Source organism: Arvicanthis niloticus, chromosome 6 (genome assembly GCF_011762505.2).
Source record: "Arvicanthis niloticus isolate mArvNil1 chromosome 6, mArvNil1.pat.X, whole genome shotgun sequence".
NCBI classification, from domain to species: domain Eukaryota; kingdom Metazoa; phylum Chordata; class Mammalia; order Rodentia; family Muridae; genus Arvicanthis; species Arvicanthis niloticus.
The window spans coordinates 34,167,009-34,238,774 of NC_047663.1; the positions used below are offsets into that span (position 1 = coordinate 34,167,009).

Below are 71,766 nucleotides of genomic sequence, written 5' to 3' on the forward strand. Positions count from 1 at the left end.
ATGATCCCCGACCCCTACACCCCGACTAGGAACCAGGACCGATTCTTGTGTGGGTTGGGCAGACCACTGGTATGAAATTCAGGAGCATGCCAGCCCTTGTGGCTGAGACCAATGTCAGGAAGTACAGCCTTTACTAGTAGTGAGAAAGCTACAAAGGCATTTCTCCTGGGAACGGCGGCATGATGACCACCTCTTGATCCTGTCAAGACATGAGTGACTGGAGTTATCAGTTGGCCTTCGCTTTGGAGTGGGCTTTGTGTCTTTGAAGATATTCTTGGTTCTTCCCAACTGCCCTACGCCCCCCCCCGACCCCCACCCCCAGCTCTAGCCCAAGACTAAGAAAGGCACTAGCAGCTTTAGGAAGTCAATGGGCTGGGCCTGAGTGGCTCTGAGTGGGGTTGGGTAAAGGAAAAGGTTGACTCTGGAAAGCTTCCAACTGGTAACGAAAGTGTGCTCCCTCTAGCACCCAGTCTAAACTGGTAAAGGAGACATGGAGTCCAAGGATGGTGAAGGAAAAAAAAAGACCCAGTCTATGCATCCCTAAACTGACAGTCTAAATGAAAAACAAAAATCCCAAAGCATTTTCCTACCCCCACCACAAAACCCTGATCTACCATTTCTTGAACTGAAGCCATCCGTGTTCCTTGGACTATGACAAGAGATGAGGTAAAAGCAAGATCCATTTATCGATATTCCTGTACCTCCGAGGCTCCAGCCACAATCCGCAGCCTTCAGCAGCTCCTCCTATTCCCTCCCTGTACTCCTTAAGGGGGGGTGGGGGGGGTCGGCGGCCAGAGGGAGGGCCCGGTTTGTGTGTGACCTCGCCTTGTTCCTGTGGCCCTGCTAAGGGGCTGCTCAGATTGGGGCTGATCGGATCTGACCCCAGGCTCATTTCCGGGCCCCGTCTGTTCCCTGCAACACAGACCCCACCTTTCTTGCCCCACCCGGAGTCTCCGGAGCTTGGGAGACATTCCAGAGGGCTTCGGCTCAGTATGAATTTGTTGCTCAGTGCACTAGTCGATCAGAACCGACTTCTCTCCTTTTTCCCTCAGAGGTGTTGATAGTAACAGCAGCAACGAGCTGCCAAGTTGGCAGGAGAACAGAGCGGCTGTGCACTGCGGATTGAGGGGAGGGGGGCAGGGAGCAGCAAGCCCACAGAGGGCTGAGCCAGGATGACAGTCTGTTTATCCTGAAATTAAAAAGGTCCCTCCAGGCTGAGAGACAAGCATCCTACCTGGGGGTGGGGGTGGGTTGAGGATACTGTGGTGTGAAGGTAGAGGCCCCAAGGGAGGCCTGAGGCTGATGATGCAGAGGTAGCACCTGGGAGGCTCCCAGTCCTGGCTGTTGCTATAGTCGGGTGGAAAGGACCTGCTGGCTGGGCCCAGAGGGCAACTCAGGCCTAAGAGACAAGGTGGAGATCACCTTTGTTCCAGTTACGGAGTAGGGCTGTGTCTTCCAAGTTGGAATGGCTATGGGACACAAAGGGGGCTATCTATTGTGAATCTACTTCTTACTAAAGATAGGGACAAGTAGGGGCACCTGGGGGGGGGGGGAGCAGGGGGACTCTCATCCTCTGTCAATCACATAGAACTGGGGATCTCAGTAAAATCTTTCAGCTTCCTGGAGCCTCCACAATTAATGATACCTACTTCAGAGGTGTATGTGTGTGAAGATTCAACAGACTCAGAATAGCCAAAGCTTACTATAAGGCAGACACACTAAGAGCTTTATGGATGTCAATTCACTTGACCTGCAGACTCTACCAAACAGGTGCTGCTATTAGCTTTCCCATTTTTGTAATGAAGTAGCCCAGACACAGGGGCCTTAAGAAATGTATTCAAGATCACAGAGCTGGTGAATAGCAAAGTCAAAGGCTTGGGCCCAGTTGTGTGGGGCTCAGTTGTGTGGTGTGTAGGCTGATGTTCTCAGCCTCTGAACACACTGACTTCATAGTATCACCTAGCTCTGGGCACAGTGCTTGCTTGGCATAAAACATTTAGTAAGTGCTGGCTACTACCATAACGCAATTGGATATTTCCAACAGGACCCAGGGATTTTGTGAGGCCCTAGCTCCCCACCCTATCTTTGGTCTCAGTTTCATGTTTGTCTTAGAAGTTAGAGGAATTCTCCCTCGGGCAAGCCTTTGGCCTTGCTTGATTCTCTGTTCCTCCATCCCCCTCCTCCTTGAAGCAGAACAGAAGAATTCTCAGCTTCTTTTAGTTACCCTCAGCTTGCAAAGAAAACATAGTCTGCTGTGTCTGCTGCCAGTTCCTCTCTGGTGACAGCCACAACCCATGTGTTGGGCGCCAGCCTGTGTTGTGAGTAAAGGCAGGACCTCAGGGCCCTACTAGAGAGCTTGAGCCTGGCATTGTGAGGGTGGTCCTCTGCCTTAGAGTAGCCCAGAGCTTTTAGCTGTAAGAGCTAAGGCCAAATGCTCTCTGTCTCTGTCTCTCTATGTCTCTGTCTCTGATTTTATCTTGTCTGTCTCCATCTATGTCTCTTTGTCTATGTCTCTCTGTCTGTCTCTGTCTGTCTCTGTCTCTCTGTCTCTCTCTGTCTCTCTCTGTCTCTCTGTCTCTCTCTCTCTCTCTGTCTCTGTCTCTGTCTCTCTCTCTCTCTGTCTCTCTGTCTCTCTCTCTCTCTCTCTCTCTCTCTCTCTCTCTCTCTGTGTGTGTGTGTTTTGCTGGGGATCTAACCCAAAGCCTGTGGCATGTTGGGTAGGTGCCCTCCTCCGTTTCTAGCTTTTGATTCTTTCAGACTCTTGAACTCACTTTGTAATCCTATTTGGGTTTTGATACCTGATCTTCCTGCATCTGCCTCCTGAGTGCTGGGACTATAGGCGTGGGCCACTAGGCCCAACTTTATAGATTGTATGTGCAGAAATTCATTGTTTACTACCAGGTATAGTGGTGTATACCTATGGCCTCAGCACCTAGGAAGCTGAGACTGGGATGATCAGGAATGCAAGGCCAGCCTGGGCTACAATGAAGCAGATATCAAAGCAGCTTTGTCAATTAGTGATGAGCTTTTCAGGTTCACTAAAATGTGGCACTCTTGTCACTTGCAAGGGACCAGACACATAATTCTATGCCACTTCCCGAGGTGCTAAAGCTACTTTCTGTCAGATCAAACCAGACCCAAATGCCTAGTTGCCAGCCGCTTCTTAGGCTGAGCACTGGCCTGGGCAATTAAACCTGGATCCTCACCATTGGGGGGGAAGGGTGTGTGTGTGTGTGTGTGTGTGTGTGTGTGTGTGTGTGTGTGTATGTTAAGCACAGTACAAATGTCTCAAAAACAACACTTGTCCACACGTGTACTGAGGAGGTCTGATGCGGGGCTACAGAGGCATCATCCTGGTTGCCTACTTCAGATGAGAGGGCAGGTGACTTTGGAGGCTGCACAGGAGTGGTACATGTAAGTAAAGCCTTGTCATGGTAACTCAGAGGGAGCCATCATCCCAAACACCACAGGTCCAGAGCAGAGAGCAGGAGACAGCATCTCCCAGTCAGAAACGTAGAAGAATTCACTAGAACAAAGAGGGAAATGGGGACTGGCACAAGTCCGTCTACATGCTAACTATCCCAGTAACACTTACTGAACAGCCTTTAGTTCTGAGGGTGCCTCTCCCCATGGCCAGAGAGGTGGAGGGGAAACTGAGGCACCAAAGCAGAGGAGAGCTCTGAGAAGTTTCAAGACACACTCAGAAGGCTATTGTCCATCTCCTCACAGGAGTGGCCACCATTTTGGGGTGATCTGGGGTGTTTGTTGGTGGTTTGCTTTTGTAGTGTTCAGGGGTCTCTGTGGCCTTACCTGGCTGAGAGAGGCAAGAAGGCAGTTAAAGTCAGCACGACTCAGTAGTGGGTGTTGGTTTAAACTTCTGGAGTCTGACTCGGAGTGGTTTACTTTAGGTGTATTTAAGCACAGCACAATTTGGTGAAAACCATGTTGGTGAAAAACAACTCAATCCCTCTTGCAGAACAAAGCATACATATGTCTCCTTAAGGAACAAAGTAAAACTAAATGCAGATCAGATGTGATTCCATAGAAACTCTTTATCTAGTCCATAAAGATAGGTTCTATAGATTGACTGAGGAAAACACCCTTATGATAAGGGACTCCTGGAGGATCCAGTGCCAGAAAACGTCTCTGGTCACACAGCAAAAAGGCCACTGGGCTAGAAAGCACATCTGTCCTGGCTTTCTGGGCAGAGAACAGGTATTACATTTCTTCCATTGACAGAACAACCCTGTGTGCTTACCATGCCAGATTCTTCCAGTGCTTGCCTGGGAACACAAAGACCTCTACCCTTCCCACAACTGTAGATGTCATGCGCAAAACGAAATGTCTTCCAGCTAACTCACTGCTACATACATGGCTCTTCCATGAAGCAAATGGCTGGAGTCTTGGTATCTTATGCTCAGAAATTTATTTTTTCTTCTTCAGACCTTGAGGTTCTCATCTATAACCTTCTGCAAGGATTCTGCAGTGGTTTTTTGGGGAGGGGTAATTCTCTGTGTGTGTGTGGTGGGGGGCATCTGCCTTCCTCTAGCTGCTGATTCTATGTGGAGCTAAGCCATTGTCCAAAGAAAGGCATGAAATCTGGGGAGGTGAGAAGTAGAAGACCAGAGCTGAACAAAGATGGTGAAACATACCAGGGTACCAGGAGGAAGAGCGTAAGGGGAGAGCACAATGAAGGGCTGGGGGCTGCCTGCCTGTGGGAGATTGACAGGAGAGAGAGTGGTCTTTCCAGGGTGAGGTGGTAAGAGAAAGAACATTTCTCAGCTTCTGAACATTTGATGAAGGCATATAGAGGCCAACACAGAGACAGGGGCATGCCTGAGATGACCTTAAGTGTTCATTCCCTTTGGAGTCTTCTAAAGAAAGTCAGAATGGACAGCAGAAGTGGGTCGAGGCTCCATTTTCCCAAGGAAGCTTTGTGCTGGAGGCAAGATGTGTTACATTGCCTGTTCACTTATTCATGAGGCGATCGATTATGATGCAGCTTTTCCACAGGCTCCTGAGGTAGCATGAGTTGGGAGAAGAAAGAAGCCAACTCCATTTGCTCTGGAGATATCAGGAGCTCGGGCAGCCATCTGCCTTAACTGCCTCCATCCCTGACATTCCTTTCCCATCCCTTCAGAAGCACTCATATGACCTGAGGGTTATGAGCTGTGAGTAGCCCTCTGAATTAATTTCTTTACTTGCTGTTGTAACTAAAAGACTCTGACAAAAGAAACTGAATGGGAAAGGGGTTTATTTTTGGCTCACAGTTCAAGGGTCCAACCCACCATGGTGGGGAATCAAGGTAGCAGGCCCTTGAAGCAGGGTGTTCACATTGCAGCGACAGTCAGGAAGCAGAGAGGTGGGTGTTGTTGCTCAGTCCCCTTATCACTTACGCGGTCCAGAATTCCAGCTAGGGAATGGTACCACCCACAGTGGACAGGTTTTCCCTGCATCCATTAATGCAGTCAAGATGATCCCAACAGGAATAGAAAGATAGCTTTACAGTTAGGGGCAGTTATTGTTCTCGCAAGGGATCTGAGTTCACTTCCCAGGACCCACATGCCAGGTAACAACCACCCACACAACTCAGGCAATTTAATGCCCTCTTCCATGGGCACACACAGGTACACATAGACATACATGCAGGCAGAACAATAAATCACATAAAATAAACCTTAAAAAAAAAAAAAAAAAAAAAGACAATCCCCTACAGGCAGGCGGGCTCAGAGGCATGTCTCTCTGGCTTCTGTTAAGTCAACGTTAACCATCATATCCCTTTCTCAGGCCTGGCTATTCTGGAGTTCCTTCTGGTATTACAACCATCCCAACACTTCAAATCCTAAGAGCCCAGGCATTGGTTGAGTCCAGATGTCACAATCCTGAGCTCTAAAGGTCCTCTGAGATCTTATTAATAAACCATTTTCTTTTGCTGGAAACGAACAGAGGCAAGGGGAAGCCACACAAAGTAAGCCATGCGACTGGACAACAATGGAGGCCTCCTGACTCCCATATTCCAAGTGACAACTCTCCCCAGTGTGCCTCTTCTTACTTAAAATGCCCCTCAGATCCCTAATACAAGCTCGTCCTCAGTTCAGGGCTGAGAGGCTCCTGGCCCTTGCTCTCCCTTCTTCTCAGCTTCATTTGTGTTTGGTGAAGTCAGTGGACCTCACTTCCAAATGGGACCAAAAGAGCTAGGGACATCGATTATGAGCCTGGCCTGCCACTTCTACCTCTTTTCTAGAGGCCTCTTGTACTCTCCACCCCAGCTTTGGCTTTTCAAGACAGGGTTTCTTAGTGTAGCCTTGGCTATCCTGGCTCTATAGAGCAGGCTGGCCTCAAATTCACAGAGATCAAATCCATTTGCCTCTGTTTCCCAAGTGCTGGAATTAAACACTTTTTTTTTTTTTTTTTTTTGGAGACAGGGTCTTTCTACATAGTTCTGGTTGCCCTGGAATTTACCATGTAGTCCAGGTTAGCCTTGAACTGAACTCACAGAGATCTGGCTGTCTCTGCCGCCTGAGTCCTGAGACTAAAGGCATGTACTACCATGCCTGGCCCTCTGCTAGTCTTTTTTTTTGTTTTTTTTTTTTGTTTGTTTGTGTTTTTGTTTTTTTTTTTTTTTTGTTTTTCAAGACAGGGTTTCTCTGTATAGCCTTTGGCTGTCCTCCAGGTCGGTAGACCAGGCTGGCCTCGAACTCAGAAATCCGCCTGCCTCTGCCTCCCAAGTGCTGGGATTAAAGGCGTGCGCCACCACCGCCCGGCCCCCTCTGCTAGTCTTTAAGCTAGCTCTATTCTGGCTTTTTGGAGATGTGTGTTCCCCAGTTTCTGTGAAAGCAAATGGTTCTTCTTGTTCCCAGGGCTCAAACTACTGGGACAGGCAGGTGTGCTGGTTAGGTTGTTACTGTTTTGTTGTTTGTCAAATTCATACAAGCTAAAATCATCGGGGAAGAGGGAACCTCCGCTGAAAAAGTACCATCATCAGATTGGCCTGTAGGCAAGTCTATAGGGCATGTTCTTGATCTATGATTGATGTGGAAGGGTCCAGCCCACTGTGGGCGGTGCTATCCCTCATGTAGTGCAGTTGGTCCTGGGTTGTATTAATTGCAGGCTGAGTAAGCCCTGAGGACCAGGCTTGTGAGCATCACTCCTCTGCTTTGGTTCCTGCCCTGGTTGAGTTCCTGCCCTGACTTTCCTCAATGATGGTTATTAAACCAAATAAGCCCTTTGCTCCCACGTTGATTTTGCTCCTTTTTATTACAGCAGTAGACAGGAAGCCAAGACAGCAGGAATGAGCCTTTTTAGATGAGCAGAGTCTAGAACACAGGCTGACAATGAAGCAAGTCCCAGGAGCCGGCTCTCTAACTTTGGAGACCCTGTCATGTGTCTTCACTGACTGTGGCTCTAAATTTAGGAGCTGTTGGCTGGGGCTAGGTGCACATGTCTGGTGGAGATTGTCTGTGCCCTTGTAACTTTCTTCACATTTATTGTAACCTTCAGTGTTGCAGTATCCTGGCCTCCTCCTGCTGCCTCACAGACTGCACAGTGGCCAAAAGGAATTGCATACAGACACTACATTTTCTTCCTTTGTCACTATGTACTGTGCCTGTGCTTCCTGCTGCACAGGTAAAACCGCGGTCTCTGCAGCCTTCCTACTATAGTAGCTGTTTCTTGGGCATCTGCTCTGCATTGTTGTTGTTGTTTTATGAGACAAGATTTCTCTGTATAGCCCTGACTGTCCTGGAACTCACCCTATAGACCAGTCTGGGCTTGAAAGCACAGATGTCCGCCTGCCTCTGCCCGGTGAATGCTGGGATTAAAAGTGTACGCCACCACTGCCTGGTAATCTACTCTGCATTTTAACCCCACACTACCCTCAAAAGTATCCGTATTTCTTCTCAGGGTAGTATACCTCATATGTTACAAAGTCAGGATTTGGTTTCCAGGGCCTAGACTCTCAGCCATGATGCTAAACTGCCTCTCAAGAAATAGCTGCCTTGGCCAACATCTCCCTTCTCAGCCTCCGGTTTGATCTGCACTCTGCCTATCTATCACACAACATTTCCTGTTGTCCGTAGGGCTCATTAAATGTGTGGGGGGTTTTTTGTTGTTGTTGTTGTTTTTGTTTTGTTTTGTTTTTTTTCCGAGACAGGGTTTCTCTGTGTAGTCCTGGCTGTCCTGGAACTCACTCTGTTGACCAGGCTGGCCTTGAACTCAGCAATCTACCCGCCTCTGCCTCTGCCTCCCAAGTGCTGGGATTAAAGTCAGGCGCCACCACTGCCCGGCTACGTTAAATGTGTTTTGAGTGAAGGAACATGAGTATGACTGAATGACTCTGAATCATAGCAAGGTCTAAGGCTCGTCCAAAGCCCTTCCACACCCCATCCCCCATTGTGTAATAGGGAGTTAGAACTCTTTCTGAAGGATTCTGGCCTCCCATTGCCTTTTCAAAGGTATCCTGGGAAATGAAGGGAACGGAGTCTTCATGGGTGAGGGAAGAGAGGGGGCACAAAGCTGTGTGTGATTAGTAGAGTCTCTTCTGCTGGATGCTTCAGGCAGCTGCAGGGAATGTGATTTCGACCTTCCAGGCTGGGAAGGGCAAGCATTACTGATTGCTTTGTGTGATTTGACAGGACTGTGATGGCAAGGCTGATAAAGCTTGAGTTATTCAGGGCCTGGACCAGGAGCAAGGGCCTGCAAGGTACATTACACCCACTTTGAACCTGGAGATGTGGGTCAGTGGTAAAATGCATGTTTAGCATGTTTGGGGCTCTGGTTCCATCTACACCAAACCCTGGCTTCTATCTGGGCACATAGGAATCTTTTATTGTCCATTTTGCTGGTGAAGATTGAGACAAGGTTTCCTGTCTCCCTGGCTGGCCTGGAACTCACAGAGATCCATCTGCTTCTGCCTCCTGAGTGCCCAGATTAAAAGTATTTGCTACCATGCCCTGTAAGAGAAGGGTCAGGCCTGGGAAGACAGTTTTTGGTTTTGCTTCTGTGCAAATCCATCTGTGTTGACAGAATGTGGGTGTGTGAGCCCATACCCATTCCTCCCAGCCCCCTTCCTACAACTGTATGTATAGCTGCTGCTGATCAAAACAACCATTTAAAAATGCTTGCAGTTGCTGGCGTGTCTACTGTGATCCTTGCGTTTTCAAATCCAATGTGATGGTTCACCACAATTAGATTAAGAGATACATAAAAAAAATTAACAAATCATGTCTTTGGTGCATCCATGAGGGTATTTCTGGAGACCATTAAATGGTAAAGATTTTTGCCTAGTGAACGATTTAATCTATTGATGGGTTTGAATTTCCAATATATTGGAAGGTGGTGGGAACTGTGGAGGCAAAGGGGCTGGATAAAGAAAGTGAGTTACTGAAGGCGTCCCGCACCTCTGATGTGTGTGCTTTAGTCTTGGCCCTTTCCCTTCACTCCACTCTGCCATTGTTGCTTAATGTGAACAACTTCCCACTCCACAACTGCCTGCTGCCAAGGTATTTGTTCTGCTTTGCCCCCAGGCCCAAAGTAATGGAACCAAACCCTGGGCCCAAACCTCTGAAACCATGAGCCAAATTAAAACGTTTCACGTATTTCTCTCAGGTATTTGCCACAGTGAGAGGATGCCTAACAAACCCCCCTACCTCCATCGCCTCTTTCCATTCTTAAAACAGTCCCTTCAAGGCCAGCCTGGTCAACAAGGTGAGTTCCAGGACAGCCAGGGCTTTATAGAGAAACCCTGTCTTGAAAAACAGAACAAAACAAAATACAAACAAAACAAAAGCAAAACAAAAAGCAAAACAAACAAACACAATCCCGTCAGGTCACAGAAAGCTAATTTTTCTTTTCTTTTTCACTTTTTCTTCTTTCTTTCTTTCTTTCTTTCTTTCTTTCTTTTTCTCTCTCTCTTTCTTTCTTTTTTTCTTTTCTTTTCTTTTTTTTTCTGAGACATGGTTTCTCTGTATAGCCATGGCTGTCCTGGAATTCACTCTGTAGACCAGGCTGGCCTTGAACTCAGAAATCCGCCTGCCTCTGCCTCCCAAGTGCTGTGATTAAAGGCATGCACCACCACCACCTGACTAGAAAGCTAATTTTTTACACACCAGTAAGTAGGTAAGACAGGCTGTGTCATGTGGTTAAGTCAGTGTGGAGTGCCACAGGTCATACTCTTCCTTCATTTTTTAAAGATTTGTTTATTTTTACGTGCATTGGTGTTTTGCCTGCCTGTATGTCTTATGTGAGGGTGCCAGGTCCTCTGGAACTGGTGTGTGCTGACATGTAGGTGCTGGGAATTGAACTCAGGTTCCTTGGAAGAGCAGCTAGTGCTCTTAACCACTAAGTTTTTACTCCAGGTCACCAACTCACCATCTTACTTCTTCATTCTTAAGTCTCTACTTTTCTCTGGTTTTGGGTCTGGACCTCCTGTCTCTAGGTCTTTAGAAGGAAGATCTCCAGATCACAGTTCACATGACATTAGAAACATGCATTAATGTTCCTAGTTTAAAGCATGCAAACAGCAGTTCTAAAGTAGACTGTTCCTCACTCTTAGCATCCTTGGTAAAGGATAAAGAAGCTTCTTTCTAGAATCTTCCTTGTTGCCCTCCCTTTCTGAAAGTGTGCAGGTGAAGGCTAGAGGGAATAGAACTGTTGGTTCTCCTGGGCAGAGAAGAGCCAGTGGTAACTGGCCAACACAGGTTCCCTCTGTCTTTCCTCCCAGACTTGGTGGCCATCCACTGACATCAAGAAGCCTACCTGAAAATGTATCTGACTTTGAGATATCATTCATTGGTTTGTTCATTATTTTGGTAACAACTCCTGGCAGGCTGGCTATGAGTCAGCCTTTGATAGGTGCTGGGTGATACCACAGGCAGAGTTCTGATCACCCAAGAAGAGGGACATCTTCCTGAGGTAAAGGGATATAGATGGGAGCTGTAGGGATGTTTCCTCCTCATGGAAACATTCCCTCCTGGAGGGAGGCTCGAAAGATTCTGGACACTGACAGAATACACTAAGTTTAGGAATCTAAGGGAACCTAGAAGGCTCAGAAAGTTGTAGAACTCAGAAGGCTTCCCCCCAGGGTTATATACGCAATGGCGAGCTGGTGAGAGGATAGTCTCCAGAGTGTCCAACTGCCCCTAAATTGTGTAGAGCTCCAGGATAGAGATTGCACATGTCCTCATTTATGCTGGGGTGAGCTTTTTGAGATGTATTTGCCTTTGAGTCATCTGCTCCAGTAAATAACCCCACTTCCTGTAAGTAACCCCAATAAACTCATTGGTCCAAGACAGATTTGGGTAGAATCATTTCTTTCTCTCTTCCTCCCTTCTTTTCCTTCCTTCCTTTCCTTCCTCCCAGCCTCCCTTCCTTTCTTTTTTACAGTTTTCAAGACAGAGATTTTTCTGTGTAGACCTGACTGTCCTGGAACTTACACTGTTGATCAGGGTGGCTTCAAACTCACACCTGTTCCTGTCTTCCGAGTGATGGGACCAAAGGCAATCATTTCTTTAGTCTGTCACCAGTTCCTTATCTGGGGTGAACAGAAAATTGTGCACATCTCCTTAGGCAAAGCCACACAACTCTAGGCTAGAGAAATAATGGAAGCTCCTAGAAGCAATGCCCGCAGTCCACCTTGAGAAGAGACATACTGAAGTCATGACTGACGAATGGACAGAACATGAAGCAGGCCGAGACAAGGGGAAAATGTTCAAGATACAGGGAGCAACATATGTATGTGAAGGCCCAGAGTTCAGAGATGCATGGATAGTGAAATACTTGAACCACACACAGGGCTGGAGTGTAGCATGTAAGGGACACCAGGAGATACGAGGTGAGGGGTGAGGTGTGTAATTACTTTCCGTTGCTGTGATAAAATACCATGACCAAAACTAACTTGTGAAAGTTTATTTTGGCTTTTGGTCCAAGAGGATAAGAGTCCATCATGGTGGAAAGACTTAGCAGTAGTTTAGGCAGGCATGGTGGCTGGAGAAGGAAGCCGAGAGATCACATTTTTATCACCACAGGGAACAAAGAGAGTGACCTGAAAGAGGGGCTAGGCTATAAACTCTCAAGACTCCAGTGGCATACTTCCTTCAGTGAGGCACCTCCTGAAGGCCCCATTACCTCCGCAAACAGTGCCATCAACTGAGAACCAAGTGCTTAGATATGTAAATGTACGAGGGATGTTTTTGTTGTTGAAAATATTTATTTTAGGTTGTTTTATTATGTGTTGGGTTGGTGTGTGGTCTGCATGTGGGTATTGAGCTCCTGAGTACAGGTTCCAGCAGAGGTCAGAGGTCTCTGATCCAGCTCTTACTAGAGTTACAGACGGTTGTGAGCCAACCTGATACAGGTGCTAGGAATCAACCTTGTGCCCTCTGGAAGAGCAGCAAGTGATTGTAACTGTTGAAGATATTTTTTATTCAAACCATCATAGAAGGCTAGATTGTCTCATAGAGGGCTCGAGAAAGCCTGGGCAGAATAAGCTTTAACCTGAAAACTACAAGGGGTTTCTTTGTTATTGCTGTTTTGTTGAGATAGAATCTTACAGAGTAGCCCAGTCAGGCCTTGACCTCACCATTCTCCTGCCTTTGACTTAGTGCAGAATTGCACACGTGTACCAAGCCTGGACAGCCTTGTTTTGTTGGTTTATTCATTCTTACTTCATGCATGTGGGTATTTTGCCTGCGTGTGTGCCTGTGTGCCACAAGTGCAGTGCCTGTGGAGGCCAGAAGAGGGCAGTGAATCACTAGGAATTGGGGTTACAGATGTTTGTGAACCTTCTTGTGGGTGCTGGGAATCTTACTCAGGTTCTTTAGAATCAGCCAATGCTCTTAACCAGTGAGCCATTCCTCCAGCCCTAAACCTGGAATGTTTTAAAGGACATGCATATCATGTTCAGCTTTGTGTTTTAGAAAAGTAGCTTTTGAGCTGGGTGGTGGTGGCACATGCATTTAATCCCAGCTCTCTCTCTCTCTCTCTCTCTCTCTCTCTCTCTCTCTCTCTCTCTCTCACACACACACACACACACACACACACACACACACACACACACAAGATGGAGATGTCAGAAAGAGGTTTGGTTTGGTGTGAGTAGGTATGGGAGGGGTGGGATGATGGGCTCTAATGTAGACACATTAACTCTTCCCTAACCCAAGTGTGTGCATGTGTGTGCTTGTATGTTGTATGTGCACATGTGGATGTGGATGCACGTGTGTGTGTGCTTGTATGTGCAATGTGTGGATGTGTGCATATGTATGTGTGTATGTGTGTGCATGTGTGTGTGCTTGTATGTGCATATGTACATATGTGGATGAGTGTGTGTGTGTGTCTGTGTGTGTGTGTGTGTGTGTGTGTGTGTGTGTGTAGGCAGTTGTCAGCCTTGGGTGTCATTCCTCAGGACCCACTCACCCTATTTGCTGGGATATGATCTCTCATAGAGACCTGGGACCTGGCAGTTAGGTTAGTTGAGCTAGCCCCATAAGCTTCAGGGATCCTGTCTATCTCCACCCCCTCAGCACTGAGATTACTACTACTACATTCCACTGTGCCTGCTTCTTACATGCTTGCGGGAACTAGAACCCAGGCCCTCATGCTTGTGCAGCAAGCACATTACCAACTGTGTGCTCTCCCCAGCCCCTAGTCAGATAGTATTTATGGAGTATTTATGATCACACTGTTTAATACCTGTGTGACTGGTCACATGTCCACTCAGAATAAACAAAATATTGATCTGTCTCCTTTATAGCTGTGTTGGTATTCTTAATAAGTCATAGTGAGTGGAGTATAAGTGTGTGGGGTAGGACTGTAAAGCTGTCCTTACAGACAAGGCATTCTGGAGTATGAGTCGCCATCTTGGATCCTGAGGTAAAGCTGAGGGGGTGTGTGAAGCTGATAGAAAACTGGCTCCTGAGATTCTGAGAACTGGAGACAGTGTGCCAGGTCCAGACTTAGTACCTACCTCTGGCCTCCTTTAATCTAAGACAGAAATAAATGTTAAGGGTAAGATAGCTCAGCGGTCAAGGATGAGCACCATGTGTTGTGAACTCAAGTTTGGTTCCCAGCACTCACTTGAGACCACTCACAACTGTAGTTCCACCTCCAGGGGATCCAAAGCCCCCTTCTGGCCCCTGCACTCATATGTGCAGCATGCACACACGTGTGCAAAAACACATACACCAATATACATGTAATTTAAAGATATAAATATTTTAAACAAGGACACGGGCTTTTTCCTTTCATTTGAACTGTCTGACATGACATTTTCCTCTATTCACAACTGGACATAATTCTGACAAATATTAAAAAAAACAATCCAATGATCAGTTAAAGCTGATGAATCTAAAGATCCGGAGGAGGGTAGTGTGGGAAAGCTATCAGTAGTCATGAAGTTACCAGTTGATGAGTGACCATGAAGCCATGGCAACATGAGGTCACTAAAGAAGAGAACAGGACCCAGAGCAGAATTCCAAGGAGCGCCACATTTGAAGGATGGGCAGAGGAAGAGGGCCTGACGAAGAGACTGGAGGGAGTAGTTAGAGAGGTAGGAGAAGGCCAGGTAAGCCCCGTGTAACAGCCTAGAGAAGCCTAGATGGGGCCCTGATCAGCAGCGAGAAGGCAGCCACTTCTGCTAGTTTCTATAGGGGTTAATAGCACCACGGAGCCCCAGAAAACAAATTTAGGTTTCTGTTGTCTCAGACCCTACTGGGTTAGTTTTCTAAAATGGTGACAAAATGCCTGTAGTAGGGGAAAATTTGGGTTTTGGCTCATGGTTTCAGAGACTTCCATCCATGGTCACTTGGTCCTACTGCTTTGGGTCTGTGCCAGTGAAGTGCATCATGGCAGGTACATCATGGTGGTACCTCACGCAGTCAGGAAAGAAAGAGGCAGAGGCAGGGAGCCAACCCAGGTAACAATGCTCTTTCCAAATACTCCCTCCAAGAGGACATCCACAACGGCCTAACCTCTTTCCACTGTGTCTGCCTCTTAGTCTCCACCACTGGTTAGGCACCGAGCCTATCATATGCAGTCCTTTAGATGTGCTCTCAAGATCTGGACTAGATAACTCCTAAGGAAGGTTCATCATACCATCTTGCTGGCATTCACTAGGATTAGATCCTAACTCATCCTTTGGACCCTGCCGAGGTCTGGCTCTAGCCTTTCTCATCTGCTTCTTTCTTCAGCACACTGTTTCTGATGTATCTGGCTTCCTTCCGTTGCTTGATTGAGTCCACAGGCTTCTATCTGAAGAGTGTCCATTTCCCCTTTAATCCCAACCACTATCTCAAATGTCAGCTCTTCTGCTCTCTGGTTCTTTAGGCAAACTGGTTGCCCCGACTCTGTGCCTTCTGAGCCCTTTGCTAATTCCGAGTCACCTGTGGTCTGTGTTAAACTTGGCCGTGTAGATGTACATCTCCGATCACCTCGAGAATTTGGAAAAATTCATTTTGCCAAATTGGCAGTGCTTCCTAGATGCAATACAACCCCTATTAAACTGTCCACCAGAGTTTTAAAAAGTTTGTATTTATGGGTATGTGTGTGTACCCATGTGAGTTTATGTGCACCATATGGATGAGGTGCCCTTGGAGACCAGAAGGTACTGATTCCTTGGGAGAGGAGTTCTAGGCAGTTGTGAACTGCCTGGTGTGGATGCTGTGAATTGGCCCTCTGGAAAAGCAGTAAGCTCTTAACCTTTGAGCTATCCCCTGAGCACTTTAACTAGTGTTTCTAATAGAAATTGATAAACTAGAAACTCAAGACCCAGAATGGATCAGTGGTGTATCTGTGTGTGTCTGTGTATTTGAAATAGTGTCTTTCCATGTAGGCCCAAGGTGGTCTAGAACTCTCTATGTAGCCAAAGCTGGCCTGGAACTCATGACTCTCCTGTCTCAGTCTCCCTAGTGCCAACGTGTGCACAACTAAGGCTGCTTGGCTTCTTCCCTTAACCAAATCTTGAGAAAGCAAAGCTGGAGGACTTCATGTACAGTAATGGGAACAGCTCAGGGATGGCAGAAGGTCAACATGTAGATCTATGAAGTTAAATTGACAGTCCAGAAGTAACTTTTTGTTTGTTTTGTTTTTGTTTTTCGAGACAGGGTTTCTCTGTGTAGCCCTGGCTGTCCTGGAACTCATTCTGTAGATCAGTTTGGCCTCAAACTCAGAAACCCACCTGCCTCTGCCTCCCAAGTGCTGGGATTAAGTGTGCCATCACTGCCCGGCTCAGAAGTAAAATTTTAGAGTGGTTACATTTTTGTTTTTTGTTTGTTTTGTTTTGCTTTAGTCACGTTACTAAAGTAAGCTAATGACCCAGGATAACTGGTATCACATCCAAAACAATATGGCCCCTACCTTACATGTATACAAACATTTGCTCATACCAGGTATGGTGGTGCACACTTTTAAAAAAAAAAAATAGATTTATTTATTTATTACATGTATGTGAGTACACTGTTGCTGTCTTTAGACACACCAGAAGAGGGCATTGGATCCACATTACAGATGGTTGGTGAGTCACCATGTGGTTGCTGGGAATTGAACTTAGGACCTCTGGAAGAGCAGTCAGTGTTCTTAACCACTGAGCCATCTCTCCAGCCCAGTGCACACTTTTAAACACAGCATTCAGGAGGCAGAGAGGCAGGCAGATCTCTGTGTTTCAGGTCAACCAGTACTATATACCCTATCTTAAAAAGAAATTACTCAGATCATTGACCTAAAAAGTGTTAAAACGCTTAGAAGAGAACACAGGAGGAAGTCTTTGCAATTTGAGATCAAGTAATGCTTTCTGGATATAATATCAAAGCACAAGTAGAGAAATAAAATACAAATAGTATATGGTCAAAAATTTAAACTTTTGCACTTCAAAGGACAGTCAAGAAACTGAAAATAAAACCCACAGAAAAGGAGAAAATATTTGTAAACCATGGGTCTTATAAGGGCCTAGTATTTAGAATATATAAAGAATATACAGAGGCTGGAGAGAGAGCTTGGTGCTGAACAGCATGTACTGTTCCTCCAGAGGACTCAAGTTCAATTCCCAGCACCCAGATCAAGCAGCTCACAGCCACCTGTAACTCCAGCTTGTTGTGCACCTGAGTTTATCGAGGTGCCATATGGCAAAAGGCAAGAATGACTCCTTGTTTGTGTACTAGGTTTCTATGGTTGTGAAAAACACCATCACCCAAAGCAACCTTGGGAGGAAAGGCTTATTTATTTCATGTTACTTCTAGGTACCCGTTCCTCACTAAGAAACCAGGGGAAGAACTCAAGGCAGGAACAGTCCAAAGAGGAATGCTGCTTTCTTCTTTGCTCCCCATGGCTTGCTCAACTGGCTTTTCCTATCCATTCAGGGCCACCTGCCCAGGGGTGGCCCTGCCCACCGTGGCCTAGGCCTTCCCACATCAATCATTCATCAGGAAAATGAAGCTGGGCAGTGGTAGCGCACGCCTTTGATCCCAGCACTAGGAAGGTAGAGGTAGGAGGATTTCTGAGTTCGAGGCCAGCCTGGTCTACAGAGTGAGTTCCAGGACAGCCAGAGCTACACAGAAAAATCCTGCCTTGAAAAATCAACAAAGGAAAAAGAAATGACCCACCAATATGCCCACAGGCCAATCTGATGGAAGCAATTCCTTAATTGAGGTTCTCTCTTTCCAGGTAATTCTAGTTTGTATGAAATTGACACACACACACACACACACACACACACACACACAAAACCCTACTTACTTTCTGAACAAGGTAGTGTTTGCTCACACCTAACTGATCTGATGTGGGAAAAGTAGGACTATCTTGTGTTGAAATGTAAATTTGGCCTCCATTTTCCTAGTGAAGATTCCCCATAAAGTTCTTTGCTGGCTTGTGTTTTCATATGCCTGGTGAGTTAAAATGCTTGTGTTCTGGTTGGTTGGTTTATTTGGTTTTATGTTTTTCAAAATTGCTCTCAAAAGAAGACAGGAAGCGTGGGCTGAGTGGTAGATTTCTTCCTTAGTACGGGCAAGGCTTGCCCAGATCAGGAAAAACAAATTCAAAATATTTCAAAAAAAAAAAAAAGGAAGGAGGCAGGCCTGGGGATATTATGGAATGGCACAGAGCTTGCTTGGTATGTGTGAGGCCCTGGAGTTTCCCTATGAGCTAATCTCATTATTTTTTATCAAACTCTGAGACTGAGGACGGGAAAGTGTGTATGTGTTTATGACCATAAGGACAGAGTCTTCCTTATACATGGTTAATATTCTCTCTCTTTCTCAGTCCACCTTCCTCTCCTTTCCCCTCCCCTCCCTTCCCTGTCTCCCTTTCTGAGACAGGGTTTAACGTTGTAGCACAATTTGAGCCCAGGACTCTCTGTGTAGCTCAGGCTACCACTTCTTCAATTTCCTGTAGACAGTGAAGTAACTCACCCAATAAAAGACTTGTCAAAATGATTTCTGGTGCCTCCATAGCCTGTGGACTCCTCCCTGTAGGCAACCCAGTCAGCTGACGTTTACCTAAGGATCCCAGCCGAACACTCAGCAGAAAGTGAGGAGGTAGTCAATCTAGGAACCAAGGCTGGACCTTCCCCAGCACTGACAATGATTTATCTTAGCTGGCAATTTGGTCTGGGCAGGGAGAGCCCAGTGTAAACAGTGTGCATTGCTAGTTCTGGAGAGAGAAACAGAGGAGCCTGGCCTGCTGGAAGAGAAGGCGGGTTCAATCCAATTGTGTCTTTTCTGCCACTGATGGGCTTGCCCAGGTTACCTAATGCATAGGAAAATTTCCCCTGGTTTCAAGAACTGCGTTAGGTCCTTCAGTGTACATAAAAATTACATGTGGTCTCTATCAACAAGAAATGACAGACAAGCAAGGCGGTGGTGGTGCATGCCTTTAATCCCAGCACTTGGGAGGCAGAGGCAGGCAGATTTCTGAGTTCGAGGCCAGCCTGGTCTACAAAATGAGTTCCAGGACAGCCAGGACTACACAGAGAAACCCTGTCTCGAAAAACAAAAAACAAAAAACAAAAAACAAACAAACAAACAAAAAAAAAACAAAAAAAAAAAAAAAGAAAGAAAGAAAGAAATGACAAACAAATCTAATATTGACAAGTTTTAATAAAGAACGGTTAGTGACCAGGCCCTGGAAGTTACAAAGCAGGCAGCAGGTACACAATCCCCTGTGAGAGCCAGGGAAGGCATCTCAGATGTTAGAGTAAGCCAGGAAGGGAGGCTACAAGTCTCAAGGGGGAAAGAACCACTGGAACATAGGTGTGGAATCTGCACGTGGGAGATGCAGTCAGCTGAGGTGTTAGAGAAGCAGCAGGAACAAGATGGGAAGTGTGGAAAGACCTGGCAAACAGAGGTGTGTGTGTAGAAGCAGAGAGCATGCTGAGGAGAAGGGCAAAGTCTTCATTCTGAACAGGAGAGAAATGTCTCCATTGTTAATGGATTCCTGGTGTAGCAGACCTTTATGAACTGTCTGAAAGAGTCACAGCATTAGGAAGGTTGAGAAGCGCTAAGCCTGAAGTGAAAGAGCCAACGGTGACACAGGAACCAAGAGGTGATGAGTAACAGGCTGGGTTTCGAAGCATTTGCAATGATTGGAAAAACAGGCAGAGAGCAGGGATGACTGACTCTGTGGTGGGTGTGAGAGGGAGACACAAGTCCAGGGAGGATCCCTGGGTTCTGGCATGTGCATGGGGGTTAGAGCAGAGATAAGAACTCCAGGGAAGGGAAAGCTGATGATGGCTAGAGTTTATTCATCAGCTATAGGGATGGACCAGGCCCTTGGGCCAAGAGTTTTCATGTGTTTTTTCTGTACCTCTATAAAGCAGATATTATTCCCAATTTATAATTGAGGAAAATGAGAGTTTATGATCCGAATGTTTTGGCCAGATCTGCACACCGCACAACTTTTGAGTTGTGGAAGGAATTTAGAATCAAAGGCACCTATTCCTGGAATGATGCTGCTAACCATTAGGGTGTGTATGTGTGTGTGTGTCTGAAGGGTCTGTGTGGAGAAATCTGGGGATGGGAAGTGTGCCTAGGGTCCAGGCCATAGTTAAAAGCAATAGATATGGTTGAAACTTGTAAGCTGAGGGCAATCTCAGGAGCCCCGAAATTAAAACAGACAGAGGGTAAGAAGCCCACGAACAAGACAAAATCAACCCCTTCCATTTTAAATCAGAAGTCATGACTGATAGCTAAGGAAACTAGGCAATTTCAAACGGCTCTGTCAAGTAGACAGCCACCAAGTTAGGCACAGCCATTCAGTATCATAGTCACAGTGCTTCATAGTAGTTGTCTTAGGTAGTGAGTATTTTGCATACATAGCATCAATTAGTATAGGACAAGTTTCCGAAACTCTGCTCCTGGAGATATTAATGTTTGGATTTAAAAAGGACTTTGGAGCTGGGTGTAGTGTCGAATACCTTTAAACCTAGCACTTGGAAGGCAGGTGCAGAGAGATCATTGTGAGTTTAAGGCCAGCCTGGTCTACATAGTGAGTTCCAGGACGGCCAGAGTTACATAGTGAGACCCTATCTTTAAAAAACAAAAACAAAGCAGGGCAGTGGTGGCTCACACCTTTAATCCCAGCACTTGGGAGGCAGAGGCAGGGGGATTTCTGAGTTTGAGGCCAGCCTGGTCTACAGAGTGAGTTCTAGGACAGCCAGGGCTACACAGAGAAACCCTGTCTCGAAAAACAAAAAAAAAAAAAAAAAAAAAAAACACCAAAAACAAAACCCCAAAACAAACAAACAAAAAACCAGGAGGGGGCTGGAGAGCTAAGAGCACTGGCTGCTCTTTTAGAGTAACTTGATTGTTCAATTCCAGGCACCCACATGGTGTCTTACAACCATATGTAACTCCACTCCCCAGAATCCGACCTCCATAGGGACCAAGGCAAACACTCACATACATCAAATAATAGACAATGTAGGAAAAATATATTTTAAAAAGGACTTTACGGTTAGGTAAGTTTAGGAACTGCTGGTATGATTTAGGCAGAGAGCCAAGTCCCTCTATTCTGTTATGTCACTGTTAGGTGGCACTGTAGTCTAATGGTTATGGTGGTAAGCACTTGGAACAAGCTGGGCTTGACAAGCTGGGTGAGTTTAGGCAAGCCACTGAACTACAGTAATAACTACTCATCCAAAGGGGGACAGCAATACATTCACTTCAAAACAGTTCAGTGTGGTAGAATAGAATGTATTACATTTGAAACAGTAACTGGTACCGAGTAAGGGCTTCATAAAGGTTAATTATTATCTGTAAACCAGACTATTTGGGGATCAAACTCAGGGCCTTGAGCATGCTGGGCAAGCATGTACTCTCCACTGAGTTACATCCTTAGTCTCAAACATACTGTCTCTCTCCTCTCTCTCTCTCTCTCTCTCTCTCTCTCTCTCTCTCTCTCTCACACACACACACACACACACACACACACACACACACACACACATCAACACCACTCCAATACCCAAATTTCTGAAGAGCCATAAGTCTTAGTCTACCTTTTGTTATCTGAGAGTTTTATTTCCTACTTCTATCCCATTATAATCCACATTGGGAATAATCTCTCTCTCCTCCACTCTGGGCATGAGGAGTAGGGAGAACACAGTAGGGTCATGAAAGTTCACAGTCACTTTTGTGCACCGTTGAAATAAAAAGATCATTTGAGTGTTGGCCTGTATCAGGACCCATCAGGAAGCAAGTGGAATGCATGCCTCCACTTGCCCCCTCCACTGGCTGTCCTTGGGCAATGGACAGCTTGTATGCAACCTTACTTCGTAGTTGTGACCTTCAGATCTTCCAAACTACTGAAGGTTGGGAAAAGAGGGTATTAGTTCTCTCCTAACTTCCAAAGAGCTGCTTCTCCAGAGCCCTGGGCGGATGATCCATCCTCTAGCCCCTCCCTACATGTGCCCCACCCTTTATTCATTAACACAGGCTGACATCAGAATACCCCCTGAATGAAGGGAGACCCCAGGCCTAGCCTGGTTGAGTCCCTTACTGGAAGAGATAGAGCTGTGGAATGGAGAAGCCTGAGGGGACAGTTTTCCAAGTTGTCCTGGACACATAATGAACACTAAAACATGATACTCCCAAGCAGGGCAGGCTAAGGCCAGAGCACTAGTTTGACTTCTCATGGTTTAGGTGAGGGAAGAGAAAAAGATGGGCCCAGGAGCTATGCTAGGCAATTTCGAGGCCAGAATGTTTGACTTCCCACTGAAGACTTTAGATATACCCTTTGTGCATGAGAGTTTAGGAAGAAAAATCCCGGTGTCTTTTCTGTATCAGAGTACTATGAACAGCACTTTTGAAAACACCACACACACACACACACACACACACACACACACACACACACACAACCAGTGTCTGCTTTCTGAACTTTAAAGCCTCCCATCCAAGTGTAGACCAAGGGAGCTGACCTGGCAAGGAGTCTGAATCTGTGTTGTCTACACTTTTTGGGACAGGGTTTCTCTGTGTAGCCTTGGGTGTTCTGAAACTAGCTCTGTAGACTAGACTGGTGTCTCAGAGATCTGCTTGCCTCTGCCTTCCAAGTGCTGAGCTTAAAGGAGTGTGCCACCACCACCCACCATGTTCTGTGTCTATTTGAGGGCTATGGATGAAGTACTTTTTAAAGATAACCCACAACTCACAGGATTCCTTCTCATTCCCCTGGAACGATGAACAAGGAACCGGTTCTCATCTCTATCCTCAAAGGCCATAAACTGTAGAGGCTGAACCTCCGATATTTTTGATGATCGTGTAGTTACAGTTCCAGCTATGATTAGGCAGAAAGGTCTTAAGAATCATGAACAAAGGCTGAGTTAGAAGCAAAAGAGAATGTGAAGGCAGGGGGGCCCTTGAGGACTGTTCACGCTTTTATTTCATCATGGAGCTTGGTTGTTCCTCTCAAGTGTTGCCAGCCTAGAATAATGAAGTCCTGAATTTTCCTCCGTCCCTGGCGATTTTTAATCCCCTGTCCTGCCTCTTTCCAAAGTTGGGACCTGGAGCCCTTCTCTCCTGAGTCTGAAATCTCCATCCCTCCATTCTTCCTTTCTTGGAACTGGAATCTCCACGCCTCTCTCCCTTTTCCTTTCTGGGCCTCCTCTATTTCTCCTGAGTCAGGCCTCTCCATGGCTGGACAGAGGGGGTCTGCATTCTCCATTCTCCTCCTAAGGCCACAGCTCCCTCCCCCAACCTTCTCCAACTCCCCTTCCCCACCCCCTCCTCCGCCCCGAGGCATTGTGGGACGAAACAAGATGTGGAGCGAGAGCGGCGCGGGGAGAAGCCCGCAGTGCGGGGCCGGGCGGCCGCAGCCAATGGGGAGCGCGGACGGCGGCGCGCGCGCCAGGGGGGCGGGGGCGGGGCTCTATTTCAGGGCCGCGCGTCGGCCGCGCTCAGCGGCGGAGCAGAGCGGACGGCGAGGTATCAGCCGGGACAGGCGGTCGGCCCAGTGGCGCGAGGCGGAGCGCGGGCGTCCGAGGAAGCTCGGAGGGCGAACAGCAGCGCGAGCGCTCGGCCCGGGGCTACGGGAGCAGGGGGATACCGCGGCGGCAGCGGCTGCTGCTGCAGGACGAGCCCAGGGGACACCGCCCCTGCCCGCGCTTTGCTTCAGCCCAGCGCTGCTCCCCAGGGGCCTGTGCGGACTCGCCTGCGTGACGGTGAGCGGGGGCCCCGGGGGCAGCCTTCGCCTTGCTCGGCCCAGGCTCTGAGACCCTCGTGCGCTGGCTGGAGACCCCGCAGCCCCTGGGGGATCCTCTGGGGTCCGAGGAGCGCAGGCAGCCAGTGCGGGTGGAGAGGGTTCGGGCACGACGCGGCTCCTCCCGCCGCCACCGCCACCCTTCGGGGCGTCCTTCCTGCAGCGAGGTCGCCCGGTCACTCCTCCGCCTCTCCAGGCCTGGCGGGGGAGGGCGGAGGACCGGCCGCGGCCTGCGGGGCGGCGGGGAGGGGGATGCTTTCTCATTTCCCCAGGTGTTGCCCTTCGTGGTCCCTGCCCTCTGGAGGAAAAGATGGTGGTTGGGGGGGGGGCAGTGTATTGGGACGAGGAGTTTACGGCCCCCTTGAAAATCCGAAACGAGGCAGTAACGTTTGTACGTGTTAAAGAATGGTGCAGGGCGGTCGGTGTCATTTGGAGGCTTAGCCCCCCCCCCTTTTTTTTTTCATTTTTTTTCTTTTCTTTTTTCTTTTTCTTTTTTTTTTTTAAATCGCAAGACAAGGGACAGAGCTTGAGAACTGTCCTGGAGTGCTCCTTTTGCGTTTTTCACAGGAGCTCCTGGCTCGTGACTCAGGAAGCTGGCTTGGGGCCCTTTGGCCATCCTTTTATCTGGAGGCCCAGCTCCGCGCTCCCCCCCCCCCCCCTCAGGAAGGAAAGGATAGCTGGGCGTCTGGCTCCCTATCCTATTCTCACTGGTACCTTGGATAGGGGTTGCCGGTGCCGGGCCTCATCTTTCTGCGACGCCCGAGGGGCCGGGGTGAAGAATCGTGGCGTTGTAGTCACAAGACCAGCATTATGTAATCGTAGGCTCTCTCTGTTGGAGAGTAAGATAGCTTTTAATTACTGTGACAAAGTTGATCCTTTGGACTTTGGGAAGGAGGCAGCGAAGCAGGTGAGCTTTTTGGCAAAATGGTGCCAATTTCATACTTCGTTGTCTGTAGCCAGGCTCCACCCCCAATCTCTGGATTTGTAAACACTGCCCCCTTCTGAGTGGGAACCTGGAATAGGCCGCCAGGTGACATTGTTTTTTTTTTTTTTTTTCTTCACGTCTAGAAGGTCTCACTACATCAGCCTTTTTCTTTTCCTCTTCTCAAACCTGGAGATTGTTCCGTTCCTCTCGTTTCAGCTGTTACTTTTAAAAACATGATTGTTTGCCCAAGGTCACAGAGCTAGTCAGCCTTGAACAGGCATCACTTGACCTTTTTCTTCAGTCACCACAGACTCCTTGAGGCTCCATATTTTCTCTGGGGTAGGGGCATCTGAGCTAAACACTATCCAGTGTCGCTTAAGTGGGAGAAGCCTTGCTTCATTTGACAGTGTCAGACCAAGGTGCCTTGCCTGGTAGCCATCACGCATACGTTGTGTGCATTTGACAGTCTGGGTTCTTTTCATCTCGGTGGGTAGTATGCCTGTAGATAAGAAGTGGCTTGGAACGATACCAGGAATCTCGCCCTGAGCAGTCAGGCTCCCGTGTAACCTCATACGAAGACTCAAGATAGCATCCTTTTTTTTTTTTTTTTCCTCCATTGGGCTGGGCTACAACCAGTGTTGCTTTTGGAGTTGACTCGAGGGGTATCAGTACTGCTGTGAGTGATGAGACCAGTCAAGGGCAGGGGCAGGGCTCTGTAGCTTGTTTCTTTGGGTGGTGTAAAATAGCTCACATGACTATAGGCTGCCAGGGTAGAAGGGTCTATGTGGCTCAGTCTCAGAAGTCTGCTTGCTTGCCTTACGGTGAATGCCACGCACGGTCCAGGAAGCATAGCTCTGAAACAAGGCTATAAAAATACTAAGGTTTTTCTAGTCCTCATAGGTCAGAGTTGGGCACCTCTTCTGTGTCCTCCTGTTGGTTGTTTGAAACAGGGCCTCATTGTAGCTGAGGTTGGCTTTAAATGTCTGACCTTCCTTCCTGCCTCTACCTCCCAAGTGTTAGAATTTCAGGTGCAAACCACCACACCTGAGCCTGTTTTTAATAGTTATTTAAGGGAAAGTTCTCAGCGCTCCTGTCAGGTAATATTTCTCCAAATGTTCACTTGAGTAATGCTTTTTGAATGAATAAAAATGATTTTTACACGAGAAGCAAAAATTCAGAGAAATGACGATCATTGTTGGGGTTGTGACTAAAAGCTAGAATTCAAAAATTGTATTCACTTTAAAGACTGAGCAGTGTTGTGAGGGGAGCAGGATTGGGTGTGGTGACACAGGTGTGGTGACACGTGACTGCTTCTCTGGCTTGAGGTAACATCAGCCCCAACATTTAAGAGGCCATTATTACCTCTTTGCCAGCAGACCTTGTGTATGAAGCCCCCTTTTATTTTTTTATCAGAGTGGAGTTGGCCTTTTTTCTGTGAGGGGACAGTGAGTATTTTAGGATTTATGGTCAGAAAATCTCTAGATCTCTGCTATTGTAACATATTCCTATAAAACTTTGATTCATAAAAACAGGTGGTGGCTAAGTCTGGCAGATGGACAGCCAGCTCCCTTGCATGGGCTCTCCTTATTTGCAGATGCTCTCGTGTAACCTTAGTTAATTCTTAAACAACCTCCAGTTGAGAGCTGACCTCATTGCTAAAATGGAAGTAATGGATACAGAAGGCCAGATGCCTTGTGGAGACCACAAAGGTTCAGAGTCAGGACCAGAAGTCAGGGATACTGATTTCTAGCAGGGTTTCTGCTGCGAAGACCAGTAGTAGATAATAGTCATTAAGTCATGTGCTTAATAATCTCTTCAGGTGTGAGCTTCTGGTTTATTCTTAGGATAATGCTTCTACCCCATTTTCCAGATGGTGACATAAAAACACAGGTGAATTAACTTGCTGAAAGCTGTAGTTAGGTGCTGCGATGTTGTGTAGATTCGGTGCTGTGTTGTGCCGACTGACACTCAGAGCCTGTGAAGTAGGTGGCTGTTAGGCGTTAGAAAACCTTATGTGCGCTTTTAAGGCACAGCATCTTACAGCTACATTTTTTTTCTTTCTTTCTTGACCTGTATTTCTAAGAGGTAGGGACCATATTTCTGCTAAAAGCTTTTAAGTGGCTTTTTTTTTTAAAAAAAAAAAAAAACAAAAACAAAACAAAAAAAAAAAAAAAAAACAAGGGTTTTACTGTATAGCCTTAGCAAACCTGGAACTCCCTATGTAGACCAGGCTGGCCTTGAACTTGGATCCCACTACCTCTGCCTCCTAGGTGCTGGGATTTAAGGCAAGTGCCACCTTACCCAGCATAAGCTTCTCTTGTGTGTGTTCATATGCTCCCACCGTGTCTGCCATCCTCTAACCCTGCAGCTCCCACCCCATAGCTCAGTCTTGCTCACACTGAGGCATCGCCAGATTTACTTTTGTGCTCCTACTGCAGTGTCACGATGTCTGACCGGAAGGCAGTGATCAAGAACGCAGACATGTCTGAGGACATGCAGCAGGATGCCGTTGACTGCGCCACACAGGCCATGGAGAAGTACAACATAGAGAAGGACATTGCTGCCTATATCAAGAAGGTGAGCCAGGAGCCTGAGGACTGACAGCTGAGCCGCATGGGGCTGTGCTGGGGTGGAGTGGGGTTGGGGTGGGGTCAGCAGACAGTGTCTGAGAAAGCAGGTGTAGCCCCTTCAGAAAAAACACTGCAAACATGCAAAGTAGCTGAATTACAGGGTGATTCTGAGCTGCCAAAGCAATCGCCTTAATGATCCTGATAAGGCTGTGCTGGAGCTGTGTTAGTTGTACAGATAGATATGTCACTACAAGGCATTGGGGGAGGGGAGGCTATGCAGAGGAACTTGAGAACAAATATTACTAGCCCAGTTGAGAACTATTCAGTATTTAAAATTAAGATTAAGGGCATTTGAATGAGTACTATATGATCCCAAATAGATTTTCAGGGAACTTTCGTATTTACCATGGTGTATCCTTTATCGTCCTCATCATACAGAACATTTCCTTTTCCCTAAAAAAGGGCTTAGGTTTGGCATATTTTGCAATATTTACTACTTATAGTTTCTCTATTTTTAAATAACCTTATGTGTATGGTAATTTCCATATATTGTACCTATAAAGGCCAGAAGCCATCAGAACCCCTGGGACTGGAGTTACAGATGGTTGTGAGCTGCCATGTGGGTGCTGGGAATGAAACCCAGGTCCCTGGAAGAGCAACAGGTGCTCTTAACTGCTGAGTCCAACAACCCCCTCCTGACATTTTAAAAGAATAAGCTTGGATATTTTAGTCCCTTGATTTCTGTAGGAAATGATAAAGAAGAATATCTGTACATGTTCAATACAGGTATAATTTTTTCCTGAATATTTTAAATCTATGGTTGGTTGAATATATGGATGTAGAACTCACAAGATGTACAGAGGTGACTGTAATTTTTGTAAAAATAGTTCAATGTTAGAGTTGAGTTATTGAGGAATTTCTAAATAGGGGCAGTGAGATGCATCAGTGGGAAAGGGTAGTTGCTGCCAAGCCTGACAACTGGAACCCATGTGGTGGAAGGAGAGAGTGGACCCCTGCAGGTGGTCCTCTGACCTCCACATGTGTGCAATAGCACACTTGACACTCCCAAATAGATGTAAACGTTTAAAAGACAACTCCTAAATGAATGTCTGAGTGGAAGTGGTTAACACTGGAGAGCAGCTGAGCCTGGGCCCCGAGTTCCAGTTCAGACCTTGTGGTTTGTCTGTTTTTCTGACTACTTCATATCTTTATTTTTCTTGTATGACTGTTTTGCCTTCATGTATGTCTGTTTGTCATGTGAGTGTTTGGTCCCTGTGGAAGTCTGAATAGGAATGTGTGGAAGTTTGGAATAGGAGTTACAGGGTGGGGCTGGAGCCATGGCTCTTCCAGAAGTCCTGAGTTCAACTCCCAGCAACCACATGGTGGCTCATAACCATCTGCAATAGGGTCTGTTACCCTCTTCTGGTGTGTCTGAAGAGAGCAATGGCGCGCATGTATGTATGTATGTGTGTATATATATATATATTTTTTTTTCTTTTTTGTTTTGTTTTTTTCATTAAAAAAATTACAGGGTGGTTGTGAGCCACTGTGTGGGTGGTAGGAATTGAACCCAGGTTTTCTGCAAGAGAAGCCAGTGTTCTTACCAGTTCTCAGCTCTCTCATCTCTCCAGCCCCCAAGACCCATGTTAAACTAGAGTCAGAGGCCCAGTTCAGGTCATTTAAGCACTGGCATGCATTCTAAGAGGATGTGTAGGAGTGTTGTGGCAGTCTACATAGCAGTAAGATGTGCCTAGTGGGGTCTCCAGTTTCTCCTAGTGGGCTGGCAGTCTGAAGGCTACATCTAGAACAGAGCTGTAGACCGAGCCACAGTGTGCTAGGAAACTGTCTGATGGCTCACATGAATGCTTGGTTTTGTAGAGTGAGGGGGATTGGTGCTTCAATAGTCAGTCCCCATTTGTTCCTGTGTGGAACGTCAGTTTAGAAATGTGTAAGGCAGTGGTGGCCAGGCCCTACTTACTATGCTTATGACATCCTGTTTTTTCTGATTATTACCTTGAAGAATTATAGGGTGGGTAGATTTGGGTGTGGAGTAACCAGAGAATGGAGAGACGATCAGGGTGTAGAGTGCTGGAGGCTTGGCAGAGGTGAACAATGGAGCCTTGTGGTGGTCCATTATTGATGAGGGTAGGAGTGCCGCCGCCAGCCTTAGAACCTGAGCTGCTGAGGTCCTGGCCTGGGGGTGGCAGGGTTGGGGTGGGTTACTGGACATGGAAGGTAGGAACAACTAAATGTGTGTGCTGGGATTGCTGGGAACGACTCCTGTTCTGACACTTCAGCAACTCTACTTTTCTTTCTTTCCCCCTTTTATTCTTTTTTTAGGAATTTGACAAGAAATATAACCCTACCTGGCATTGTATCGTGGGCCGAAATTTTGGCAGCTATGTCACACACGAGACAAAGCACTTCATCTATTTTTACTTGGGTCAAGTTGCAATCCTCCTCTTCAAGTCAGGCTAGGTGGCCGAGGTGAAGGTGTCAGTGGCGGCGGCAGCGATGGCGAGCAGGCGGCGTTGCTGGGACTGTTTTGCACTGGGGCCAGCATCAGGAAGTCCTCTCCAATGGCTGTGCTACTGCATGGACTGTATACTCGATTTCATGTGTGTGTCGCAGTAAACAAAAACCAAACTTCTTTCTGTTTAGTTGCCTGGGGAAGAAGGCTGCTTTATGTTTATGTTTTGTAAGATGTTAACATTATTTTTTTGGTTGTATTGCACTAGGAAATCTCTCCCACCCCGCCTTTTCTCTTTCTCTCCCTAGATAAAAATAAAAGGCCCTCAGCGAAGCCCTAAAGACTAGGGAGGGCCGAGGAATAGAAATAGGTCTGAGGCAGAAGTTAAGCTGCAGCTGCCTTTTGGATGGTGGGCGCTACTATAGGAGGCCGGTGAGGCTGTGAGGACAGGGTTAGGCTTGGCAAGGAGAGGGATAGGAAGGTGGGTGGGGGGATTGCTCTAGTACCAGGGAGAATATTCCACAGAACTGTGACTTTATGGCTTGGGGCAGGGGTGGGTGGGGTGCAGTCTCTAAGGGGCCCTAAGATGTTTGTGGTGTGGGAGTGGGGAGCAGACTTGTCTTGCCGTCTGTCAGGATTTCCAAGTAAGGGCTTGTGTCTTCGTGGGTCACCTTCCCGTATTCTTCCAGCCAGAGGTCATGTTGGGAGGATGCTGGGAGTAGGATTAGCTTGACTTTCCCTTTACATTCTGTCTGCTCCCTGCTTAGCCCTCGGTTTTTCTCATTCCTCAGTTCTCTTAGAGCAGCCCCTATTGTTGGCTGGCAAGGGAATTTCTGGTGACTGTAGTTCCTTAGTTAGGTCTTAGCAATCAAACCAAATCAATGTCCCCTTGATTCTTCTTTGTGTATGTTTGTGTTTGTCTGTGTGCGTGTGGGGGTGGGTTTGGGGTAGAAGGGTGGGAAGGGGCAGGATAAGTGGAATCTCTAGGGTGTGTGGGAGGTAGGGGGCAGTTAGTTCTAAGTGGGCTTTCATGTTACCTGTTGTGAGGGTGAGGACAGGTTGGTGTCAGACTATCCCCCCTCCCCTCAGGTCACCTTGCTTGGACACTCTGCTTTGCCCTGTGGCTGTCTGTTTCCTGGGAAAGTTTTTGGAAGGTCACCCAGAATAGGATGGTCATACTGCCATCTGTCCTGGAGTTAGATCTGGGTGCAGAGGGGGACCAGTTGGTGGTTGGTCTCTAGTGGGAAGTGAGAATGGAAGTAATTGGGGGAGGGGCTCCTCAGAACAGGTCTGAAGTATAGTAATGACCTCTGGGAGTCAGGAGGTGGAGAAGGGCTGTGAATGGGAGGAGATTCCAGAGAGAGGGTACAAGGGAAACCTTATCTGTGGGTGACAGGATTGGGGTGGGTGGGGGTTGTCATTGCCAATTGAGCTGCTGATTCTTATGAATCACATTCAGAACTCGTGTAGGGTTAACACTGTAAGGGTTGGGGAAATCTAGCTACTTTTTTCCCCAGCCCATTCTTGGGGGTTGGGGGAAGGCAGGAGAATGCCCCTTCCTCCTAAGCCCTTTGTGTGTGTTGAGCTTTTGTTTCTCTTCAGTGCTGGCAGGGGAGGGTGGGAACTGGTGGTGACCGAGTTCCCTGTTCAAACCTTTATTGGGTACAAGATTGAATGTTTGGTTTTAGGTTTTATTTTTCTTATGAATGTCCAGATATGTGTTTCTCCCTGCCCTCCCAGACTGTGGCCAGTTGGAAGTGTCTCGTTTTTGTTCATCTTTCATTTCTGGTGCAGGGACTGAGACCCTGCCACATCTATGCTCTGCATCCACGCCTCTTTTGGACATTAAAGGTCGATTGATGCACTTGTGAGCTGTTGGGTTTCTTTGGGAACGAAGGGTTGTGGGCCTGATGCTGTTAGTGCTGCCCAGTGGTTGGGGCAGGTGAGGTGTAGAAGGGAGTGCTTTCAATGAGAGTGGGAGGTAGGCGGGGCTTCAGGTAGGAAGTTGGGTGAAAGAAGGGAACACTATGGAACAGTAAGGTACCAAAGGATTAATTGTCTGTAGGTCCTGCCTTGTTGCTTGAGAGAGCTGGAGCCTTGGGTATTCTAGGGCAAGGGCTCTATTCAAGTTTTAGCAGAGATGAGGGGACTGAAGGACCTGAAGTTAGCTATTTCTGCTCCAAATGTCACCCGTGACAACACATTCCTACACAGGTAAGTCTAGTCTCATTCTGTAGGACTTCCTGGACACCACCTTGTGGAGCCCTAGAAGGGAATGATAAGGTCACATGGGACTGTGGAAGAAAGACAGGAACTGAGATTCTTGCACTCAAAGAATCGGGCACTCAAAGCTTCGGCCAGGTGGGATGGAAAAAAAGTGACTCCACTTGTGTTTCAGTCGTGGAGCTTCCTCTAGCCCTTTGAGAAGGGTATTGGGGGTGGGGAGAGTCAGTCCTTTCCCCCTAGAGAATAAGAGCACTGGGCATGAGTGAAGGGTAGCCAGCAGAGAACTATCAGTGTAACAGTAGGTAGGAGGTGTCCATAGTGTGGCTGACAGTCTCCTGTCCCTGAGCTGTGACCTCTAGCCTAGGCCTAAGGTATAGCTATTCTAGCCTTTGCTCAAATACTGGACACCTGGACAGCATGCAGAATGGTGCGTCCTCCCTCCACCATTGCCTTGACCCCTTTCATTCTGTATAGGATGCCAGCTTGCCCTGCTTATTTCTCTGCCCACATTTCCCACTGCTTTATCTTGAAGCATAGCTGTGCCCATCTGCAGCAAGTGCTAGAAAAGTATTTCCTGGCCAGATGGAAGCAGCATACGCCAGTCTAGGCAGCCCCCTTGATGGGGGTCACCTGGCCTTCTGGAAGAATCTTGGAGGGATGATAGCAAGGCTTAGATCATCTTGCTTGCCAGCTCTGGGAGAGGAATAAGATACATTTCATTTTTAAAACATTGCTTGAGCCCTCAAGAGCGGTCATTAGTCAGATGACTTTGGGATGAGCAAACTGAATCATTCTAGACCACTCAGCTGTTAGCACTGCTAAAGGTACAGTTTACAGCTTACAATGCAGGAGTGGTGGGATTCTCACTGGCACATCTTAAGGTTTAGGCCTAGCCCTAAGTTAGGTAATGAATGGCTTGACCAAGGGCAGGAAGGATAAGGTGTTTCCCTTCCCATACTTACCTTTCCTCCCAAGGGTTGAGCTACCCCCTTGTAAGGCCTGTCTTGGGAGAGAGGCCACTCCTCTAATTCTGATCTCTTTTGTCTCCCCTGAACTGAAGACCTCTTCACTGAAGGTCAGGCTGCCTGTGTCTGTTGGATGTGAACTCATCGTTCACATCAATACACAAAAACATCAACAGAGGCTGCTGTGTTGATAGGCCTGAGGCTGAGGAGGATTGGTACTGCCCGCTTCCTGCTTGTGACACCTGCCTACCTGGTTTCAGGCTTTTTAGAGAGGCCCAACATGTTTAAGCAATGCTGTGGGGAGAATGTGTAAAGGGCACCAGACCCTGTCCACTGCGTGTGGGCAAGTCATTCGGCTTTTCTGAACCACCTGTGCGTGAAGAAACTGCCTCTTCTGCAGTGTGGCTCTGAGGACCCAGTGGATCCTCTGTCAAAGTGCTTTGAATCAGAAAGATCATTGAAATGAAGGTAATCTGCCTAATAAAGCCAGAGGAGATGGGATTCTGAGGGAACTCAGATTGCTCTCACACGCGTTACACCAGCTTTCTCCTTCTCTACACACTTGTATGCACGTGGGAGAAAGCCCAGGAACAGAAACAGACATAAAGTCATGCTAGGACAAGTGGGATGTGAATTGCTCTGCTGGTACACAGCCCGGGGTTTTAGTAGATCTCAGATACACTCTTGTGTAAACCAGAACACTTATGTCCCCCTTGAAAGAAACCCTATAGCTATTTGCAGTCAATTCCTGCTGCCCTTTCAGCCTTTAGAAAACACTGATCCACAGTGCATATGCCCAAGTGTGGAGCTCAGAGGTTGAGACTGGGTGTCCCCATCACTTCCTTAATTCTCACTGAGCCTGGAGTTTGCTAACTTGGCTAGACTGAGTGGCTAGCGAGTCCCCGTCTCCATCCTATCTCTGCCTCCCCTCTGCTGGGATTGCTAACATGTACCACTGCATCTTTTTGTTTTCTAATTCATTAAAAATTTTTAAAAATAATTAAGGGTGCTTTGGAGATATGCGTGTCTGCACAATATATGTATGTATTGTGCCTATAGTACATATTAGATCCCCTGGACCTGGAATTAGTGACTGGATGGGTGCTGGGAGTTGAACCCAAGTCTTCTGGAAGAGCAGCCAGTGTTAACTGTGGAGCTAATGCTCCAGCTCCTTCACCTGACTTTTAACATGTAGATCCCAGGGAATTGGACTCAGGTCCTCACGCTGGTGTGGCAAGCACTGTACAAACTGAACTGTCTCTCCAGCCCACTAATAATAAATGAATACTTTGTGTCTCAGAATCTGCTTAGTCACATTCTGCACAGATAGAATCCTGCAATATCTAGCTCTTGAGTCTAGCTTCTTAGTGTGTTCCTGATTTGCCATGACTTATCTTTCTGGCTAAGTACTGTTCCATGAAGCAGACTCACTACATTCTGCTCACTGTTAAAGGATTTTTTTTTTCTTTTGCTATTGAAAACTGTGCCGCTATTAACATTTATATCCACATTTTTGTGCGGCTATCTTGCAGTTGGATGTAGTTGCCACATCTACCGAACTGCCATTGTAGCAGAAAGCGGTGGTTATATGTAAATAAGTGAACATCACTCTTCCAGTAAACCTTTAAGCAGACAGTGGGGCCAGATTTGACTGGACCATACCTGGCCAACCTCCAATCCAGCCGCTTTTGCTGGACTCACTATTCCAGAACTACTACGGAAGGTGACTGCTCCCTCTTTCTTTGGTTCCCCTCTGTAGTGCAATTGGTGTTAGAATAGGTGGTATTTCTAACCAGTTAGAAGAAGCTGGTACTGGCATCATCCAAAGTGGCTGTATATGTGCAGTGTCATGGGCAAGCCCTTGCCACCAATGGCAGGCAGGGGAGCTGGCCCTGATCCTCCTGCTGCAGCACTCAGGAGAGCCAGCCCTGCACCTCACCTGGGCAGCTCAGTGGAGCTGGCCCTGGATGTGGCGGTCACTGATGAGCTTGCTCCAAGGGCATGAGAGTGGGACAGCTGACTGGTTGACCAGCTCAGAGACCTCTCAGGCCCAGATCCAGGGCTTTGAATTGGCCCACTCCAACATCTCCATTAACGAACCGCTGAAGTGCATGAAGGGGCGGGTCTTACAGATCCAAAACTACAGGGTCTCGATGACACAGGGCAGACTCTAGGAGTGCATGGTGTGAAATTCACAAAAAATAAAAAGTGGCTGTGAAATACTCTGGTACAGTACGGAGGGTTGAACACGAATGCACTAAACACTGAGGAGTGTGACTTTGAGTCATTGCTTGACTCTTCTATCAAAGCAATCCTCTGAGTTCCTGGGACTGGCCATGCCCGTCTTATTCTGGTGAAAGCCAACCTTCGACTCTCCAGGGAAGCAAGATTTTCTCTGATGTTTTATATCAAAGTCACTTCTACTCTAGAAACAGCCAGCAGCAGCCCTCGTAGGTTGTCTTGGCCACTAGTCGCCTATCTAGCTAAGTCCCTTGCAAGGAATTGCCTTAAATATGTGTGGGGGGGGGGGGGGCGCGGCTGGCTGAAGGCTGTGAGGAAGGACAGGCTGGGAGCTCAGGCTGGAGCTCCACAGGTGAGATCTCTTCAGGGAAACCCCAGGCCTCTACAGGTTGCTCCCATCATCCAGGATAGTGTCATTCACATACTGTTAGTTGGCGGCCAAATAGTTCCTTCACAGCAAGCTGCAGTTTTGTGGTAACTGGTCAAGGTCATCCAGTTCAATGTGATGTGATGAGCCATCCCAGTGTGTGTCTTTCCAGCTTGGTCTTCACACAGCTCCTTAAACTCAATCTCTACAGAGGCAAACAGCCACACTTCTGTCTGTCACAGCACAGCCCTGAGGACAACTGGAGATAAGTAAGAGCCCCTGCTAGCTGCTCTTGCTTCATCTGCAAACTTCAGCAGAGATGCAGTTAGCTGCTATGAACACATTTATGGTAGGGGAGAAGGAGGAGGGAAGTAAGGGTGTAGCATATATACACAAGACAAAAAAGGGTGCACACAAAGTCTTGTTGGGTGGAGCCTCGGGGCTCAGCTTCTGTTACTGGTACGGCAAGCACCTGGGTCAGGTAGCCTGAATAGTGACAACACCCTGGGCAGCAGCCAAGACCTGATACAGAGATGACCATCTTGGGATGGTCTCCAATCCAGCAATGGTAGAGACCCTCGGGGAGTGAATGGTGCACTCAGCAAGTCTCTCACAGATGGTAAGTTTTTATTATTTTTTGTGATACTGGATGGAGCCCAGGGCCTCATAATAGGCAAGCAGTCTGCCTCTGTGCTGCAACCCCTGGCCACAAGTGACAAAGATCTGACCTCCAAAGTCCAAAGAGGCCCACTGTGTCCTCAAGGTTTTCCTTTTTCTTCCCCTACCCCCAGCTATACAAAGGGCCCAATGCAAGAACTTACCATTTGCTCTGGAAGGGAAATCTTGACATAGCCTACTCAGGCTACTGGACGCCCAGAAATTCCACAAAATAGTCTAACAGATTATTTATTACGTGGGTTCCCTTGTCCTGTGAAATGCAAATATCTTACTAATGCTACTCAGAGCTCACTACTAGGTTTTGCTGTATAATGTCACCATGGAGTGACATCTGGTGGAAGGGAAAGACAAGATCCCGAGAACTAAATGATGATAAACTGGGAGAGCTATTTCCTGAATGTGGGCCAGCGAGAGAGCTGGCGCTGACAGTCGGGGGTAAATGGCTTCTGGTCTTTACAAGCAGGTGCTGAGAAAGGCATTTGCTACCTCAAAAGCTGTGTATCAGATGCCCAGAAATGTGTGGAGCAGGCAGGCCCTCTCTCAGGGTCACTGTTACCATGCAGTTAGTATTGGGAATTGAAGCCCTGAACTTATGCTTTTGCCCCCATTTTAACTGCATTAGTTACTTGTTTCTGTGACAAAGCCTCAGCTCGGAGTCCCGGGAACTTGAGGTAGCCGGTCACATCGCCTTCAGTCAGCAAGCAGAGATGAGTGTTGGACTGGTGTTCCCCATAGATAAGGTGGGCCTTCCCACCTCAGTGACCTCGTGAAGGCTTTGTCTTCTAGGTTATTTTAGATTCTGTCAAGTTGACAGTTGCTATGGTAAAATGCTGGAACAAAAGCAACTTCAGGAGAGACAGGGTTTATTTGGTTATCACAGCCAAGTCAAAGCAGAGACTTGAAGCAGCCGAGTCAGAGGCACAGTCAAGAGGAGAGGGAGAAGAAATGCAAGCATGTTTGCCTGTGCTTAGCTCCTCTTGTACAACCCAGGACCATGGCCCAGGACAATCCAGGACTCAAACCCAGGGAATGGTGCTCTCCACACTGGGGGTTCTTCTCACCTCAAGGTAATCAAGACAGCCCTCTACCCACCTGCCCACAGGCCAAGCTAATCAAGACAACCCAGGTGACAACCTTTGCCTATCTGCCTAGGAAAAGTAACTATCAGAAGGGTGTGACGTGCATCTCACCTTTGATCTCAACATATGAATCTCTGTGAGCTAAGGCCAGACATAGCAAGTTCTAGGCCAGCCAGAGCTACATTGTGAGACCCTGTCTAAAACAAAAATAACCATCACAACCATAACCCTTCTCAAATGTATCACTTTAAGCCACAACCTTCCACCCCTTGTCTCCAAGGTCTCCTGATTATCTCATATTGTAACATATAGCTCAGGGTTAAAAGTCCCCATAGTGTTTTAGTTAGTGTCACTATTGCTGTAATGAAACACCATGACCAAAAGCAACTCGGAGAGGAAAGGGTTTATTTAGTTTATACTTCCGTGTCACTGTTCATCATCAAAGAAAGTCAGATTAGGAACTCAAACAGGGTAGGAACCTGGAGGCAGGAGCCGATGCAGACATGGCAGAGTGGTGCTGCTTACTGGCTCCTCATGGCTCAATCAGTCCGCTTTCTGATAGAATCCAGGACCGTCTGCCCAGGCATGGTACCGCCCACAAGGGGCTGAGCCCGCCCCCATCAAACACGTTAAGAAAACACTCTACAGGTTTGCCTGCAGCTCATTCTTATGGAAGGAATTGCTTTTTTAAAAATATTATTTATTTACTTATTTATTTATATGAGTACATTGTAGCTGTCTTCAGTCACACAGCAGAAGAGTGCATTGGATCCCATTACAGATGGTTATGAGCCACCATGTGGTTGCTGGGAATTGAACTCAGGACCTCTGGAAGAGCAGTCAGTGCTCTTAACCACTGAGCCATCTCTCCAGCTCTGGAAGGAATTTTCTTTGTTTGTTTGTTTGTTTGTTTGTTTTGTTTTGTTTTGAGACAGGGTTTCTCTGTGTAGCCCTGGCTGTCCTGGAACTCACTCTGTAGACCAGGCTGGCCTCAAACTTAGAAATCCGCCTGCCTCTGCCTTCCAAGTGCTGGGATTAAAGGCGTGTGCCACCACTGGCCGACTGGAAGGAATTTTTTAATTGAGGTTTTCTCCTCTCAGATGACTCTAGCTTGTGTCAAGTTGACATAAAACTAGCCAGCACACCATAGTCTTTAAAAATTCCAGTATTTTAGAAGTCCAAACTTTCTCAACTTTGAGCTCAAATAAAATTAAGTAAGTTTTATGCTTTCTTTCTTTATTGTTCATTTTATGTGCATTGGTGTTTTGCCTGCATGTATGTCTGTGTGAGGGTGTTGGATCCCCTGGAACGAGTCACAGACAGCTGTGAGCTGCTATGTGGTTGCTGGGAATTGAACCAGGGTCCTCTGGAAGAGCAGCCAGTGCTCTTAACTGCTGAGCCATCTCTGCAGTCCCCAAGCTTTATACTTTCAACATACAATAGAACAAATAAACTTTCTTATTCCAGAATGGAAGGCCAGGGGCATAGCAAATGAGCAGTGCCCCAAAAGAAAACTAAAACCCAGCAGGGAAAACACCAAGTCTTGTAGTTCCAGTGTCTAACATCTGGGGCATGTAATGTAGCCTTCTGGGCCTTCAAAGGATCGGGTAGCCCCACCCCACAGCTCTGCCTCCTTGTATATGGCTTCTGAGGCTTAGGCCACATACCCTCTCACCTGCAGCTTTCCTTGGCAGACACACAATGGTTCTGGCATCTCCAATACTCTGAGGTCTCTATTGTTACCATGGCTTTACCTTACTGCTTCATACGATATCTTTTCAGGGCCTCTGTGCAGAAACAAAAATCCTGTCACACAGTGTCTGGCCTCAGTATACTCTTCCTGACCCACTTAATGTTGCATCTTTACCTTCAAAACCAGTCCCAGGCAAACAATGCTTATGATACCAGTAACTTGTGCGGTGAGCTTAAGATATAGTCTGACCTACTTAGACCACAGCTGTATCCACTTCCTGGTGTTGGTCCTGGAGAAACAATTTTCTAGGAGTTACCTTTAAGGAGCAAAAAGCCCTTCAATGTAGACGTTCTTCCTTGAAATGAACTGAGATCAGAGAAAGATGGAGCCTCGGATGGGTGGGGGCCTTGCCCTCAGGACATCCTTCCCAGTGTTCACTTGAGGTTCCCTTCAGCTGCGCTGACTACAACACCAGCCAGAACACTCCCTCACATTGGGATTCCCTCTGCCAAACAAAGTAGTCCATCTCTAAATTCAGCTTAATTTAGAGACTCAGGTCTTACAGAATAAATCCAGGTCGTTGGTCATGAAAATGGCTTCTATCTTTGTTCCTCTTAAAGTTCTTTTCCCACCTGGACTCTTGTCAAGAAGACAAGAAGAGGAAGGAGGAGGAGGAGGAGGAGGAGGAGGAGGAGGAGGAGGAGGAGGAGGAGGAGGAGGAGGAGGATTTGGTGGTGGTGGTGGTGGTGTAGGTGCAGGAGGAGAAGCTGCCAAGGATTAGGTCATAAAGTTGTGGCCCTGAGGGCTGGCCAGTTGGAGTTAAGAGCAACCCAGATGAAACACAGTAAGCAGTAATAATTTGGGGTTATAGATAGGAAAGGAGACTCTAATAGCATAGAAGGTAGGCAACTGTCCAGCTCTTGTGCTGTTTTAGGCTGTTGTAAATATAAAGGCTGTGTGTGTCTTTTATCCGGGAACTAATGGGTCAAAGGCAGGGTAGATACTCTGGGTTGGGATTAAATAATTTTTACAACAAAGGTCTTTCAGCGTTTCCAATGTGTGCAAAAGCACCACACGCTCAGTGGAAGACACACTTCAAAGAGTCTCATCGCTTTTTATTTAAATTCCTTGGGTTGCTGACCTGTGGCAACAAAGCCATAGCCAGTCATGCACTTACCAGAGTGAGCAAGTGCTTTGGAGAATGCTACACACACACACACACACACACACACACAGAGAGAGAGAGAGAGAGAGAGAGAGAGAGAGAGAGAGAGAGATATGCTCACCACTCCCTCATTCCTTAAACCACATCACATCTCCAGCCCTCAAAGTGCCCTCTCGGTTATACAGATACATACTAATCACTATTTATGCAACTGGTTATGTACATTGGATGTGTCAACATTTCCTAGTACCTGTGTACCTGAGGGCAAGGCCTTGTCTTGACTCTGCTCCTCTGCTCTTCTCACTGCCCACTCCTCGGGGAAGCAGAGTGATCCAGAGTTAGATTCTCTAATTTCACTGTATATAGAATCCTTTCTATTTTTAATTTAAAAATTACATTTGTTAATAGTGTGTGTGTGTGTGTGTGTGTGTAAGCACTTGTGTGGAGGTCAGAGGATGATGTTAGGTGTTGTCAGTTCCTCCCTTCCACTATCTGGGTCCCAAGGATCAAACTAAGAATCGGCAGGAAGTGAGCCGTCTCACTGGCCCCATACAATCTACTGGATGGAAAAACATGAGCCAGGTGTGGTGGTGATGCCATTGATTAATCTAGTATTCATGAGGTTGAGGCAGGAGGATCATAAGTTCAAGGTCAGCCTGAGCTAAGAAGTGGCTTAACCTGGTGCTAAATTAATTTTGTTAGAATATATCACTTGGGTATAAACTAGGGGTTAATATGTGCACAGAGCTCCTACGTGGTGAGTGTGACTACAGCTAAACGCAAATTTATAAAAATTGCAAAATTATTTAAATTATTAAATTATTAAATTTATTAAATTAATTATTAAATTAAATTATTAAAATTATTAAATTCAAATTTAAATTCAAATTTAAAAATTATTAAATTCAAACACTAATGCCACTTCCCCCCCCCCTTTGGTTCCAAGTTATAGTTCCTGTGATGAGTATGTGAGAACTCTCAGCCACTATGCATGACCCTGAACTTGCTAACTAGACCAGGGTAGCCTTGAACCAGCCCTCCTGCTGTTATCTCCTAAAAGCTGAGATTAGAGGCACACCCCATCACACCTGGTCACACCTAGTTACACACCTGGTCACACCTAGCTGGGTGTTGCCTCTGTGCTGTTTAAAGTTTGGGTCAGAAGCTGGAGAGATTGCTCATCTCATCTGGCTGGTCTTCTAGAGGTCCTGAGTTCAATTCCCAGCAACCTCTTGGTCGCTCATGACCTTTCTATAAAGGGATCTGATGCCCTCTTCTGGCATGTAGGTGTACGTGCAGACAGAGCACACCTACATTTAAACAAAAGAAAGGTTTAAAGTTTGCGTCAGACCTCTATGGACAATCTTGGGTTTCTCACTTATAAAGTGGAGACGGAAACCACTGTGTTGCCGAGTGACATACAGGCAGAAACGTTTCATTCATTTTAGCAAATGTTTGGAGAGCACCTGCCCTGGGCCAGATTCTGTTTTCTTGCTACCTCTTTTAAGACCTCGTTTTCTAAGTAGGAATTGTAGCGTTTGGACAGTACCCTCTCTGGTCCTGACATTCTGGTTAACTTTTAGGTTTCCATCTGCAGTTGTGTGGTAGTTTGAATGAAAATGGCCCCAGAGGGTCCTAGGGACTGGTACTATCGAGAGGTGTGGCCTTGTTGGAGTAGGCGTGGCCTTCTTGGAGGAAGTGTGTCAGTAGGGTGCGGGGCTTTGAGGTCTCAGAAACTCAATCCAGGCTTAGTGGCCCACCATCTCTTCCTGCTGCTTGCGGATCCAGATGTAGAACTCTCAGCTCCTCATCCAGCATCATGTCTGTCCGCATGCTGCCGTGCTTCCTGACGTGATGATAATGGACTAAATCTCTGCACTGTAAGCCAGTTCTAATTAAGGGTCTCCTTTATAAGAAAGAGTTGCGGTGATCAGCCGGGCGGTGGTGGCGCACGCCTTTAATCCCAGCACTTGGGATGCAGAGGCAGGCGGATTTCTGAGTTCGAGACCAGCCTGGTCTACAGAGTGAGTTCCAGGACAGTCAGGCCTACACAGAGAAACCCTGTCTCGAAAAACCAAAAAACAAAACAAAAAAAAAAACAAAAAAAACCAAAAAAAACCAAAAACAAAACAAAAAAACAAATGAACAAAAACAAAACCAAAAAAAGAAAAAGAGTTGCCGTGATCATGGTGTGTCTTCACAGAAATAAAATCCAGACTAAGACAAGTTGCAGTTCTCTTTTGTTGATTGTTAATCAAGTACCTTATGCTCGGAAGGACGCAGAGAAGCGGAAACCAAGTCTGCAAACGCTAGTTTTAACAGGCTTCGAACCTCTCTCTCTCTCTCTCTCTCTCTCTCTCTCTCTCTCTCTCTCTCTCTCTCTCTCTGTTTCTCTCTCTCTCCCTCTTCCCTCCCTCCCTCTCTCTCTCTGAGGCAATCACACTCCATATCCTTGGCTGGCCTACAACTCACTGCCTAGACCACCTAGACCATGCTGGTTTCAAACTCACAGAGATTCATCCACCTGCCTCTACCCCCTGAATGCTGAGATTAAAGGTATGAGCGATCATATCAGGCCTGTTTTTATTTTTATATGTATTTTTTAAGTGGACAAAGAAAAGTTACGCATACTTACAGTGTACATAACAATATATATTTTTATTGTTGGTAGTGGCAGATTGAGGATGGAACCCAGTGCCCTGGTACCCCAGGGAAGCATTCGACTGCTGTGCTACAAACTCAGACCTTTTAAATTTTTCTTTAGAGATAGTTTCATTGAGTTGCTCAAACTTGCTATTCTATTGTCTGTTTCCCTAGTAGCTCAAATTATAGCCATGTATCATCACACAGGCTGAAAAAATATTTAAAAAATTTAAAAATATTTATTTATTGTAAAGTGTGTGTGTGTGTGTGTGTCCTGGTTGTGAGCTGCCTGATGTGAATGCTGAGAACTGAACTCTCATTCTCTGCAAGCCTTGACCACTGAGCCATCCCTCCAGTTCCTGAAAAAAAAGAGATGTTTTGGTCTCTGTGTGCTTTGTGGAAAGTAGCTTGGGCTTTTGGAAGGAACGTTTCTACAGCTGCTAGCACAGTGTCTGGCACTTTCTGATGTTTCTACCCGGAGAAGTTCCAATTTCACACTTCGTTATGACTACAATGTAAGGTTCTCGAAAACGTAGTCCGTCCTGTAATCTGCCTTGTGTATTACTTGCGCCTAGCTACCACCATTGTCCTGGGTATACACACCCTCAAGCTTCAAAAACCTGAATGTACTCGAATACCCGTGGAGGAGCAGCGCCATCTTCTGGTCTGAATGAATACTGTCGCACGGAGCCGGAGAGGTTGGTTGACCCGCACCGCAGCCGTGGAAACAACTCTTGTGTTAGAAACCACTCCCAGAGCCTGGAAAACGATGCTCTCTTGAACGCCGTGTTTTGGCTTTTAAACCATAGTCTTAAGTGGATGTGCAGCTAGGACAAATTTTATTTAGGCTTTTGCAAGGGTGGGAATGTCACTGAATGTGTTATTTGCTTGGGCACTGCATTTGTATTCTTACTTTGTGTGTGTGTTTATTTATGTGTGTGCATGTGGAGGTAAGAGGTTAACCTCTGGCGTTATCTTCAAGAACCAGCCACTGCGATTTTTAAGACAAGATCTTTCACTGGCCTGGGGCTCTCCTGACTAGGCTTGCCTGGCTAGCCAGGGATCCACCTGTTTCTGCCTTCAGGTGCTGGGATCACAAACCCAAGCCATCATGTTCCCATTTTTTTTTTTTTTTTTAACGTGGATCCTGAGGATGGAACACAGGTGTCCTTACTCACTTATCTGTAAGACTCACTTAACGGTCTGGTCTTTTCAGGCCTTGTTTTCATTAGGCAGATTTGGAAAGATACTTGCCCTCACTATTATTTCTGGCTCTAGGCAGGAGACAAGCGGCTCTCCCACCTTTCTCGAGTGTCAGGTTGTTTCATTACACACACACACACACACACACACACACACACACACACACGCACGCACGCACAGGTCAATGTCCTGTTGAATACTGGAGCGGAGGCCCTGCACACCTCTGGGGCTTGCTCTCTCTACATGGCACTCAGCTCTCACTGGAGCTCAACTACTGAGTTGGCCACCTTGGTTTTCTGGCCTCTGTGTAACTCTGGAGAGCTCAGGTAATCCTGGCTCCCTCAGCTTCCCCTCATCTGCACTGAGGGCTGGAGCTTTTTTTTTTTTTCTCCCCCTAGGCAGGACGGTGAGACTTCCATTATTTATTTTCCTGTCTCTCAGGAGTTGTGGTAATGTGTTAGCCTTCCCGGCAGTGCCCAGATTCTTGCCTTGTTATGTTGATTGTTTGACAGGAAGATAAATCCGTTGGCGATTGCTCAGAGTGTGGAAGTCTGTCTGAACCTATCAACTGGATCTTACAGCATACCTTACACCCAGGTCTTCAACAACAGCTGTTTCCTCAGTTCTGCAGCGAGCTTGGCCTGAGGCGGGGGAGGTCTGCTGGAGAGGCACTGGGCTGCAGACAGCCGCTTTGCTGGCTGTTGATTGGAGAGCCCTAGGTAACTGGGCCACGTGTCTCTCATCCGCGGGCAGACCAGCCTGGGCTTGTTAGTGTGGCTCTTGCTTCCTAGAGCACGCACACCTAAGAAGTCAGCTGTCATCGTTTTTTTTTCAAGGCTGTTCTCGAAACACTTTGCTCTTTGCCAATACAAGTCATGCCCCAGGAGAAACAGACCAACGGTGATGGGAGGAGCCTCCCACAGTCACGCGGGACTGCTCAGATATGGAAGGGGCGGGGATGCACAGCCAAATTATCTTTTGTAGCCATTATCATTTAAAAAAAAAGATTTATTTATTTTATTTATATGAGTACACTGTAGCTGTCTTCAGACACACCAGAAGAGGGCATTACAGATGGTTGTGAGCCACCATGTGGATGCTGGAAATTGAACTCAGGACCTCTGGAAGGGCAATCAGTGCTCCTAACCACTGAGCCATCTCTCCAGCCCCATTATCATTATTTTAATCCCCACAGCAAACCAGGATATAGATCTTGCCATTGATACTTTACAGGCATAAGAGCTCACAGTGGGAGGCAGAGCCAGGGTTTGAACTAGGTTCCTCCTGCCTCTGCCCGGTTTCTAGCCACTTCCTTAAGTACATGGTGTGCTGTGTGTGGTTCCAGGAATTAACCATTTCCTACCCTGGTCCCTGTTGCAAGATACTTACACAACTTTGAATTCTTCCTAACACTCCCATGGCCTGACCTTTCCGAGCAAACACAAGGTTCTTCCCCTCAGGGCCTTTGGGGCTCAGGGACAATCTAAGGGAAAGGTTATGTAGGAAACCAGGTGCTGATCATCTGTGTCTCCAGTCAGCTTGTGCCTCAGGTGATAAGTCAGGCAGTCCTTCCTCTCTGTGTCTGGATTGTTCTGGAAGCCTTGATGGCCCCCTGGCGTCCCTGTTCTAACTTGTCACTTAGAAGTTGTCATATTTAACTGAACTGCTCTCTTCCCACAGGCTTCTGCAGGGGCCTCTCTCTCTGTTTCCCTCCCAGTCTTTCTCTGGTTTTCTCTGTCTCAGTCTCCGTCTGTCCGTCTGTCTGATTGTCTCCTCTCCCTCATTTCCCTGGCAACCAGCCCTGTATCATCACACTTAATCCACTTTCTCATGTAATTTCTCACCACCCAGACCCATTCCCTCCTTAATTTAATCAAGGGATTAAGGCCACACTGTGACTTTCTCCTCTGAGTGTGACTGATGAACTGCCCTCCTTCTCCGATCCTGATCTTTCGTGGCTTCTCTCACCTTTGCTCTAGGGTCTATGCATTGCCTGATTACTATTTTGTGGTTTCATTTAACCCAAAACATCTAGAGCAAGCAGACCTTGTCAGTGCCTGAGGCCCAGAGAGATAGTGTGAGTGATCCTCTCTTGCAGAGGGCAGGGCCAGCCTGGGCTACATAGTGAGTTCCAGGCCAGCAGAACTTGCTACATACCAAGACAGTGAGAGCCTGTCTCAAAAGACTCCAAAGAAAAACAAACAGAAAGACAAAATAAATGAGAGTTTCAGGAAATGCTTAAATCGGAGGGTGACCTTAGACAGCAGGAAGTTCATGGATCCTTGGCAGTGAAGAGGACAGGCACTTTGGGAGAGGAATGTCCTTAGACTGTCCCTTGGGTCCCTGTCCTCAAAGGCATCTCCTTTCTCCTTTGGCCATAGGTATAGCTGGTTCGGGGAGCCGGGCTCCATCAGTAGCCACAGTCCGTGAGACTGTGGAAAGCCACCAGCCAGCTCACCACAAGGCAGTCTTGCTCCACCGTCAGATAATGCTGTGAGGGGTTTTGTCTCTGTCACCGTCCACCCAGGCTGTGGTCTCCAGTTAAGGTCTAGAGACTGCTGTATGGTAACAAAAGCTTTGGAAGAGAGGCCAGGTCTTTTGTCTATGTGATATTTTTGACCCAGGGCCACAGAGACACTTTCCAGCTACCGTGGTTTGAATAGGAATGGCCCCCTGTAGACTCTTGTGTTTGAATGCTTGGCCATAGGTACTAGCACTATTAAAAGGTATGGCCTTGTTGGAGGAAGTGTGTCACTGTGGGGGTGGGCTTCGAAGTCCTAGATACTCAAGCTAGGCCTAGTGCGGCATTCACTTCTGCTGCCTATGGCTCAAGATGTAGAACTCTCAGCTCCTTCTCCAGCAGCGTGTCTGCCTGGATGCTGCCATGCTTCCCACCATGACAGTAATGGACTAAATCTCTGAAACTGTAAGCCAACTCCAACTAAATGTTTTATTTTATAAGAGTTGCCCTGGTTATGGTTTCTCTTCACAGCAATAAAACCCAACAAAAGACAGAAATTGGTTCCAGAAGTGGGGCATTGCTGTGATAGACTTGATCGTGCTTTTGTTTGGAGGAATGTGGTCTTTCTTTGGATTTGGAAAGCAGTGGAATGCTTTAAGCGGGGCTGACTGGGCTGTCCTAGTAGGAATATGGAAGACACTGGTGCCGAGGGAGATTTGAACTACGGGGGGCCTGGTGCAAGGTTTTAGAGGAGAAGAATATTAATATGTGGCTGAGAAACTATTCTTGTGATATTTTGGCAAAGAATGTGGCTACTTTTCATCCTTGTCCAAAAATCTACCTGAGGCTTAAGTGAAGAGTTTTGGATTGATTGTATCAACAGAGGAAATCTCAAAAAAAAAAAAAAAAAAAAAAGCTGAGTATTGACGCTGTCATGTGGTTATTAGTGTTCACTCTGATGAAGAGCTATAACAAAAAGGAGTCAGCTGAGCAAGGAAAAATGCAAAATGTACAATTTGAGGAGAAAGGAACCACCAGGAAGTGGAATGGAGCTAAGTCCTGTGTTCAAGGAGAGAAACAGACTAAAGAAAAGCCTGTTATTAAATGGAATAAAGGGGGTGGTGACTTTGGAGGAAGACCCTACCCAGCTAAGCTTTCAACTTATGAAACAGAGTTAAAGAACGCCTTACATCCAGGTGCGGTGGCGCACTCTTTAATCTCAGCACTCAGAAGGTAGAGGCTGGTGGATCTTTACATTCAAGGCCACCCTGGTCTACAGTAAATTCCAGGACAGTCATGCTTAGGCAGTGAAGGAAAACATAGAAAATAGAAAGCAGGTGAATATGTAAGGGAACAAAAGCCATGCTCCAGCCTCAGCAAGCAGCAGAATGTGGCAGCTTGGGCCATGTGGTTCTGGCTCTAGAGTCAAGGAGAGAAGAAAGGAGTTATGGAATCTCCCTCCATGACTAAGGACAGCTGCAGAGGCCAGACATGTGGCAGGAATGCCACTGCATGGAGGCCTATAGAGGCCATTGTGTGAAACTGTGAAGGTGAAGCCTGGATTGCCTTGGAGACCCCAAGATGTTGGAGATGCCATGCTCTATTTTCTAAGAGTTGCTGAGGCCATGGTGTCTCTTCACAGCAATAGAACAGTGACTACGACACTAGGACCCCTTGAAATGTCAACTCAAGACTGGGACACAAACAAGTGAGCTTCATTGGCCCGCAAAGCTACATAGACTCTGCCGCTCATGACTTTGGTTTCTTCCCCCCCCCCCCCTTTCACTCTGGCCTGGCTCACTCTGGCCCTGCTTGCTGCTGCCCTGCTTGCTCTGGCCCAAAGGTTTGTTTGTTTGTTTGTTTATTATATATAAGTACATTGTAGCTGTCTTCAGACAACCCATAAGAGGGTATCAGCTCTCATTATGGATGGTTGTAAGCCACCACGTGGTTGCTGGGTTTGAACTCATGACCTCTGGAAGAGAAGTCAGTGCTCTTAACACCTGAACCATCTCACCAGCCCCCTCATGACTTTGAAGAAGGGTAAGAATGCAAAAAAAAAAAAAAAAAAAAAAAAAAAAAAAAAAAGGCAGAGTGCCTCAGTGGGCGACAGAGAAGTGGGATGAGGCAAGCAACAAGGTGAGTCAGGTCAGGGGCCGGTGAGGAACGCACCTCTCCCTGGGGCAGCCACGGGTGCTGACAGTGAGTATCCTTGTTCCTGTCAGCCACACCTTGTGTTACATGAAGCATGCTCCTTGACATGGCTGATGAAATGAATAAGGTTGACAGATGTCACTTCTAGGTGGCTGTGTTAAGAACCAGTGCTGTATTGCCTTACTACATGTCCTGTGGATACGACACTCATGGATCCTGAGTGATGGTGGTGGTGGGGTACAACCTCTGGCCTGACAAGGCTGGACCAGGAGACTCCAAGCTTGTCAGTCACATGATGTAAGTAATCGGTCCTGAAGACGCACATGATTGTTTTCTAAGGAAGGTATGAGGTTGGGTTTGGTGGTTTTCTAGTATGGCCTCAGGGAGGCTGGTGGGGCAGGGGCTAGGGAGGCAGCTTTTAAGAGCTTTGCTTCTCAAATTATTATTTGGGGATGGTGACTTGCCGAGCATTCTCTCAACATCAAAATGCTTCATCTGCCAAGCCTTGAACTGAATCTTGCTGCGGTCACTTACTGGGTTGGCAATTCACTTAAGTTCAGTGAAGATTCACTTTCTGGTCAGTAAGTGCAGCACAGAGTACCTGTCTTGAGGGTCAGAGGAAGCACAGAAGGCCAATGTTGCCATGTGGTATGTAGCCGCTCCTTAAGTGCCTACTGTTCTCCTCTGTCTGACTAGGCCCAATGCTGATGGGGTCGGCAAAGGAAGAAACACTGCCTCTTAAATTCCTCTGGAGGCGTGTGTCCCCTCAGCAGCCTCTGTTGACCAGAAAGTCACAACAAACAGGTCATCCTAAATCCTTAGGTCACTAAAGACTCGTGGGTCTCTATGTATATGTGTACGTGTATACATGCACATGCATGTAGCTGATATATGCACATGCATGTAGCTGAAGTCAGAGGAAGCACTGGCCTCAAATCAGACAATAGTTTCTGAAAAAGATTTGTACTGGTTCACTGGGACTCGGGAGACAAAGCAAGACACAGGCTGTCTCAGAGATCAACGGGCCTACAACCCACAACACTGATGATCGTGCTGCTGTTGGTTGTGATGGTGATACCGGTAGGGATAGTGACAGTGATAGTGACAATAAAGATGTTGGTTATGATGGTGTGGTGGTGCTGAGGATGCTGGAGGCGATGGGGACAGAGGTGGGTGATGCTGATGGTGATGATGAGGGATGGAGGTGGGGGCTGTGGTTGTAACAAGGATGCTGATGCTGATGGTTCTATTTGTTGAGCATCAGAAAGCTCTCTGGTGCTACAAAACCCTGGGTTCCAGTCTTGTTTCTCTTCTTTCTGAGCTGAGGGATGTGTGGAAGTGGGATTGTGAGAATGAAATGAAACACTGAAAAATGTATCAAATATTGTTAGTGTCGTTATAGTCTCGGGCCAGATATGTACATTTTTAATACTTGATCTCCCTCTGAAGATTGTCAGAATAGCATTTTTAATGAACTAATTGAAATTTTGATTAATTAATTAAAATGCAATCAATTAATTAAAATTTTAATCTGTGGTTTTTCAAGACAGGGTCTCTCTGTGTAGTCCAGGCTAGCCTCAAACTCATAGATCCACCTGCCTCTGCCTCCTGACTTCTGGGATTAAAGCTGTGTGCTACAATGCCTGGTTATTATTATTTAAAAAATATTTTAGCTTATTTATGTGTGTGCATGTATTTGCATGTGTACAGACATTTATGTTTATGTGTGCCCATGGGGACCAGACGATGATATCAGATCCCTTGGAGCTGGAGTTTCAGGCGTTTGTGAGTCTCCTATTGTGAGTACTGGGATCCAGGCTCCACTTCTCATGACTCAGCAGAAAATGCTCTAACAGCTAGGTTACCATCCCAGCTCCCAAGACAGTCTCAGTGTTATTGTCTTCATTTTGCAAGTGAAGAAACAGTCACAGGAAGCAAAAAATCTGAACCAAAGTCATTATCTTATAAGCATGAAATAAGCCAAATTCGAACCCTGGTTGATCCTAGTTGAAAGCCTCCACCTTTTATATAAGGGATGGCAAGTTTTTCATTACAAAGATGGGAAGTATTACAATCCTCTGGTGGGGGGGGGGCATTAGATTAACAAACTAGAGAACATCTGTAGTCTACCCCACTGTGCACAGTGTTTAGGAAGGGTTTGAAATAGATTAAGAGGAAAGGACTGTCTTAGGGTTTTATTGTTGTAAAGAGACATCATGACCATGGCAAGTCTTTTTTTTTTTTTTTTTTTTAAGATTTATTTATTTTATATATGTGAGTACACTGTCGATATCTTTAGGCACATCAGAAAAAGACATCAGACCCCATTACAGATGGTTTTGAGCCACCATGTGGTTGTTGGGCATTGAACTCAAGACCTCTGAAAGAGCAATTAGTGTTCTTAAGCACTGAGCCATCTCTCTGGCCCCACCATGGCAAGTCTTATAGAGAAGGACATTTAATTGGGGATGACTTATACTTCAGATGTTTAGACCATTATTCTCATGGTGAGAAATATGGCAGCATGCAGGTAGACATGCTGGAAAAAGAGCTAAGATTTCTACATCTTGATTGGTAGGCCCCAGGAGACTGTGTGGCACACTAGGCATAGCTTGAGCATAGGAGACCTCAAAGCCTGCCTCCACAGTGACACTTCCCCCAACAAAGCCACACCCACTCCAACAAGGCCACACCTCCTAATAGTGCCACTTTCTATGGGCTAAGCATTCAAACACACAAGTCTATGGGGGCCATGTCTATTCAAACCACCACAAGGACAGAGTGTAAAATGATACTATCCGTCTTTACAGAGGAGGGCTTAGTGTGTATATAGACCACACAAGAAGCAATGGTATTGGATACGCCTCAGGGTGGAAACTAAGTGGCTGGGGCACAGGGACAGGAGGGAGAGAGTATTCTAATATACTTTATTTTAATTTGTGTGTGTGTGTGTGTGTAGGAACTTGTAGAGGCCAGATGAATATGTTGGATTCCCTAGAGCTGAAGTTACAGATGGTTGTAAGTCACCTGACATGGGAACTGGGCTCTGAACACTTGGGTCCTCTGCAAAGACAACACATACTCTTTGCTTCTAAGTCATCTCTCTAGCCTTGGCCACTTCTGTTTCTTACTGCTTTTTGCTCGTAGAGTTTGATCTCAAACTTTATTACTCTCCCAGTTTACTTTCTGTTTCTGTGATAAAACACTGAGGAAACTAACACTTTGTTATTTATGTATTTATTTGTTTATTTATTTTTAAGACAGGGTTTCTCTGTGTAGTCCTGGTTGTTCTGAAACTCGTTCTGTAGACCAGGCTGGCCTCGAGCACACAGAGTGCTGGGATTAAAAGCATGCACCACCAATGCCTGGCTTACAGTTCCATTTTAAAAGTTCATCCTTGAGAGAAGCCAAGGAAGGAAACTAAAGGCAGGAACTGAAGCAGAAATGCTGCTTACAGGCTTGCTCCCTCCGGCTGGCTCCCTCCGGCTTGCTCAGCCTGCTTTGCGTGTGCATATGTATACAAACAAAGACCACCTATCTAGGGTGGCACCGCCCACAGTGGGTTGGGCCTCCTACATCAATCATCAGTCAAGAAAATGTCCCACAGACATGCCCACAGGCCAATCTGATAGAGGCGCTTTCTCACTTCCGAAGTAATGCTAGTTTGTGTCAAGTTGACAAAAAGCAACCAGTCAACCTTAAATTTCTTATATAATTTCTTAAATTTCTTGTATATTTACTATTTCTCCCACAAGTAGATTCTAAAAGGCCAGAGAGTTTTCATGCATCGTATTCTTTTTTTCTGTAATACATTTGTGTATGTGTGTGTTTATGCATGTTCATGTGTGTATGTGTGTGTTTATGCATGCTCATGTGTGTATGTGTGTGTGTATATGTATTGTAAGTGCAGGAGCCTGTGTACATGTGTATGTGTACATGTTGAGACCTGAGGTTGACCTCAAAAGTCTGTCATTGATTTCTACCTAATCCGTTGAAGGCTTCTCAGTTGAACTCAGAGCTCATCGATAAGAAGTAGTCTAGCTAAGCTGCTTGTTCTGGGGATTCCCTTCTCCACCATCTAAGTAACAGAATTATGGGTTGGCTGGCCCACCCACTGGATGTTTATGTGGGTTTTGGGGATCTCTGGTCCTCATGTTTGCACTGCAAGCACCCTGTCCACTGAGCCATCTGTCAGATATAAACTTTTCTTGTTTTCATTATGTGCGCATATGCACATGTGTGCTTGTGTATGTTGGAAGTAAGAGTAGGGGGCAGATGATATGCACAGAATAAAGTCTTAAGTAGGGGCTGGAGAGATGGCTCAGTGGTTAAGGCACTTGCTGCTCCCGCAGAGGACCTGGGGTTGGTTCCCAGTACCCAAATAATAGATCATGACTCCAGTTTCAGGGAAGATCTGATGTCTTCTTCTGGCCCCTGTAGGCACTAGGCATGCACCTGGTACACAGACACACATGCGTAAAAATAAAATGAATCTAAAAAAATACATATCTGAAATGTGAGATGTAATGGTCTGGCAATGGGCATGGGAGAGAAAGCTTTGCTTGATTTTGTCTGAAGTCTTAGGACGATGTAGGAAAGGTGATGGAAACCATGGATGGAGAAAATGCTGATGGACAACAAGCTATCCAGAATTATAACAGGAAGAAAAATACTCAAACTGTATCAGCCTTTGCTTTCTGCAAGCCATGAAGCCAGTTTTCCACTGCCCTAAGACAGCAGCCATACAGAGGACAACAGGCAGCTTGGTCACTGTGACCACATCTATAATTAACTAATACCCAAGCATCTGGGCATACCTGTGAGAGATTTTCTTGATTGGATCATTTGAGATGGAAAGACCCGCCCTATGTTGGGGCTATACCTTCTGGTGATAGCTCACATAGCAGGAGACAGAAGAAAAAAACTTTTGCTTTTTTTGCCTACTCAGTCTCACTTTTGCTGGCAAGCCCATCTATCCTGCTGCTGAGGCATTCCATTAGGACGTACTTTTTGGGGATTCCAACATAGACAATTGAGACATCCAGCCCTCCTGGACCAAACCTCTCATATTCTTGGCCTTTCTGTCAGAAAGCAGCCATGTTGGACTAGCTGGACCACGGCCTTTTAGCCATTCTAACCAACTCTCTTTAATGTCTATAGATTCATTTCATATGTTTTGTTCCTCTAGGGAACTCCAAACAAATGCTGGCACGAGGACTGCCTGACAGAGTCCTGCGTGCCATTTGGTAGGGGTTCAGGCAGACACTTGGTGAGTGCATTTAGCACACAGCTGTTGCTCTTTGCTGGAATAAACTTTTAATCAGTGCATTAATTTGCAACGTGTTTTTGAGTACCACTGCCATGATATCTTTCTGGGAAGAATTTTTATAATCTGGAATTGTGTAGTAGAAAATTTTAATCCCAACTCGGTGTTTTTACCCTGCCTAGGACCATTTAGTTTCCAGATAAAAAACACATACAACCTTTATATTTATAATAAGCCTTAAACAGCACAAGAGCTGGGCAGATATCCACCCTCTAGGCTATTAGAACCTGCTTCCCTATTGATAACCCTGAGTTATTACTTACTATGTTTCATCTGGGCTGCTCTTAACTCCAATTGGCCAGCTCCCAGTGCCACATTTTCTTTATTCCTAATCTGTGATGGCTTCTCCTTCCTCTTCCTGTCTTCCTTGTGGTCCTCCTCTGACTGCCAACCCTGGGAAGTCTAAACCCCACCCACGTCTCTTTTGCTCAGCTATTGGCTGTTGGCATTTTTATGTACCAATCAGAAATAACTTGGGGCCAAGGTGTACGTGCAGACTCTCTGTCTCTGGGACAACCAGGTCTTGGGGGCCTGTCCTTAGCCTTACAATAGATACCAAAAGACCAAACCTCAACAGAATTGTGTCTTAGTTACTGTCTTATTGCTGTAAAGAGACACCATGACCAAGGCAACTCTTACAAAATAAAGCCTTTAACTGGGGGGTTGCTTACAGTTTCAGAGGATTAGTGTATTATCATCATGGCAGGAAGCATGGCCACAGGCAGGCAGGCATGAGAGTTTACATCCTGATCCACAGATAGGCAGAGAGACACTGTCCTGGTATGGACTTTTGAAACCAGCAACACACCTCCTAATCCTTTCCAAACAGTTTCACTAACTGGAGACCTAGTATTCAAACATACGAGCCAGTGGGGGGCGCTCTCATTCAAACATACACACTTGGAGAAAGATCCTGGATTAGCTTGCAAGATGTTGACTGCCAGCAATAACTAGAAAGCCGTGTGTCGCTGTCCGTGGTCCTGAACCGCTATTCTCACGCTTTAGGTTGAAGTATACTTGCTACTGCAGGAGCGCAGGGCTCATAACCATCATCTTTCAGAGATCCTGACGTGTGTAAGGAAGAGGGCAAGAAAATCAGGAGAGACGGATGGATGGGATGAGGTAGAGAGAATAAATGGAAGGCGTTAGAAAGCCAAATCCCCAAGATTTGGTCCCACAGAGGTTCATTTCCACTGTGAAATGAACCGCCAAAATCTAAATACTGAAAATCTGAGGACTGGAGAAATATGTGGGGCAAGCTGTTACTGTAGGCTTTCCCACCCATGTTCCAGCTCCCAAATAATGACTCAGAGGCTTATTTATGTATGAATAAATACCTCAGGCACAAGCTTGGGCTTGTTTCCCAACTAACTCATAACTTACATAACTCATATTTTCTTTTCTTTCTTTCTTTCTTTTTTTTTTTTTTTTGGCTTTTCAAGACAGGGTTTCTCTGTGTAGCCCTGGCTGTCCTGGAACTCACTTTGTAGACCAGGCTGGCCTCGAACTCAGAAATCCACCTGCCTCTGCCTCCCAAGTGCTGGGATTAAAGGCGTGCGCCACCAACGCCCGGCCATATTTTCTATTCTATGTCTGCCACATGGCTGGTTAGTCACCTCTCCTAGTTTCACATATCCGACTTCCTCAGAGTCTGGGTGGCAAATCTTTCTGTGCCTATCTCCCAGAATTCCTTTTCCTCTCCCAGGTATCCCATCTTCTAATCCTGCCTCAGCTCATTGGCCATAATCTTTTTATTGACAGGTGATGTTTCCACACAGCACACAAGAGATTATCTGCACAGCAAGCTAAGCTAAGGTGGGTGAGTATGGATAAAGCTGAGAGAGAAATGTCAAAATGGCCCAGTACAGCATCAATTACAACATCAAAGAGCCCATATTGTATAGAAAAGGTTGCATATTCATAACATGATATGAATACTGGTGTATAAAAATTGTATCTTCCAGATGTCATACATAATAATAGTCTAATATATACACACATATATACACAATATTAAATACAATGCTTTAAAACTCATTACAGAAGTTAACCATATTGAAAACTTTAAATAAGCAAGCAACAAACTATCCAGCTCTGTTTCTCATAAATACCAAATTTGATCAATTCTAGGTTTGGGTTGTAACCCAAAGCAACCAATTCATCTATCTATCCATCCATCCATCCATCCATCTTTCTTCCACACTAAGGCTGGGACACAGGGTATCTTATATGTTAAGCACTGTCCCTGAGGTACACTGTCAAGTCCCAGAGTCTCAAGTTTGCATCTTGGTGTCTTTTCCTATTGCTGTGATAAAATACCCTGACAAAAACAACTTGAGTAGGGTTTATCTTGGCTCACAGTTCATGGTTCCAGCCCATCCTGATAGAGAGGTCACAGTGGCAGGAGCCTGAGGGAGCTGGTCCTGTTACATCCATAGTCAGGAGACAGAGAGAACATGGGTTATGTTTTTCTCTCTTTTGTACAGTCCAGGATCCAAACTCAGGGCATGGTGCCACATATAACAGCTGTGTCTTCACATGTCGGTTAACCTAATTTCTAACATATTATTTATATGGAGGTATAAAAATAAAGTTGGTTGCTATAGTCCTGAAACACCTTCCCATTTTGAGTTTATTTCTTCAGATTCACTTTCTTTTGAAACAATGTATAATTCTGTATTTCCGGTTGACTTGAACTCACTATGCAGACCCAAGCTAGCCTCACACTCACTGGGATCTTCCTGCCCTAGTCTCCTAGGTGCTGGAATTACAGACAGGTGACATCATGCCTGCTCTCAGTCACTTTTTGCCTCAGCCATCTCTCTTTGTGTGTTTGTGTGTGAATACAGTAGGTTCATTTGTGCATTAGGACTACCAACAATGCAGTATCTTTTTTTTTTTTTTTTTTTTTTTTTGGTTTTTTGAGACAGGGTTTCTCTGTGTAGCCCTGGCTGTCCTGGAACTCACTCTGTAGACCAGGCTGGCCTCGAACTCAGAAATCCACCTGCCTCTGCCTCCCAAGTGCTGGGATTAAAGGCGTGCGCCACCACCGCCTGGCAATGCAGCATCTTTAAAAAGATGATTTGACATTTGTCTTTGGACTTTCAAGGTGCTCAGATAGTTTTGGTGCTGGCACTGCCACTATTTTGCCAGAAGGTGTCAGCAGTGTCAACAACTTTGTGGCTGCCCCTGGCCCCACAGCCAGCATGGTTGTTAGACTGTTCATGTGTTAGAAGAAAACTCACATTTTAGATCAGACAAACATTAACTCTGGCCGACATGATTTCAAGTATATTTCTTTGTTTGTGTGCAAAGAGGAGTGTGTGCAGGAGGAGTAAGGTTTATTATCAGGCAGGATCAGATAAAAGACTACATTCAAATTGCTCTTGCTCCACATTTTACCTAACATGCAAGTGAAACTTAATTTTATTCAAATCTAACAAAAGAAAAAAGAAATCCAAGAGGCTGGAGTGTTTGCTTTCAATTCCCTAGAATCCACATAAAAAAAAGCTGGGTGTGGTGGTACATGTTTGTAATCTCATCTTTGAGGCAATTATAACCGGATCCTGGGGGCTTACTGGCCAATGAAAGACTCTATCTCAATAAGCAGTGTTGACATTTTTTGAAGAGCACACCCAGTGCTCTGGCCTCCCCTGCCTATATACCCAAATAGATGCACATGCATGTGGGAATACACACACATACGTGCTACACATAGACACATACTACACACCACACATGCATCACACACAATGCACACACCATACAGACACACATGCACAATGCATATACCACATACACATACATAAACATTACACAAACTACAGACACACACATGCACACACTACACACACACAATATACACACCATATAGTCACATACATGTAGACATACACACAACACATACACATACACACTACACAAACCACATAGACACACATATGCACACACTATACACAGACATATATATATATACACCACACATAGAGACACACACATACACACACAGAAACATACATATATTACATATTACACACACACATATACCACACATACCGTACACACAGGTATGCATGTGCTACACACCACATACACACATACCACACATGGAGATACATACGTACTACACTACATACCATACATACTATACAATACACACACACACACACACACACACCACACCATATACACATAGAGACACACACATACTGACCTGTCACTACAACTGAAGTTTTTTTTTTTAAAAGGGACAACATTTTTTTTTAAAAGACAGCTGAAGTTTTAAAAACAGTTTTATTTATTCTATTTATTTCTCTACTTGTTTGCTTTTTGAAACAGGATCTCATGTAGCCCAGGCTGGCCTCAAAATTGCTGTGTAGCTGAGGCTATAGCCTTGAATTTTTAAAATTAAATTAAATTAAATTAAATTAATTAATTTTTTTTTTTTTTTTTTTTTTTTTTACTAATTCACTTTACATTCAGCTTACTGACCCCTTCCTGGTCTCTCCCACAATCCATTTCCCTTATCCCCCCTCCCTTCTCCTCTGAGTGGGTAGGTCCTTTCTTGGGTATCCTCCACCTTCAGCACTTCAAGTCTATTTTAATTGAGAATTGATAATTATATATTATGAAATGCAATGTGAAGCTTTGGAAACATGTACACTGGGGAATCAGACTGTTATGGTTTGAATATGCTTGGCCCAGGGAGTGGCACTATTAGGAGGTGTGGCCTTATTTGAAAAGATGTGTCACTGTGGGCGTGGCTTTAAGGCCCTCATCCTAGCTGCCTGGAAGTCAGTCTTCCACTAGCAGCCTTCAGATGAAGATGGAGAAGATGTGCCTGCCTGGATGCTGCCATACTCCCACCTTGATGATAATGGACTGCACCTCTGAACCTGTAACCAGCCCCAATTAAATGTTGCCCTTTATAAGACTTGCCTTGGTCATGGTGTCTGTTCATAGCAGTAAAACCCTAAGACACAGACCAGTTAGCACACAGGTCATCTCAAATACTACTTGTTTGTTGTAAAACCACCTAAGTCTCCCCTTCAGATATTTTGAAATACACAGCTTGGTCACCTATTGTCATTGAACCTGGGTTGGACATGACTGTTGCAAAGATGAATCAGAGTTCCTGTGACTGTCCTCGAAGGACCTGCATGAGATGGGACCTATTACAATTCTGTCATAGAGGGAGAGGCCTGCAGGACCCATGAGCCTTTGTGAGCCTCACAAGAGTCTCATGAGTTACTCATGTTCCTGGAGATAACCCCAATACACTCACCGTCTCACCAAACTGGACTGCACAGACTCCTTTCTTTGGCTTCCAGTGCTCTCTGTCTGGGTAAGCAGTCACTGATGGGAAGACAACAAGGTATATCATCAATACAGTGCAGCAGAGAGCCAGAACATCCTCCTGATGAACCTGCTGACCAATATCTCCCTTTCCTTGTACCCCTCATACCCTGTAGCCACTAGATATGGTTTCTATGAGTTTGATTTAAAAAAAAAAAAAAAGATTTCAAATGTAAGTGAAAATCATACTATGTTTGTCTTATTCAACCTAACACAATGCCTTCTAAGCTTATTTATAAATGACAGAATGTCCCCCCTTTTAAGACTGCATAATAGTCCACTGTGCGTACACAATACACTTTAAAAAATCTACTCTGTTGATGGATATTTTGATTATTTTCATATCTTGTCTGCTATAATGAGATTGGGAGTGTACACACACCACACACACACACACACACACACACACCACACACCACACACACATACACACTACACACACAGAGACACATACATACTGACCTTTCTGTCACTACAACTGAAGTTTTAAAAACAGTTTTATTTATTCTATTTATTTCTTTACTTGTCTCTGATATTTAGGTTTTAATTTCCACTTTGGTCAGGTTCCAGCATCATGTTTATATTTCTGAAGAGCTTAGAAACAGTTTTCAAATATGGCTGCTCTAGTGTACATCACCGTTAGCAGTACGTAAGGGCTCATTTCGCACCCCTCCCCCACCCACATTTGTCTTTCATCTTGGACTGGACTCAGAAGCAGGGCTCGTGACTGGCCAGCATGCTTGATTGATTCTCAGCACAGGCAACAAAAGCCGACCCAGTTTTACTTTTTTCCCCCCCATTTTGAAGACAGGGTCTTGCTAACCCAGTATGACCTGGAACTTGCAATCCTCCTGCCTCAGGCTCTGTAGTTCTGGGATTTCAGGCGAGCACTACCACTTTTTCCTAAGTAACAGCTATTATCACACGCAGAAGGTGATTGCTTGTGGCCTTGATTTGCATTTCTTTCATGACTGAGATGGTGAGCTGGTACATCTATGAATTGGCTGACCATATGTCTTTGCTGAGAAATAGATATTCAAGCCTCTTACTCATTTAAAAAATATTCGTTGAGCAATTGATGTTTCTATGCATTTGGGAAAATAGCTCCTATATTGAAGTGCGACTTGTAAATATTTTCACTCTGTGGTTGTTTTTCACTTATAATCATTTTTTCCCTGTGTAGAAGTGTCTTAATTCGGTGTCACCTCATTTGTCTGCTTAATTTTTTTTATTTTATTATTTTTTGTGTATGGATGTTTTGCTTGCATGTATGTGTGTGCACCATGTGGATGTCAGGAATCAAACCCAGGTCCTTTCGAAGAGCAGCCAGTGCTCTTAACCACTGAGCCATTTCTTCAGCCCCCCCCCCTCCTCCATTTATCTATTTTTGCTTTCCTTGCCTGTGTTCGGGGTTGAGAAATCTAGTTACCAGTGAACTGGCTGGGTCATTTGCTCTATGCAGACGGAAATCATGAGAAGGTAAAGAGCTGGCCCTCTAATGTCAGTAGTCCTGGCCTCTGAGTGCTGAAGCCTTAGGGCTTCATGTACCCCAGATCCAATCCCTTATTGCTAGACTCATGGTCCCAGGCATTAGAAACCAGAGACTCACAGCTCTGGGTGCTCTGGATTCTAGATTCTGGACTCTGAATGCCCACAGCTTGGCGCTTGCATCAGCTAAGAAAAACCGGAAACCAGCAGGATGGCTCACAAGCCTCGGGTGTTGGAGTCCTCCACTCTTATAGGGGCTGTTGGTGTTCTCAGGCCTTAGCTCTGAGTACCTTTGCCCCTTAGAGCAGCCATGGTGGCAATTATTTAGACTTGTATGTGGGTATCCTTGACTTCAAGGCTTGGAAGCTTCCCTTCCCAGACATTTCTCCCTGCAAAAGGTATTTAATCTCAGGCCCACCCTGAGAAGTTGGGTATGGTACATTATGCATACATTTTCTTCCCCTCCAGTAAAACTGTTTAGAACCATGGACTGTCTCTTTTCTTCAAGATTCACCATGGGGAGCCATGAGGAAGGCGTTCGCCTATACAGCCACTGCTCAATTCTCCCGTAGAAGGCTTCTCTGTGCTCCCAGGCACAACTGCCACCAAGTCAAGCTAAGGACAATAATCTCATTGGGACAAGCCAGAGCTCCCCTTTCCCCCTATACCCTGGGTAGTTCCAGCCTGCGGCCCCCTGACTCCATTCTCTGCATCCAGCAGTGCCTGGATGTCTCAGAGTCTGAGAACCCCAGGCCCCTACAGGCCCAGGGACCCTGGGACCAGCTCCGGCTTTCCCACATCTCAGACTGTGCTTCTCTACAGCTCTGAACCGCCTGGCAGTGGGTAGGGTTAAGTGCAGTCAAACTCCCTGCAGCGTTCCACCTCCCCAAGTGGCTGGGCTTGGGAGCATCATGCTGCAAACATTATTATCTCCCTTTCATTCAACAGAGGCAAACATATAGGACGGCAGGATTGGCTTGAGCTTAATCACTGCTTTAAATGACATATTTATTTTCAGAAATCGTCACGAAACAAACAGTCAACAGTAACTCTCCAAAAAAGACACAGAAGGTTGTCTTTCATTCGACTTTGTGTTTATAATAACACCAGTAAGTGAACAAACCAGCAAACACTGCAGTATAAGGAGATCCTTGGTCCCATGAAGGCTGGACGCCCATGGGGGGTGGGGGGGGGAAATTCGAGGGCAGGGAGGTGGGAGTGGAGGGGTAGGTGGGGTCACATTCTCATAGAAGCAGGAGGAGGGGGGATGGGATAGGGAGTTCCTGTGCGGGGGGGGGGGGGGGGGAGGCGGGGAGAATGGGTTAAGGGGTTAACATCTGAAATGTAAATAAAATATTCAATAAAAAAAAAAAATAAAGAGGATCGCAGTCCCCACAATCCCGCACGGTTCCTCACATGAGTGTTTACATGCAAGCTCATGCTTCATCAGATTTTCATTAACTTTTATGTTTCAAAGTAGATCTCTTTAAATATGCCTTCCTTATTGAATTCTACCAGACAATATTGTTTTTCTAGCGTGGGTGCCCCACTTCAAGCTTTTTCTTAAAATGGAATTTAGGATAAGTACAAACCAAGGCGGCTGCTGGTTTCACGACAGTGTCATAGATGACTGTGCGTGTTTCCGGGTTTTTAACCCCTAAACAGAGTTTGGTAACGAAGACCAGATTGACGTCAGCAGGCTTTGTTACTGTTTTGGAGCCAGCCACAGTAATACTCTCCCAGCACATGCTTGCTTGGGGAGGATTGCGCTCACCACCCTGGGTGAACATGCCTCTATTTTTCCCTTATGAAGACTTTTATGTCTGGATCTCATGTTTTTTTTTTTCTTACTGATCCCAGAGTTTAGGGGAAAACTCTCAGTTCTAGTCAGACATGGAAGCATATACCTTTAATCCTAGTACCTGGGAGGTAGAGGGATGTCTGTAGTTGGTCTTTGATACTTTGTGGATTGTTCTTTTTCCCACCTTCTATCCTCCCCAGTTTCACCCCCATTCACTAGATAGGAGAGAAAGAAGGATAGAAGGGGAGAGAGACAGAGATCTCAGAATCTATTTCTTTCTTCTTGTTTCTTTTTTGAGCACAACTACTAAGAAACTGCATCCAATTTCCCTAAATGACCAACAACTATCAACCATACCTATGGGGCCCTAGCATTTATATACCCTCTGAAAAGTTCCCAGAATCTCGAACATCACACAATCATAGAAACTACCTGCAGCTGGCAAAACCACTCCTCTGATAGAGCCTGAGGCAAATCCTAGTCAGCTGCTGCAGTCAGTCTGAAGCGGCCCCATTTCCACACACCTGGGATTAAAATGAAAACACGTTCTTATATTCTGTGTTTTTAAAGAAACCAAACTTCCAGAATTGTCTTCTCAATTTTTTGTTTTAGGTCATTAATTATGCTATATGTATTGGGAAATTAGAAACAGACATTTTCAATGAAATAAGGGCCTTTCAGGCCAGTAGCCAAGGTTTTCAGGAGACGCCTCCTGTTCAGTTCTAACCTTTATCAGTTTCAATCGTATCCACAGCTTTTCACTCCCTGTGGAGATATAAACAAATCTGAGTCCCCAGTGAGAAACGTTGGCTGACTTCCATTCTGATGTTGACACATCCTTATAGTATGGAGGCTGATTGACCACCACAGTTTTTCTTTTTTTTCTATAACCCAGTGTCTCTCAGCTGCTCTTATCTGAAATGGCTAATAATTTTTTGCTTGGGAGCCGGAGCCAGTTCCCTAAGGGCATTTCGAAATGGTCAGAGATGGTCTTGGATATCTCTTTTGGACCTAACTCACTGGTCCAATGAGAACCCTTGCCACATTGCCTGTTCACCCCTGGAAGCCTATTCTGGTTTATATTTAGAACAACCACTGCCTTTAGAGATGCTCTGTCCACAATTTTGTTGCAAATGACCGTATTTCTCACAATTAAAGCACTGGACATTGGCCGGGCAGTGGTGGCGCACGCCTTTAATCCCAGCACTTGGGAGGCAGACGCAGACGGAGTTCAGAGTTCAAGTCCAGCCTGGTCTACAGAGTGAGTTTCAGGACAGCCAGTGCTATACAGAGAAACCCTGTCTTGAAAAATTTAAAAAAAAAAAAAAAAAAAAAAAAAGCACTGGACATTTTGAGCTGAGTCCTTTTAGCAGCTTGGTCACAGTCTTTTTGCAAATGACCGTATTCCCCACAACGAAGCACCAGACATGTTGATATCAGAGACCTCTAGCTACAGCTTGATTTATTACACTAGCACAATACACATTAGAACCAATATCAGCTGTATTCCTATCCCACTTGTCCACAGGTGCTGCTCGCAGCTTTTATGGTCTAACAACTCCATACATTCGGTATTTGAATTTTCTTTTTCCCCCAACAGATTCTACTTGTATATTTTCCATTTTCTATACTATTTGGAAACATAGGATAGCTTTGTATTAGCTTTCTATAATACTGTGTTTTAAAACTATCCAGTAAACAAAGATGCACTACAACCTGTATACAACTGAGGAGGGGAGAAGCAACTCGGCAGGCCCTGGTGCTCAACAGTTCCAGAATAAACAGGCAGCACACAGCTGCATTAAAAGGTAGTTTGCAAATATTCAAGTTACACCAAATTTCCTTCCAAATCTCTGCCTTGCTCAAGCCATTGCAACCCGCCATTGTTAATATGGTGTTTGGTAAATGGTGATGGTTTTACTTTCTTCTTAATCACAAGCCTGTAAAGGTGCTGCCACGCAGCAGAGTAAGTCAGCTCTGCTCGTGATCGAGGTGCCAATTGTGAAGTCATAAAAGGTACAGTTTACATTAACAAATGGCCCAAATACAGAACTGGTCAGAACCAGAACAATAAGTCTTTAATTATTCAACTGAACTAACAAAAAAAAATACATTCAAAATAGAGCTGGAGATCAGAATTTGTTTTAGAATCAAATTTGCAGACTTTCTTAATAAAACAGAAGTTTGACCTTCTGCAGCTGGAAATGAGGCTCTCACCTGGCAGAGAGCAGAGACTGAGTGGTCCTGCCTGCACAGGTAAGGAAATAAGTGACAAAGTCTGTTGCATTAAAGTTATGCATTTTAACAGCTTTACATAATATTCATATATAAAATCTTTAAGCACTTTCCTCCAAATTAAAAATCTAAAGAATTCAAAAATAAAGCATTCAATATTTGAAAAAGTACAGATTTATAAAACTGGGGGGCTGGAGAGATGGCTCAGTGGTTAAGAGCACTGACTGCTCTTCCAGAGGACCTGAGTTCAATTCCCAGCAACCACATGGTGGCTCACAACCATCGGTAATGGGATCTGACGCCCTCTTCTGGTGTGTCTGAGGGAATGACAGTGTACTCACATACACAAAATAAATAATCTTAAAAAAAAGTATATATTCTGTCATGAAAACTTCATATACACCAACATCATACACTTGAAAAAACAAACAAACAGGATATATTACAAGTTATGCAGCAATAACTTAGTTCACACCATGCAATAAAAAATACATTAATCAAGATACACAAGCTTTTGTAGGTTCTAAACTGAAGAACTTTCATTTTTTTTTCCTTTGGAAATCTCTTAAACCAGTGGCATTTAAGGCTTGCTAGCCTTTCTATATTTTTTTAAAAGATTTTATTTATTTTATGTGTATGAGCACACTGTAGCTGTCTTCAGCCACACCAGAAGAGGGCATCGGGTCCCATTACAGATGGTTGTGAGCCACCAGTGTGGTTCTAGTCTCAAATTCAAAGATCTGCCTGCCTCTGCCTCCTGGGTGCTGAGATTATAGGCATGTGCCCCTCCTAGCCTGGGATTTGTTTTCTTGTTAATAGCCATTCCGACTATGGATGGAATAACGGGATGGAATTTCAAAGTAGTCTTGGTTTACATTTCTATGGTGGTTAATGATGTTAAATATTTTTGGCATGTTCTTGTGTGTGTGTGTGCGAGTGTGTGCACTTAGAGGCCTGAGGTTAAAGTTAGGAGTTATTCTTGATTGCTCTCTACCTTATTCATTGAGGCTGGATCTCTGTCAGACTCATGGATGCAGCTAGATTAGCCATCTTGGCCTGGAGATCCCCCGACTTCATGTGTCACTACAGGCAGAATACTACATCTACTTGGTGGTTACATGGGCGCTGTGGCTCCAAGCTGAAACTCAGAGATCTGCCTGTCTCCCACCCCTACCCCCATATGCTAAGATTAAAGGTGTGCACCACCATGCCTGTTTTTTTTTTTTTTTTTTTTTTTTTTTTTTTTTTTTTTATAAATTTCTAAGATTTATTTTATGTATATGGGTGCAATCATATATGGGTGCAATCATGCCCAGAAAAGGGCATCAGATCCCATTACAGATGGTTGTGAGCCACCATGTATGTGGTTGCTGGGAATTGAACTCAGGACCTCTGGAAGAGTAGACAGTGCTCTTAACCGCTGAGCCATCTCTCCAACTCCCATGCCTGGTTTTATAGCCAAGAATTTTCCTTTAAATCAAATTATTTTATTTATTTATTTATTTATTTATTCATTTATTTTGCAAACTAAAGCAGGCTGACCTGGAATTCATAGATATTTGATCACCTCTAGGATTAAAGATATAGGACACCATGTCTTGTTTTTTCTTTTCTTTCTTTTCTTCTTCTTGTTTTTAAACTGTCTTTAAAATAGTTTATGCCCATAGACTAGGGCTGTTTTCAGCCTTTCTCAGAGAAATTTCTTTTTGCAGTGGGTGGCAGTTCATGCTGAGACTCAGCTGATCAGTGTGCCGAGAATAAGTGCCTGTTAAGTGCTCAACTTTAAAGGGAACATCCACATCACACCCTCCAAAGCCCAGGGAACATCACCAAAGAGGGGGTGAAAAAAAAGTAAGATCCAGAGGATAAGAAGCTGTGCTGTGAACATCTGTGGAACAGCACGGCTGCCACACACATGAACACACATGAACTCACAGCAGCCAAGGATATCTGCACTAATCAGCACTTGACATGAATGGGAGAGGGGGGCCACGAGGCCACACCCTCACACCTCACTCCAAGCAGACACGGGCAGTTGATGGTTAACAATGAATGATAAAACAGCAAAGAATGAGGTGGAACCAAACACACAATAGAGATCTCAGGGAGTTAGGAATGTATCTGCCAGGGAAAGCTCCAGACACCGGGCAAAGCCAGGCTGAGAGAAGTGCTGTAGATTGCAACCACAGAGACTTCCCAAGGAAGCCCTTGGGGCCCACATTTTATCATGAGACATTTTGGTGGGCTCTTTCCTTTGTGTTATCATTTTTCAAGTGAGAGTGAATGCTATTGTATTTTGGAAGAATGCAACTTTGTTTTGATTTTACAGGTGCTTTCAGCTAAGAGTTTGCCTGGGGTCTCAGAGGACACTTAACTTGGACTTTGGAATAATTTTAAAACCATTAAAGGGACTGGAGAGATGGCTCAGTGGTTAGGAGCTGTGTGCTGTTCTTGTAGGGGATCAGAGTTCAGTTCCCAGCACCCATGTGTGGCTTACAACTGCCTGTAACTCCAGCCCCAAGGGATTCAATGCCCTCTTCTGGCCTCCAGGGAAATGCATATGGGTGTGTGTGCGCAGGCGCACACGCGTGTATTCCCATGTTAGGCCAGGTAATAGGTATGCTAGATCCATAATTGATGTCATCACCAATCTGTGAAGTAGAGAAAGGAAGCTCCATGGTCCATGGTATTCACTGCCAGTTGTTTAGGGAAGAACAACTTTTAAAGTGGTTCCAGTGAGCCTTATTAACTACAGCAGCCTTGGCTCCTGTTCAATGCTTCTATTAAAAGTTTGCAGGTCCCTAGAGAGGTGGACGAATGAACGCATTCCTGTGAGCTTCGATCTTCCACAGGGACAGAACAGAGCATCCATTTCCAGTGGGATTGCCAGGGATGCTAATAAACTCTTGTTTGGATGATATGTTTTCTTTCCAAACCTCTTTCTTTACCATTAACACATCTGATCTTTTCTATAAGCCTCACAGTGCTCTTGTGCAGGGGAAATGAGGGCTCTGGGCATTAAATAATGGGAAGAACATCTGTAGGAAAATCTTGAGCATAACATCCAGCTGTGCCATTAACCAATCACATGTCTTGAAGCAAGTTATATCACCTCTCTAAGCATAATTCTTGCATATAAAGTTGGATCAGATGGTGGTTGAAACTACACAGAGCTGCAAGATTGTCTGATCTTGTCCCGCTCAAAGTTACAAAGGTTACCTTTGGTAGAACAGTGGTAAGAACTGGTGCAGTCATTCTCTCCTGTTGTGTAACTGTTTTCTCTGAATAGATAAATTCCCTCTTGGAAAGAGGAGGGAAGCTAATACCACTCAGGATGCAAAGGAAACAAAAAAGAGGCAGGAAGTAAATGAAGCTTACAGGGTTCAAGTAGCTAATGAAACAAACTACAGAAGTCTCAAGGTCCCTCTCTGAGTTTGCGTAGATAACAGTTGCTGGGGAGAAGACGGTATGGATAGTTGAACTGCCTGCAAGATGTGTAGGGAGCTGCAAGGGTATAGCTTTTGTGAGTTATTGCCCATGCTGGGTGGTCTTCTAGTGATGTAGCTGCCCTTGAGTCATCTACATTCCTGTAAGTAACCCTCAACCTTACTCCTTAAGAAACTACAATAGCAGGATGTGGTGGCATACACTTTTAGTCCCAATGCTTGAGAGGCAGAGGTAGGTGGAGCTCAGTGAGTTTGAGGCCAGTCTGGTTTACAAAAATGAGTTCCAGGGTTGTTATACAGAGGACTCTCTCCACCTCTAAAGAAACCACAAAAAAACTCACTGCTTTAATAAGCTAGACATAGGTGGGGCTGTTTTTAATTTGTTGTTTACTTATTATTGTTGTGTGTATGTGTACATGTGTGATGTATTGAGAGTAAGTGTATGCATATCATGGTACATATGTGGCAGTTAGAGGAAAACTTCTGAGAGTCAGTTCTCTTTATGCTGTGGAATCTGAGGATTAAACTCAGGTCGAGGATTAAACTTAGGCTTGGATGAGTGAACACACCAAGCATCTTATTCCCTGAGCCATCTCACCATCCAGAATTGTTCCTTCAGAATTAGTGCCCTGTCTGTGGTGAAGAGATGTTTTCATGTCTCTCCAGGAAATCATGTAGCATCTCATCACATTCTGTGAAACCCTTCCATGAGAAGTCTTTTCTCTAGAATGGTGGTTCTCAACTTGTGGGCCACCACTCATTTGAGGTTAGAATGATCCTTCCCCGGGGGTCACTGTTGAGAACTTCACTACCCCACGTTTGGGGGCCAAAATGTCTCAGACCGTTCTGTCAGTGTTTGACCCCCGGCACTGCCAAAAGCCTTGGGGGCTAAACTGTTAGAGCCCGCACTGCCCCAAGCTGCTCTGGTCCTCGGGTCAGGGTTCAGCAAGAGAGAGAGTGAGGACGGACTGGAAGAATGGAGACCAGACAGAGTGTGATTCAATCTTGTTTATTCTTCAGTCTCTCTTCCTAGTCCAAGTCCCAAGTCTTGAGTTCCTAGTCCCTATTTCCTAGTCCCTAGTGCCTCCAAGTTCCAAGTTACTTCTTCCAAGTGCTAAGTGCCTAATGTCTAATTCCAAGTTCTTCCTCCAAGTGCCAAGACTCAAGTGCCTAATTCCTACTCCAAGTTGTACTCTCTGAAGTGTCTGATTCTCTCTTACTTCAAATTGTTCTGAACTCTCCTGTCTGCCTCTCGCCTTTTATATGTCTCACTTCTAAGCCACGCCTCTAAGTCACGCCTTTAATCATGCCCTTAGGTCTTGTCTCTAAATCTGATCTCTAAGTCACACCCTTAAGTCACACACCTTTAAGTCTCACACACCCAAGGGAAAATCCTGGGTCTCCAAAGCAAGATGTTATCAGAGTGTGCTCAGCTGTTGTAGGCTAATGTAATCAAATCTCTTGTCAGGGTATATGGCTCAAGATGGCTGCAAGGATGATAGCTGCCTTTTGTCGGCTCCCCAGGCTCCCCACAGGTCACACATAAGACCTCCTGCATATCAGATATTTACAGTATGATTCATAACAGTAGCAAACTTATGGTTATGAAGCAGCAATGAGGATACTTTTATGATCGGGGGTCACCACAACATGGAGAACTCTATTAAAGGGGCATAGCATTAGGTAGATTGAGAACCACTGCACTAGAATGTGTGGATACAGTAATTTCTCTTTTTTCCCCACCACTGTTTGGATAGAAAATCTTGGGTACCTACTCCTAGGGGCATTGCAGGAGTGGTTGGTGTGTCACATGAGCATCTGTAGATGGCAGAGAGGCTATATCTACTTTCAGTGTTATGACCTGTGACCATCTGAATGATTACTAGCCAGTCTAACATTCCCTGAAAAAAGTGAGCCTGAGACGACCACCAGTCCAGTGCTGTGCAGGCTTGGATGGGCTCCCAGGGTGGAGAGTGAGCCAGAGATGAAATGACCCCCACATGGAGCCATGCACATGGTTCTGGTTGAGGAGTGAGCCTAAGCTGACTAACCACCAGCCTGGTACCATGGGACCCGGACAGGGAGCTAACCTGAGATGACTACCAGTCCAGTACTTTGCAGACTTGATAGTGGTAGTGGCAGGTCATATTTGAGATAACCCTACCCAAAGCTACAATGCAGGAGTGGGGCACAGCACTCCTAAGACCACTCCTGAGATGACCCCAGACACTTGGAGACCCCAGGTGCCACTAAGAGGAGCAAGTAAGTGGTGGGGAAATGGAAGATAGAGAGGAACAGAAGGATTTAGTCTCAGTGAAGAGAGGCAGAACTGGAGACTTGGGGGTAGTAAAGAACCACCTGATATGAGTAGCCAGTGATGTCACCTAAGACAATGGTGGGGTCCTGACCTGTGCTGTCACAGTGGGCCACATCTGGGTCCATGACCCTGTAGTACCAGAAGTCGTAATGTTACCACTAAAGCCCAGGCAGATGACCCTGGTCTAGGCTGTCACCAGGATATGTTGATGTCTAAGGGCTGTGCAGAACTGGCCCCACCCCTCACCTGGGCATTATGGAAGAGCTGGTCCAGGGGACATGAGAGCAGAAGAACTGACCTTGTGACTAGCAAGCTTTAATTCTCAGGAGAGTGGGCCCCATATATCGTCCAGGAAGCACAATAGAGCTGGCTCTGGTTGTGGGAGTTGTAGGTGAGCTGGCCCCAAGGATATGAGCGTGGGAGAGATGGCCCAGTTACTCATCTCCCATGCAGTGGCATGGGCAAGAAAGAGATACTCTCCTCCCCCTTCACCCTTCACCCTTCACCACCGATGGCAGGCAGGAGGCCTGGCACTGGGGTCATGAGAGCAGGAGAGCTGGCCCTGCCCCTCACTAGCTGCAACACTCAGTAAAGTGGGCCCTGCACCTCACTTAGACATTACAGTAGAGCTAACCCTGGTTGTGGGGGCTCAGGCATACCAACCCCAAGGGCTTGTGGGAGAGCTGGCCTTGCCATTTGTCTACTGTGTGGTGATATGGGTGTGGGGGATATGCCCTTTCTTGCTATTTGCCACCTACAGCAAACAGGAGAGCTGGCCCTGCCCCTCAACTACTGAAGTATTTGGGAAAGCAGACCCTGTGCCTTGCCTGGGCAGCATATTAGAGTTGGCCCTGGATGTGGGAGTTGCAGGTAAGCCAGCCTCAAGTGCATGAGAGTAGGACTGCTAGCCCTGTCTCATGCCTGTTGTGTGGTGGCATTGGCAAGTGAGAAATCCTCTCCCCTCACTTTTTCTCTTGTCACCTGAGGTGTGTGTGTGAGAGCTGGCCACACAGAGGTTATGACAGCAGAGGGCTGTCCCTGTCCAGGTCCTGCATCTTACCTGGGCTACAACGAACGCTCCAGGAGACCATGCATCTGAAGTTTCAGCAAACTGCTGGGAGTCATGGTAGTAAGTGCCCTCTACATCAGTGACCTTAACATTTCCTCAGGACGGGTGTTTATTGGACGTCTTTTCTCTTGCAAGTTGTTGAGGATTTTCCATTTTCATGTGTGCGTTAAATACTTTTGTGCGTTTGTGTCCTAGAGATATTGTAGTGAATCT

General features: G+C 45.9%; 1 protein-coding gene and 1 pseudogene across 1 annotated transcript; both read left to right on the forward strand.

Annotated features, from left to right (window-relative positions):
• The first annotated feature begins 23,294 nt into the window (after positions 1 to 23,294).
• Dynll2 (dynein light chain LC8-type 2) lies at positions 23,295 to 31,512 on the forward strand. Its single transcript, XM_034506733.2, has 3 exons — positions 23,295 to 23,638; positions 27,040 to 27,178; positions 29,512 to 31,512. The coding sequence occupies exons 2-3, from the start codon at positions 27,047 to 27,049 to the stop codon at positions 29,647 to 29,649; spliced, it is 270 nt and encodes an 89-aa protein (XP_034362624.1). The 5' UTR covers positions 23,295 to 23,638; positions 27,040 to 27,046; the 3' UTR covers positions 29,650 to 31,512.
• Positions 31,513 to 69,937: 38,425 nt separating this feature from the next.
• Positions 69,938 to 70,058, forward strand: LOC117712204 (small nucleolar RNA SNORA17; annotated as a pseudogene).
• Positions 70,059 to 71,766: the final 1,708 nt, after the last annotated feature.

Bases quoted from the DNA above. Each gene is read 5' to 3' on its own strand.
- Dynll2 (XM_034506733.2), top strand. From the start codon at position 27,047: ATGTCTGACCGGAAGGCAGTGATCAAGAACGCAGACATGTCTGAGGAC. The intron at 27,179-29,511 runs GTGAGCCAGGAG...TTCTTTTTTTAG, and splicing joins TTGCTGCCTATATCAAGAAG to GAATTTGACAAGAAATATAA.